General features: G+C 42.3%; 1 protein-coding gene across 1 annotated transcript; it reads left to right on the top strand.

Annotated features, from left to right (window-relative positions):
- Window positions 1-14957: 14957 nt before the first annotated feature.
- LOC122922717 (peroxisome proliferator-activated receptor gamma coactivator 1-alpha-like) lies at window positions 14958-69569 on the top strand (the record flags this gene model as incomplete). Its single annotated transcript, XM_044273417.1, has 5 exons — window positions 14958-15202; window positions 17887-18066; window positions 62634-62828; window positions 68225-68347; window positions 69368-69569. Coding segments are annotated over exons 1-5 (748 nt in total), but the record flags the coding sequence as incomplete, so codon positions are not given.
- Between the last annotated feature and the right edge of the window lie 2520 nt (window positions 69570-72089).

Genomic DNA, 72089 nt, shown 5'->3' with positions numbered 1-72089 from the left:
GCCAGACAAAGACCGCAGCACGCTGTAGTTTTATTCCGGCCGCCTCTCGGCATGTTTGCCGTGCTGCGGCCGGACCTCTGTCCCTTCCCCATTATAGTGAATGGGGCCGGAGTGGACTTCCGCCAGCACGGTGGGCTAGCGTTAGCACGGATCCGGCAGGCTGTTCCCCTGCCGGAACAGCCTTTCTGAAAAGGCTACCGCAAGTGTGAAAGTAGTCTTAATTCTCTACAGTTCAACAGTGGCAGACAAAAACGTCCCCTAAATGCTTGATTATGCATGCAGTAACCGCATGTGGTCGGATGCATGCTTTCCCTAATAGCATCATGACCGCATCACGTGTGGTCCCATCCTAAGAGGGCAGAGGTAGTAGCTGCACTCAGGCCACACAGGCCCCTCTGCCATACTGGTGGTACATGGTAGGTGAGGGCCCTGTTGAAAAAGCAGTACTCTTACTCCGAAATGGGTTGTCACCTAATCATAAATAAATCCGTTTTATAAGACAACATTCACGGTTGTGGTTTTGCGCCAAGAGGTATCACATTGTGTATGACCCCAGTACACAGGTTTTTACTGTACTCCATATCACTCCTTTGGAGAACTGGCAACTCCAAGGACTGAGAAGATACCAGCAACACCAAGTATTGTGCCGACGCATGCACAACACCAGAAGGTGAGCATAACAATTGACAACGCTACTCTCAAGATCTGGTACCCAAAACTTACTACCCTATGAGCACCTTGTTTCCAGCTTCTTTTGCCAAATTTGCTGTCCAAAAAAAAGTCGCCACCTGGATTTAACCAAGCAAATAGTTATGAGCCTCCTATTTGATTATAACTGCATGGGCGATTATCTTTCAGCTGGCAATAAGCTATTTAACCCCAACTGGTGCAATGAGTTGCTTCTCATTTCTTAAACAACCATGTCGAAGAACACATCTCGTGGACGTGGAAAAGTTTTTAGTCTGTTTGAGAAGAGGCAAACCATTGGCATGCATCAAGCAGAGAAAACATCTAAGGAGATTGCAGAAACTACTAAAATTGGGTTAAGAACTGTCCAACGCATTATTAAAAACTGGAAGGATAGTGGGGACCCATCGTATTCGAGGAAGAAATGTGGTGGGAAAAAAATCCTGAATGATCGTGATCGGCGATCACTTAAACGTTTGGTGAAATCAAATCGAAGAAAAACAACAGTAGAACTCAGGGCTATGTTTAATAATAGTGAAAGTAAGAGCATTTCCACACGCACAATGCAAAGGGAACTCAAGGGATTGGGACTGAACAGCTGTGTAGTCGTAAGAAAACCACTAATCAGTGAGGCAAACCAGAAGAAAAGGCTTCAATTTGCTAGGGAGCGTAAAGATTGGACTCTGGAGCAATGGAAGAAGGTCATGTGGTCTGATGAGTCCAGATTTACCCTGTTCCAGAGTGATGGGCACATCAGGGTAAGAAGAGAGGCAAGTGATGCACCCATCATGCCTAGTGCCTACTGTACAAGCCTGTGTGGGCAGTGCTATGATCTGGGGTTGCTGCAGTTGGTCAGGTCTAGGTTCAGCAACAGTATGTGCTCCAAGAATGAGGTCATCTGACTACCTGAACATACTGAATGACCAGGTTATTCCATCAATGGATTTTTTATTCCCTGATGGCACGGGCATATTCCAAGATGACAATGCCAGGATTCATCAGGCTCAAATTGTGAAAGAGTGGTTCAGGGAGCATGAGACATCATTTTCACACATGGATTGGCCACCACAGAGTCCAGACCTTAACCCCATTGAGATCTTTGGGATGTGCTGGAGAAGGCTTTGCGCAGCATTCAGACTCTACCATCATCAATGCAAGATCTTGGTGAAAAAATGAATGCAACACTGGATGGAAATAAATCTTGTGACATTGCAGAAGCTTATCGAAACAATGCCACAGCGAATGCGTGCCGTATTCAAAGCTAAAGGCTTTTTTTTGGTGGCAACTTTTTTTTTATACACATACACAGTAAACTTGCTACTTTCTTGCTACTACTGTTTTTAGTCCCCTGTCCAGAAGAAGTTGGTTAATCATTCGTTTGGAAGGGCTGTCGGAAAAAGGGAAAAAAAAATTAAAGCTGGTCACGGAGCAGGACTATGGCAGTGATAAGACAGTATTCTACAAGGCATGAATGGAAGTTTTACAAAACAATGCTCTCTGCAAAGTCAATAAAGTGAACACAATTAAAAAGAGAACATTGATTGCAGGAGAATATGTTACCTAGCCCAGATCCACTGATAGTATTTAACCTTTCTCATGCACAAGGGAAATGCTCGATTCGGTGGCATGCAAAGCTCTGCAGGCCTTTTGGCATGTTTAGGGTTAATATTAGAAATTTATTGCACTCGATCAGTCAGCCAACTCCATTATTTCACAGTTCAGTGTACTAAGGGTAGAGGGAGTGACCTTTGCCCTATCTCTCAATAATTTACTGCAGTTTTATCATTAAATCGGAATCTCGCTGCAAAGGAAATTAGTTTATTTTCACAAGGCAGGGTAAAGTAACACTCTTAAGGCAATCACTTGGAGAAGAAGAATCTCTTTACTGATATTCTAATCACTGTTTCCTAACTGAAGACTTCTCTCATATTTTTGGTGAGGATAAATGGTATACAGTGTTGGATAGGGAGTAATTGGGGCTATCAAAGAAAGTGTGGGTGTGTTCAGCTTTAAAAATGCGTCCGGCAGAGGGGCAAGGTATCTCCTCAAGGTTGGGCTGGCCCACCAAAGTATCAGAGCATCCTCTGGTGGGCCCAGGCTCGGATATCCTAATGGGCCCCAAAGATCCAGGAGGAAAAAAAAAAAACATTTGAAGCTGCCACTAGGGTCTACTTCTTTGATTCAAAACCTATTAAACTTTAAATTAGGCGTTAGGTGCAAGATTAATTTCCTCTTGTGGGTTCAAGGAACTCTAGTCTGGCACTGTCTCTCCTGATGGTGCCCCCTCCTATGCTGCCTACTAAAATCATAATTATTTGAATGTTCATCTTCTTTTAAATTTTAAAGATAAAATCTCCTGTTCCTCTCTCTAGGAAAGACCATTATGTTCCCAGGAGAATCCCTCTGGTGCATGATGAATGCTTGCCGACGGGTCTTCTCTAGTCTTGTGGGTGACCATACAATCTCCACAGGAGCACCAGTGTAGACACCTTCTGGTTGTTGCACCCATTGCTAGGCAACAGCCTGAACTCCAGATACATTCCTGCTAATAAGTAATTGCAAAAGGTGGGCATTCAGGAGACTGTAAAAGGCAATTCATGTGGGTCAGTGAACTTTGTGATCTTTCACAAAACTTTTGGTATGTCATAGTGACATACGAAGGTTTATTCTACAGTTTTTTACATACAGGTGCTGGTTTGAAAACTGTAGAATATTTTTTTGTAAGACAACACCTTTAAGGAGGAACAGTCAGTACTTTTTGGAAAGTATAACTCTAACGGTACGACCACATGGTGCAGTCGCAGGGGTGGATTAAGTGCATGATAGTCTCTGGGCTGTGTACCCAACTCGGGCCCCTCCCTCCAATTTAGTGCTTCCTGAGTTCCACAGTCTCTTCCTAGGCCATATGACATCACATTCATTGTTCACATGTTCTAGGGGTGCAGCTCAGTCCCATCTGAGTGATTGGGGCTGAGCTACAATACCGTCTCTACAGAGTTTGCATCTCGTCTCTACAGAGTTTGCATCTCGTCTCTACAGAGTTTGTTACACAGACACATTACATTTCTCATAATTGCGGTCATTTATTAAACTGGTATAAAGTAGAACTGGTTTAGGTGCCCATAGCAACAAATCATTCCACCTTTCATCTTCCAAAGGAGCTGTCAATAATGAAAGGTAGAATCTGTTGCTATGGGTAACTAACCCAGTTCATCTTTACACAGGTCCCTATAGTGTCTACAGCAATTATAATGTCCCCTAGAGTGGCCCCAATAATAATAACACCCTATATTGTGCTCCAGGTAATAATTTCTGTATAGTGTCCCCAAAAATAATGCCCCCTAGAAGCAAAGCCCCCACATTACCCCCATATAATAATTATCCCTACACTGCCCCATATAGTAATTTCCCCCACACTTCCCCCATACAGTAATTTCCCCCACACTGCCCCATATAATAATTTCACACACACTGCCCCATATAATAATTTTCACCACACTACCCCCATATAGTGATTTCCCCTACACTGCCCCATATAATAATTTTCCCCACACTGCCCCATACAGTAATTTCCCCCACACTGCCCCCATACAGTAATTTCCCCCACACTGCCCCATACAGTAATTCCCCCCACACTGCCCCATACAGTAATTTCCCCCACACTGCCCCATACAGTAATTTCCCCCACACTGCCCCCATACAGTAATTTCGCCCACACTGCCCCATATAGTATTTTCCCCCACACTGCCCTTCCATGAAATAAATTGCCCCCACACTGCCCCCATGAAATAATTTGCCCCCGCACTGCCCCCCATGAAGTAATTTGCCCCCACACTGCCCCCTATGAAGTAATTTGCATCATGTAATAATATGCCCCCAATTAAGTTATTTGCTCCCATGTAATAATCTGCACCCACACTGCTCGCCCTGAAGATATTTGCCCCCACACTGCCCATGTCCTCCTATACCCCAAAAGTTGCCACACGCAGAAAAAAAATATTAAAAAAATAAAAATAAAAACCTAATACTTACCTGTGTCCGGGATGGTGAGGCAGGTCGCAGGCACGCAATCTTCATTGTCCTGTGTCCTGGCCGGGATTATACTACCATATAGGCCTGCATGTTTGTGATGCTGTCATTATGTGGTTAGGAATCCCAATAGAAGTCATAGGAAAAATGGATTTCTGAGAAAGACCTAGCACTTTCAAAGTTGTAATGACTTCACCTGATTGACCATACATAAGTCTACATGCACACAAACGTATTTTGTTTCCATGTCCGTTCACTTCAATGGGGCCACAAAAAATGCGGACAGCATACTGCATCAGTATGAATGTTCCGTAGCTCCACAAAAAAATAGAACATGTCCTATTCTTGCCCGTTTTGCGGACAAGGATAGGCATTGTTACAAAGGATCCGCAAAAAAAACGGATGACATACGGACGTCATCCGTTTTTTTTTTTTTTGCAGATCGCAATTTGAGGACCGCAAAACACATACGGCCGTGTGCATGTAGCCTAAATCATGTCCTGCTGCTTGCGGCTGCTAACTGCTCGAGATATACAGCAGAGTAGCCACTCGAGGAATAATTTATACTATTTAAAGTTAATCAGAATCCGGGGCGGGGGAACAGCCTGGCGGATCCGTGCTACCACAAGTCCACCGTGCTGCCGGAGGTCCGCTCCGGCTCCATTCAGTATAATGGGGAGGGCCGACATGCCAAGAGGCGGCCAGACAAAGACCGCAGCACGCTGTAGTTTTATTCCGGCCGCCTCTCGGCATGTTTGCCATGCTGCGGCCGGACCTCTGTCCCGTCCCCATTATAGTGAATGGGGCCGGAGTGGACTTCCGCCAGCACGGTGGGCTAGCGTTAGCACGGATCCGGCAGGCTGTTCCCCTGCCGGAACAGCCTTTCTGAAAAGGCTACCGCAAGTGTGAAAGTAGTCTTAATTCTCTACAGTTCAACAGTGGCAGACAAAAACGTCCCCTAAATGCTTGATTATGCATGCAGTAACCGCATGTGGTCGGATGCATGCTTTCCCTAATAGCATCATGACCGCATCACGTGTGGTCCCATCCTAAGAGGGCAGAGGTAGTAGCTGCACTCAGGCCACACAGGCCCCTCTGCCATACTGGTGGTACATGGTAGGTGAGGGCCCTGTTGCAGATTTTGGCCCAGGTTCTTCTTTGAGTGTATGCACAGATCTGCTGTACAGTAGTGATATTTTATGGATACAATGTAACTGTACTCTGTACACTGTAGACATATAAAACCTCAGTGTATAGTTCAGCTTTGCATTAAAAGTGCAGTTTTACAGCTTCGGCCATAGTCCTCTGACAGACGGGGTGTTTGTACTTTACACAGCTCACAGACGCGTCTCTGAACTTTGTATGACCAAAAACAAAACTTTTGTTTTGGCTTTTACATGTTGCTACTGAAAACTGTGGAGGATTAACCCCTTAGTGACCACCCATATGCCTTTTTGCAGCGGTCACTAAGGGGCCTTAGGCTGGGCCACCACTTTTATACGGCGGCCCAGTCTAAGCACTGCGCATGAGAGCTGCGGCCACACTCTAGCAGCCCACCAGAAGTGCCAATTCAGGCTGTTTAACACTTCACAAGCCACGGGCAATGGCACCTGCCGCATGTAAAGTGCTGACAGAGGGAGTGGACTCCCTCTGTCTCCCATGGGCACCCCGCAAATGCGATCGTGGGCTGCCGATGTGTGTGAAGGCTGCCTGGGGTCTGATGTAGGCCCCAAACCACCCTTGAGTAATTTCCAGCAGGCTGCGCCTCTCTGGCACAGCCTGCTGGTCAATGTCAGAATAGCATTGCCATTAAAATGCAATGCACTATGGGGATAGTGCATTGCATTTTAAAAGCAATCAAAAAGCTATTCTTTGTCGCCACCGAAAAAACATAATAACAAGCGATCAAAAAGCAATGCAAAATACAAGTTGTCTCCCAAAAATCAAGCCCTCACACATAAAAAAGTTATGGGTCTTGGGAAGTGGCAATGTAAAAACATTTTTTTCTATAAAAAAAAGGGGCTTTATTGAAAAAAATAGTAAAGCCTAGTAAAACTATATGTATTTGGTATTACCGTAATCGTACTGACCCAGAGAATAAATATATTTTGTTATTTATATCGAAAAATGAACACTGTAAAATGTATAATGTAAAAATGCAGTGGCAGTATTGCTGTTTTTCCCAGAAAGAGTTAGGCCTCATGCACACAACCGTTTTTCGGGTCCGAGCCGCAGTTTTTGCAGCTCAGGTGCGGGCCCATTCCCTTCAATGGACAGCACTCACTGTCCGCAACCGTTTCACTGTTCCGTGGCCCCGCAAAAAAAAAAATAGCATGTCCTATTCTTGTCCATTTTGCGGACAAGAATAGGCATGTCTACAATGGACCGCCCGTTCCGTTCCGCAAATTGCGGAAGGCACACGAGCGGATTCAGTTTTTTGCGGATCCACGGTTTGCAGACCACAAAAAACGGCACGGTCGTGTGCATGTAGCCTTATGCACACGACCGTTGTTCTGGTCCGCATCCAAGCCGCAGTTTTTGCGGCTCGGGTGCGGACCCATTCACTTTAATGGGGCCGCAAAAGATGCGGACAGCACTCCATGTGCTTCAACGAGGGTCAGCCGGCACTCCGTTTGTAGGCGTGGTGCACGTGTCCAGGGCCGAAGTCCGAGTACAAATGAAAGAAAAGACCGGCACTCACTTTGTCTTCAAAGGTTTTTTTCTCTTTATTCGCCACGCATAGAAATGTTCAGTGACGCGCGTTTCGGCTCTGTAGCGAGCCTTTCTCAAACCAATGGCATATAACAAAGTCATACAATACAGGTGATTTAAATAGACCGCCACAGCGGAAATGACATCATGTAGTCATGGTAATTTAGACAAACAAAATTGAATGAAAGGTAAAAAAGGAAAGAGAGAAAGCAAAGGGGGAGGGAACAAAAGAAAAGAGAAAACACAAAGTAACAATTTAAATAATCAGATACACGTGAGAAGCAGCCCAATCGCAACAGCATCAATGAAAATGGTAGCAATCATGAATTCTTATGAAGTTCTCTAGATATTCGTACTAGCTTGCAATTCAGATGATGCGGTTGGGGGGTTCCTCACGTTTTCTGTAAAATACAAAAGAATAGTAAAGTATAAGTTTAACATACATATAAAAGAAACAGACATCTACAGGAAGCTATGGAGATCATACTCCCGGTTTAACCCCATGGGTTCCAGTGTCTGAAGTGTATGAATCCAATAGGATTCACGCTTCTTTAGCATTTTTAAACGATTACCACCTCTGCGAGGTTGTTGTACCTGCTCAATAATTTGAAAGCGCAATTGCGCAATATTGTGCTTACAGCGGTCAAAGTGATGAGGGACGGGTAGGAGTAAATTATTATTTTTTATTTTTTTATTTTTTAATTTTTTTTCTAATAGTGGACTTGTGCTGTCCGCATCTGTTGCTCCGTTATGTAGCCCCGCAAAAAAAATATAACATGTCCTATTCTTGTCCGTTTTGCGGACAAGTATAGGCATTTCTACAATGGGCCGCCTGTTCCGTTCCGCAAATTGCGGAAAGCACACGGGCGGCTTCTGTGTTTTGCAGATCCGCCATTTGCAGACCACAAAAAACGGAACGGTTATGTGCATGAGGCCTTAATCAGAAAGTTATGTGTACCCCAAAATGGCACCAGTAAAAACTACAACTTGTCCCGCAAAAAACAAGCCCTCATAAAGCTATATAGATGGAAAAATAAGTTATAGCTCTTGAAACGCAGCGATGAAAAAAGCGCTTGGTCAATAAGAGAATTAAGAAACTATTGTTCATGAGGAGACATGAAGTACAGAGAGGATGGACAGAACAGGCAGTGTTAATGGAGCGTGCATACAAGTGCTGCTGCTCATTATTCCCACCCTCCTCTGTGTACTTCATGTCTCCTCATGAACTCCATTCCTACAGAGATTCAGCTGAAGATCATATCTGTATTCGGGATGATAATCCCTGACAAGCACAGCAGAGAGGAGGATGAGCCAGCTCTTTAGCTCAGTGATTTGAAGTAACTTGTCCTCCTGTGTGATTAGGACAGGTTTTGTGTGTAATAATAGGACGGCGGCCATTTTATTTCCCCAGATGATTGCTCCATAGACAAAACGAGCCATTATAACTAATAGAAGGTATTTGAGAATATAAAGCAATATTTAGGTATTTTCATTTTCTTAATTCCCAGAGAACCCCTTTAAGCTTCTCAACACTTTTCTGAAGTGATTGGCCTTAGCGGGAGGGGAGGGTCTTAGCAAAATCCGCCAAATTTACTATAACTTATGCCAGAAACTTCAGTTATAGCTGAAGTTCATGCCAGCCCTTGGCAGGTGTACAGCTAAGTTTCTGGCGCACGCACTGCCTCTAAATATATTATCCTGATCAAGCGATCGAAATTGGAATATGGGAAAGCCAGTCTTGATAAATCTATGTGGAAAAAAAGACAGAAAAGCTCCCATAAAAAAAGCAAAAAAAAAAAGTTAAAAAAATGCATGGGGTTATTGTGGTATTTTTGCAGCCCAAAAAATGGTGAGCACAAATTCCTAAGTGTAAGGACCCATATTTTGCATAAATTTGGGCTTTTCCTTAAATTATGTTGTCATCTGTTCCCTACAACTGACGGCTGTTGTGTCTCAGATTGATGTTTTTTGCATACCCCAGGTTTATATCTATACTATGCTGTCGAGATGAAAAGCGGGGACGTAGGCATGTTTCATAAAAGGCTTGTGCAAGCCAGCTTTCTGTTCTATAGCATCAGCTTAGCATGTAGTGCACCCTTTGGGCATTGATAAATGATCTCCTCTGTACATGCATATATCCTCTGCACTCAATTTCATAACAGCTGCACCTGCATCTGAAAAAACCCCATTATCTTCTGAAGGAAGGGGGGTGGAAGCAATCCATATGTTTATTAGGCCTGTGTGGTGTTTTTTATCTGGTAAGCACAAAATATAATTTGCTCCTTGAAGTCTTTTTAGCTTGTATTTGTGTTTGATGGGCTATATACTGGAGAAGGTTGTGGCAGGGGAATCCTTCCTGTACATGACAGATAGAGGAGTTACTATTCAGACTGGCTGGCTTTGAAGCCAATCCTAAGAGGAGATACAGGATCACGACAACATGGCTCAACATCATTTATTTCTGTGCATTGCAGACATAGGCAAATGTAGTTTTCGGTTTTCCTCCTACTTGTGGCGGCTGTGATATAAGGCATTGGTGAACACGTTGACAGACGATGCCAAAGATACTTCATACTATGCAAAATTGATCAAGTGGATTTACTAGTATGGACAATGTAATCCACAATAATAAGTCCACTAGCTGGTGGTAGAGGGTGCTGCTACTGGAAACCACTGCAATTTGATGTGTGCTTCTTCTTTTATGCATTAGAATTAAAATAAGAAGAGATCAAAGATAGACACACTACATGGACAATGCATTGGGACACCTACACATTACATCTATAGGATTAGGATTTTATTATGGAGGTGGTTCCTCCTTTGTAGCTATACCAGTTTCCCCTTTTCTGAGAAGGCTTTCTACAAAATTTGGGAGTGTGTCTGGGAATTTTTGCCCATTCATCCGAAAGAACATTTGTGAGATTCAATGGGGTTGAGGTCAGGGCTCAGACAAGTTCCACCACACTAAACTCATCCAACCATGACTTTAAGGACTTTGCAGTGAGTACAGTCAGTGCCACAAAGTTGGAAGCATACAATTGTCCAAAATATCTTGGTATTCTGAAGCATTGAGATTTGCCGTCACTGGCACTAAAGGTCTTAGGTCAACCATTGAGAAACAACCCCATAGCATTATCCTTCCTCTGCCAAACTTTAAAGTTGGCACAATACAGTCAGGAAGGTAACGTCCTCCTGCTGCTGAATCTCCACTGCTTCAGAGCCCAGTGCTTCCATGCTTTACATCACTCCATCCAACACTTGGCATTGTGCTTGGTGATGTAAGGCTTGCATGCAGCTGCTCGGCCATGGAAAGCCATGTCATGAAGACCCCAGTGAACCGTTTGTGTGTTTATGTTAATGCCAGAGGAGGTTTGAGCTCTACAGTTATGGAGTCAGCAGAGCGTTGATGACTTTTATACATTATGTAACTCTGGGCGACCGCACTCACTTTAGATGGTCTCCACTTGACTGAGTTGCTGTGGTTCCTAAACACTTCCACTTTGTAATAATACCACTCAGTTGATCAAGGATATATAGATATATATGTGTCACTGATGATGTCACCACGTGATCATGCTGGGAGCACACAGTGACATCATGACCCTCAGTGTAGGTCCTTCAGCAGGTGTTTTTCAATCAAGAGAAGATTGTTTAAAAAAAGAAGAAAGAATGAAAGAAAGAAAGAAAAACACAGAAAAAGAGAGAGAAAGAAAGGCATACAGAAATTGATTGAGAGACATAGAGAGCGATAGATAGATAGATAGATAGATAGACTGATGACAGATAGATAGATATGAGATAGATAGATATATAAGAGATAGATAGATAGAGTGATGTAGCTAGAAATGACTGGGCCCCACAGCAAATATTTGAACTTTTTAGCGACCCCTTCCTTTCATGCCGCCCCCATTCCTGTGGCTAGTAAAGACCAATCTCTGAGACCAGGCCCGGCAGCTGTTCCATCCGTTTTCTACACTGTCTATACTGTCACTGTATATAATCTCATTGTGTAATACTGTTGAGGGGGCCCTGACTAAATCCTTTAGACCTCCTCCCCTTGGATGGGCCCCTTTTTGGTAAGGGCCCCAAAGCAGCTGCTTCCCCTATAGTTACGCCCCTGGATAGCTAGATAGATAATAGATAGATAGATAGATAGATAGATGGATAGAATATAGATAGACAATAGATAATAGAATATAGATAGATAGATAATAGATAGATAGATAGATACGATAGATAGATAGATAGAATATAGATAGATAGATAGATAGATAGATAGATAGATAGATAGATAATAGATAGATAGATAGATAGATAGATAGATAGATAGATAATAGATAATAGATAGATAGATAGAATAGATAGATAGATAGATAGATAGATAGATAGATAGATAGATAATAGATAATAGATAGATAGATAGATAGATAGATAGAATATAGATAGATAATAGATAGATAGATAATAGATAATAGATTATAGATAGATAATAGATAGATAATAGATAGATAGATAGATAGATAGATGGATAGAATATAGATAGACAATAGATAATAGAATATAGATAGATAGATAATAGATAGATAGATAGATAGATAGAATATAGATAGATAGATAGATAGATAGATAGATAATAGATAGATAGAGATAGATAGATAGATTAGATAGATAGATAATAGATAGATAGATAGATAGATAGATAGATAATAGATAGATAGATAGATAGATAGATAGATAGATATAGATAGATAATAGATAGATAGATAATAGATAATAGATTATAGATAGATAATAGATAGATAATAGATAGATAGATAGAATATAGATAGACAATAGATAATAGATAGATAGATATGAAATAGATAGATAGATAGATAAATAGATAGATAGATAATAGATAGATAGATAATAGATAGGTAGCTATAGATATCAGTATATCAGGGAGCTTAGACTGTGAGCTCCACTAGGGACAGTGTGACGCTCATGTACAGCGCTGTGGAATATGTCGGCGCTCTATCAGGATGCTATGGGCGATGTGTATATGTTAGTTTAGGCAGTATTGTGTAAATCAGGCTGAACACGCCGGTCTGGTAGCGCTGGGATGTTGACAGTAAACAGCCTCTCATGTTGCTGCTCCACTTTCTCTGATACTGAGTCTGCAGCCTTTGTGTTGTTTTGGAAAAAAAAAAAAAAGAAGAAGAAAGTAAATTAAAATAAGATTTTCAGGCTTTTAGTCATTATATGACAGAATTATGTGATGGAGAGCGGAGGGGGTGGGGAGTGGCATTCAAATCTGATTTTAATCAGTTGTGTGCTTTTGGAGTCAGTCGCCTGGGTAATCACACTGTGGGGAGAGTCAGCGGGAGCTGCTGTAATTTCTCTCATTTGGGGCCATTCAGTCAGTGCACAGAGGCCAATGGCTAGTGACAGAGCCTGTGGCAGCCACGTCAGACCACCGGAGACAGGGCAGAGAGGGAAGCCGGAGGAATCCTTAGGTCATCACCAGACATAGGGGAGAGGAGGAAGCTCTTGATTCCACAGTATGTTCCTTTCTGGTGATCGCAGATATTGATAAGATTGAGGGGGTGCAAGGACCAGAACTGGCACAAGATCTGCAAAGTCTGAATGAAGGAGCAACATAAATGTGATCCTCACAGTCCAGTGGGCTACTGGTGAAGGACAGCCTTCCCTGTGTGGCACCCAGAGAGAGGGGCAGGACCGCCCACAGGACTCCTTAGCCCACAATAAGCAGCAATTAAAATGAAAAAAATCTATATCTCAATCTGCTCAGCTCCTCCTGCTCTATGGCACGTTGCATTCAGATTAGACACCATATTCAACGAGAAAGGTTCCCTTTAATCCTCCAGACTCTGTTTGCCTTTTTAAAGGGAATGGATCCTCTGCAGTATATATTTAAATACCATAAAATGTGTTTTCCACAAAAGCATGACTGTAAAAAGTACAGATCCCCCCCCCCCCCCCCTAAAGCTAGGAATGTCCCTAGGAGCAGTGTGCCAGGGGGTGCCAACTCTGCCTTGGCCAGGGCGTGTAGATTGATACATAGATATTAGATAGATAGACAGACAGATAGATAGGTAGATAGAGAGATACCGATATAGTTAGATAGCTAAATATAGATAGATAGATAGATAGACAGATAGATAGGAGATAGATATATAAATGGATATATAGATAGATAGATAGATATGAGATAGATAGATAGATAGATAGATATGAGATAGATAGATAGATAGATATGAGATAGATAGATAGATAGATAGATAGATATAGATAATTAGATAAATAGATAGATGGATATAAAGATAGATAGATACAGATATATCTATATATTCAGAGCTAGGGCAGAAATTGCTTTGCCTCTTCATAAGGGCTCATGCACATGAACATATTTTCTTTTTGTGTCTGTTCTGTTTTTTTTTTTTGCGGACCGTATGCGGAACCATTCATTTCAATAGGTCCGCAAAGATAAATGGAAGTTACTCCGTGTGCATTCTGTTTCCATATACCTGTTCCGCAAAATCATAGAACATCTCCTATTATTGTCCGCATTACGGACAAGGATAGAACAGTACTATTAGGGGCCAGCTGTTCCGTTCTGCAAAACACAGAGGTTATCCATAATTTTCGCGGATCCATGTTTTGCGGACGCAAAATACATACGGTCGTGTGCATGAGCCCAAAGGCGAGTGGACATTTCACCAACACCAGGGACGAATGAGGCATATGCCAGTCCGCAGACACTCTGCCCCCTCATGTACCTCTGAGGCACCTGCCACGCTCTTCCTGCGCTCCTTATCTGCACAGCTCTTGCCAATTTGTTGGACTTCGCTGAAAAAATCTGGACAGTTTAAAGGTAGGTTCACACAAAGGATATCGTCATGCGTATTCTATGGCGGAATCCCCTATTTTTCTTTTTTTTCTGTGGGTTTTCATTTTGAATGGTGCGTTTTACCTTTGAATGGTGCGTTTTACCTTTTGAATGGTGCGTTTTACCCACCTTTTGAATGGTGCTAAACCATGAGCAAGCTCTTTCCGAGGTGTCCGCGCGGTAACCGCACCAAGAATGAACGTGTTTAGAAAACCGCATTTGGGGGTTTCAAAACAATTGGAGGCGGTTTTGATGCAGATTTGGTGCAAAAATAAACAGTGCATGACCCTACCCTATTGGTAAACCCCTTTCTGCTTTCTCTCCTGTCACTCATCCCCCCCCCCCTTTTTTCATCAGATTCTGCAGCAGCTCCAGTCCCAAAGCCAAGAGCAACCCCCTTCTGCATCCCAGCTGCTGCTGGGGCACACACAGCTAGCTTTTTAACACAGCACCAGGCCAGCCCTGAGAGGGTTAAATGCTAAGCTATGCCCAACAACTGCAGCCTAGCAAGGCGCTGCCAGCCTGTGTGCCTGTCCAATGCCAGGCAGTGGAGTGGAAGGGGTTAACCGTGGATGGGAAGCTTCATTTCACAGGAGCTGGGTCTGCCTTGCTGTGACATCACACAGCTCGGAGGAGCAGCAGCAGCAGCAGCAGCAGGGCAGGCAGAGTGGCAGACCAGCCTACTTTAATAGCTTGGTCATGTGACTGGGGACAGTAGTAAGACAGGTGCCTTCAGCTGAGCCTCAGTAAGGGGCTAGTTGCCTGCATGAGTGTGAGCTCTTGTGTGTGCCTGTGGATTGTACTTCCAAAGCTTTACTGCCGTCATTCAGGGACTGAATGGCGTGGGACATGTGCAACCAGGACTCTGTATGGAGTGACATAGAGGTGAGCATGCACACACATCTCTCTTTATTGCTACATCGCTTTATTTATTTATTTATTTATTTATTTAGGTTTGCAATTCTTGACCATCTTTATCGCTCCTTGGATTGTCTTGTAGTCCCCCCCTTCCCCAGACCTTGCACTGTGTGGAGGAACAAGTCTTAACATTATCTGGAGGCTATTTTAAGGCTTTTTACTTGTATGATGCTAGAGCCAGAGATTAGCTGCTGTCATCAGTGCCTCTTGCAGTTGGAAACTATTTGCATGTGTCTTTGGCTCTCTTCTCTCCTCTCTCCAGTCACATGCAATATGTATGCTGTAAGATATTGATAGGAATCAGTGTCTGAAGTCTTTCCAGTGGCCTGCTTGGAAGCCTGCCATGGCTATTTATATAGCAATTAACTTAAAATAATCTCAGTTATTGCTGCCTGACTGCTTGCATGGTGCCCCTTTCCATTGGGAGATGTATGGATTATCCTACGCTTGGGTATGATTCCATCATTGTGGATGAACCACTTTCCTCTTCTTCTTCTTCTATACTAAAAGAAGGATTGCTGTTGATGGTGATTACTGGTATTTTTAGTATTATTCTATATCTCTCTGGGTTGGCCAGAATATCACTATTTTGCAGGGCTGTTTATTTCCGTTTGTGATCATACCATGAATACTAGAGGATATAGCAAGTGTATGGGATGGTGCTGTGCAAGAAGATGTTGCTGCATGTGTAAAAATAGGTAGCCATACATCAATTGTACAGCTTTTGCTGGCTACAATTCATTTAAAGGGGGGGGGGGGGGTGGATTAAAAAGCAAGCAGTTCTGGACTAGAGCGTGATGTGGGAGATACAGTTCTGCATGTTTTGCATTCTACAATTTGGAACATTGTTATGTAGGATGTATAGGAAACTTTGTAACAAAATTAATCCATAAGATTGGGCAATATTTACCTATTTATAGACGCTATGGATTATGTGCATCTGGACTGGTACTATTCTAGATATAATTTTTAATTTTAATTTTTTGCATTTTGGATGCTTGTATGACACTATTAATATGAATGCAGGCAAATCTCATTTTCCTAATAGACCGGCAGAACTGTAAGTGAACCAATTCCTGACTGCAAAGTCCTAATTGTTTTTGAGTAGCCTGCTAGTCCTGTGGCTTGTCGCTGCGCAGATAGCATGGGTCTCAGCTGCTGTATCCTCCTTTTTCCATCATGCATTATTCCTGATGCTGCCTAGGAGCTGATTGAGGAGCAGCTAGCATGGCAATACCGATGATTTATTTTGGTAAACCAGTGATTGCGAGTAACATATCAACAGTTATTGATCTTATGATCGCCACGGTTTGGACTGGAATATCCTATGATTGTATGCATAAATGGATTGGTCCTGCCTGAGTCATAATTCACTGCTGGGTTTATGCATTCCCTTTGCACAATGTGGGCTTTTTTTTTTTTTTTTTTTTTTTTTTTTACCTAAAGCTAATTTGGTAAACTGGAAAAAAAAAACAAACAAAAAAAAAACACTTGCTGGAAAATACAATCTGTCTGCTGTGCCCAGACCAGGACAGACCGATGCTCATATTAATAAAGGCCCACGTAGCTCAAGTCCCAGATGTTTCACATTTTAATGAGGACGATGTGCGAGGAGATTGTGAAGATTGATAGAGCTGTTCTTACAGGACACATTGCAACAAGTTTACCATTCCTTGCCGCTCTTGGTGTAGCAGACTACAGTTCCCAAATATCACAGTCAAGTCTGATGTTGAGTTGACCCCCTTAGATTGTTGTTTTAAGAGGACAGATGACACCTGTCACTTAACCTTCTGTTCTGCAGCTATATACAATGATGCAGAATTCCACAGTCATTGCAGTGACTACTGGTCCTTTTTAGGCCTTTTTTCCTCTAACGTTACGAACAATCTTTACGATATAGCTTTGACATGTGCGCCTTTTGGAGATAGGAAGTGGATGGCGTAAAGAATTGATAAGCACCTGTTAGGGATGTGTGAGAACGTGGCAGGAATGTGACTGTGACAGGAGAGGACAGTTATTCGTGTGAAGCCTGGAACCCACTGAAAGGTCAGATATGACTTTGTAACGGGCCACACATTACTTGATTTTCCTTGGACAACATGCTGTCCAAAGCTTGCCTAGATGTCCTCAAGAATATGACTACATTTTATTTCATTGGTTATATCAGTGATCTGATTCTGTAACCTTCCTAACAAAGTTTGCAGCTAAAAAGTTTCTACCAATATCATGTTTTGTTTTTGCAGATATATTGAGCTTTGTAAATGTCCTGGATATTTTAAAATAAGTTTAAAAAAGGTCCTCAAGTTACACGATGACTATGTACTTTCGAGAAAATGTCTTTCTATGAAAATGTTCATTGGCCAAGAATTAAAATATAGCACACCGGTGCCCCTGCTGACCCTCCTGCATGAGGCTTTATGGAATTTGGCAATGAGCCATTACCTGGAGAGACATTTTGATGACCACATATAGGGTTGAAAGATTGCTCAATCTGGAAGGCTTCCAAACTTTTTAAGCATAGTGTAACCTTGATGGACGCCCAGCAAAAAATAGCAGATCTCATGATACCAGTGCTGATCGTATGTCATCTGGTAACACAGATGGTGGCAACAGTCAGTTTCATGTGATAATTTTGCATATGTTTCTTACAGTGTGCTGCTTTGGTTGGCGAAGACCAGCCCCTTTGCCCCGATCTTCCGGAGCTGGATCTTTCTGAACTTGATGTCAATGATTTGGATGCAGACAGCTTTTTGGGTGGATTAAAGTGGTACAGTGACCAATCAGAAAACATTTCCAATCAATACAGCAACGAATCATCAAACATATTTGAGGTATGGTACCTGCTGGTGGATCATTCCATGTTTTCCCTTGTTTTTGGATGACTGTTGTGAAATGTATATACATTCAGAATGCAATGCAATCGGACAAACACGTGCAAGATTTTGCAATAGTTGGAAAGTTATCCTGATGCATCCAAAGCGATTGGGGAAAAATACTAAAGGAAGGTGCAGTGTTGACCACACACTTGCAGGTTATAAATAAAGCTATGTTCCCTCTGGCTGCTGGCTTTTTTCTGAGTAGGCCTCATAAGACTAAGGAAATTAAACATAGGATTCTACAAATACGCTGAATATTTTGGCTTGAGCAGAAACCGTGGCCAAAAGTTTTAAATGAAAACGTTAGGGAAATTGGGGAAGTAATAGTTTCATGTCTTGTAACAGGATTCAAGTGGCACTTGTACGCACTTATACAGGTTATATTGGCCCACTGCCACATGGGTAACTGGAGTGCTGCATGATGCATCATTAATATGAGGAACACCGCTATATAGACATATCAAATACAACTTATTTATGCCTAGCCCTCATTATTATGGATTAGCAGGTAACACATTTACTAGCACAATATCATTTACATCAGTTAGAAATTCTGCTACTGGAATTAAACTGATAGACAAGTAGTCAATTCACACAACTTGCTACTGGTGTCCAACATCTTGGTTTCTTTCCTCTCCATGCCTATAAAAATTCTTCTTCTTATTATTATTATTCCTGTTCCTAAAGTCTGTAGTATATTCTGTCCCAAAAATAGACCATATCTTCTAATTTTCTGTAAGAGCCGTCTACACGTTCAGTTTATAGGAGGCAGCCATTTTGTAGGCTGCACCAAGACTCATCCTATCAAAACCCAAGAACGTAATGACTTGGTGATGTCACCAGTTAAGGTTCACTGAAATATTTGATTGCTCATATATGTCACAGGCACCAGGAGGACAATCATTTCTCCAACAAAATGGCTGCCCTTACAGAATTATTCCATATTGTTAGAGTTTGGTTGAGGCAGGTCACCTTATACTAAACCCCCACTCCTGTTATATAGACGACTGACAGAGATTGCCTTCATTGATTTATGCCTCCAGTTCATAAGAGAAGGGAAGAGGATCCTCTTCAGAGACAGTGACAAATAAGGACTACTTTCATGTCTAAAGTGGAATGCCTTAAAGGACAGCTGCATCAATTGTTGTCCTTGAACTTCTCCAGTGCTTCCTTTGTCAGTGTAACTTTACACTGGCATGAAAAAACCCAAGTAGAGGACAAGGAGAGTGGTCCGGCCACGTGTCTTATTAGGTTACAGCAGTTAGTGGATGCAAAAGCCTTAATTGAAATGGGCAACAAGTCCTTATTTAACTGCTTTATCGCTGGTGGATTATTTTAGATCCATCCCAAATTGGATCTTATGTACTGCCTAACAAAGTGGCTTCGGTGGGAGGAAACGCATCAAGTTTGGTGGAGTGGAATGTTTTATAGAAATGTCATATCAGCTTGTTGAGACGGTGCGAGATAGGCGGACCAATATTATCATATTTCCTTCTTTATATTTGGACCCAGGTTAATACGAGTATGTAAAGTCATCACTTAGCATCCAGTGTCGATCCTGGTCTCAAATATTGTATGAAGAATACACACTGAACAGAAAGAAAAAAAAATTGTCCTGAACCAATTACTAATTTCCATTTTTAAGAGTCCAGTTTGGTAAATCTTGATTTGCTGAGTGAAATATATTTCACACTCTCTCTTTATAGGTGGATATTTAACTGCCACCAAAGCCACCAATAGGTGGCACTAGAGAGACGGTTTTCTCCTGTTGGAGAGCTTTTTTGCATACTTTTTCCCTTGAAGAATTAGCCTTATGACTTCTGTACATTTCTGTCATTTTCATAACTTCCCAGATCCCATCAGACTTTTTACCCCTAATCTAGAAAGAGGCAAGGGCGGACTGAAGACTTAGAGTAGCCTTGGAAAAAAACGTAAAAGTGGCCACATGTTGTAGACAGGTCCAAATTGGCAGATGGCAGGCCAACACAAGTAGGCAGGAACAACAGAAGTATGTGTGTGGGTGGGCCGCAATAGCACAGTGCCGCACAGGATACTGCCCCAGTAGAACCAAATACCACAGTGCAGCACACAATGGTGGTGCCCCTGTTGCAGTATTCAACTTTATTACTGTCCTGAGGACAGCAATGTACTTGAAATCAGGAGGGCAGCTTCTGCCATCAGCCAGGTTCATAAGTACCTGATGCTCCAGTCCAACAGATCCTTATTTACTCAACTGGGGGGGCTGAGGAGAGAAATTTCCTGTAAGGTATACGGTCAGTCCTCCCATGGAAAGACGAGTAGATTGGGTATATTGTCAATAATTGGCCCAATGTTTAAGGGTATAACCACACAGGTTTCTGCATGCAGTTTTGGAAGCCAAAATCAGGAGTGAATTTTTTACTTTCTCTCCTTTTATGATCCTCTCCTGATATTTGCTTCTAGAACTGAATGCAGAAACCTGACCAAGTGGTTATACCCTAAGGCCTCATGCACATGGCCGTTGCTTGGCTGTGGCTGTATTGCAGCCCACATACAACGGGTCCGCGATACACGGGCACCGGCCGTGTGCACCACGGATACGGAATGGGTCCGTAATCCGGAGTTACGGTGCGGAATGGAGGCATGGAACCCCATGGAAGCACTACGGCGTGCTTCCACAGTGTTTCTGTCCGTGCCTCCGCATCGCAAAAAAATAGAACTTGTTCTATTTTCTTTTTATGGTGCGGACGGATCACAGACCCATTCAAGTTGAATGGGTCTGGATCTGTCGCGGCTGCCGCACGGATGGGGCCCGAGCATTGGGGAGCGTAAATTGCGGTCTCCAATGCACGGAAAGGCCGCACAACGGCCATGTGCAAGAGGCCTAATAAGTAAATCCTTGGTTTGACACCTATTGAATGTTAATCCAGTCCGATCAACTCAATGCAATTATCCGGAACGGGTGCGCACCCATTCATTCTCCTGGACCCTTAGGGATATAGAAGAGCACATATCAGCCAAGCTAGAGACACCTGTGTGTAGAAAGCATCTGGACCTAAGGCATCTCATACACTAGTATCCATCTATGTACTGATGATGGACAAGAACCCTAAACACTGCTGTCTACACATGAGTATGTCTAGTTTTTTCTAGTATGAGCAAATTTGCATACTTTTCCCAGGAAGCATTGCCTAAAAAATAGGCCTCCATACATGTTCTCCTCAATGAGAGACAGTAGCCCACCCGATCTCCTTTTGAGGGTTTGGGTTGGCTACTGTCTCTCTCGTTTTTCAACCATAGTAGCTATCTCACGGTGACTAATTATGCTGAGGCTTATTACTATATCTGTATTCACTCAACTAAACCATTACTTTATGCTTAACGGTGTAGACTGGAAGGCGGTGAAATAATGCATTGTTACATTTTTTTAGTTCAAAGATTAGACTTCTAAGTAACGCGACTTGTCTTTCTCCCCATTTCTTAGAAGGTCTTGTGACTGAGACTGGAAGGTTTTAGATTACACTGTTTCCTAAACCTGGCATGGCAACTACATGTGAATAGAAATAGACATGTGAAAATTACTTTTAATCTCTCCGTAAGCCAAACCCTGCAAACCCAAATATACTGATTCATTCTATTACACAGTAAAAGTGGGCTTGTATCCCTCTGCCAATTATTTTCCTGCGCGCACGCTGCCCACTCAGGTTTCCCCTGTCATTATGATCAGTCACATGCTCGGAGGAACGCATGTCGGAGAGCGTCCTGCGTCTTCCTGCTCGGTTTATGTGACTCCAGCTGTAGCTAGCAGGAGGCCGGTTGTTTCCAGAGTCTAGGGAATGAAATACCATTCAGTGGGTGTGAGGGAGGCTGTCTTGGCTGACTGCATGACAAGAATCAAGAAAAAAAATAAGTAATCAAGTCACAAGACTCGACCTTACAGGTACGATGACAACAGGTATATTGTCTCGGCAGTAACCTGTGGGCCTGCTTCTGTGAAGGACACCCAATGTAGCAATGCACAAAGGCTAGCTTTGTTGCAGACCTGATTTAGGAAAATAAGGGAGAACTGGCACCCGTTTTGCAAAACTTTGCATCACAGCACCCTTGACTTGGGCTTTTGTGTAACGGTGATGTGTAAAGCCAGATTGCTACAATTAGCTCAGTGTGACTGAAGCAATGACGTGCCACCAGAAACTGTCATACTGCTTTCCCATGGTAAGCTTGGCACCTTCACTGGGTGTTTATATATATATATATATATATATATATATATATATATACTAGAAGACAAGAAAACAGCAACACTTGTCAAGTTCAATATATAGTGGGTGCAACCCCTCCAAGGCTGATAATAGTGGACCACTGAATATAAAGTAGAAGAACGAGGCAGCACTTGAGAAAGACCTCATTGTGTTGGGCTAAAACATTGCGTTTAGAGGTGAATAAAGTAGGTCCACCCTTTCACCTTACTTTGGAGTACTAACTCATTCTTCTAGTATATATATATATATATATATATTGCACTCCAAAGACATACTGATATGGACCTTAGATTGTGAGCCCCATTGGGGACAGTTGGATGCTAATGTCTGTAAAGCGCTGTGGAATATGGTAGCGCTATATAAGTGCGTAAAATAAATAAATAAATAAATATATATACACGGTAATTATAGAATCGTGGCAGCAGTGGACTGTGGGTTACTGATTTTTTAGTTTTTAACTGCATAGAGATCAATCAATCCCGTCAATATGGGCATTGATTAAAAAAGAAGCAGCCCACCTACCCTGCTGCTGCTGTAGTCCTCTAGATCAGCCGGAGCACTACAGGTCTCTGAAAAGTTTAGTAATAATCCCTATAATTTTGGACTAATCCTGATATATAAAAGTGGCAAGCAAAATAAAATCCCTGGTTTTTCGCATGCCGGAACGTGAGCCCATATACGCAGTACGTTCCGATAGGCGAACCTGACTACTTCCCATGGTTTATAATGTAGATACCAGAGAGTAATTTCTTCTGTGTGATTAAATTGGACTATTGTGTTTTTAATGGGGATCAATTGATCACATCCATATATGCATGGGCAAAAAAACAGCCCACCTCCCCTGCAGCCGTGGCAGGTGTCCTATCCGTTAAGTAATAGTCCCTAAAATTTTCGACTCATCCCCATATAGGTTAGTGGCAAGCAAAAAACAACCCTCCGGCTTCTCTCAGGCCGGAATCCGAGCCTATATACACAGTACATTCCGACTGACGAACAAGACCTCTTTCCGTTATGTATAACGTAGACTCCTTAGAACAGGGACGCTCAACCTGCGGCCCTCCAGCTGTTGTAAAACTACAACTCCCACGATGTCCTTCTGTAGGATGAGAGCTGTTGGCTGTCAGGGGATGATGGGAGTTGTAGCTTTGCAACAGCTGGAGGGCCGCAGGTTGAGCATGCCTGCCTTAGAGTCATTTCCCTGAAAGACATTGCATTAGACAGTATTTAAGTTTTGATCAGTCCTAACATTTGACCTGCCTTTTCCGTAGTTATTAATATTCGTGTTTTACCAGACCAAACATGCAGCAAGGGGTAATAAGTGGCCAAATCAAGCCGCCATGGACTTCAATGAGGAGCTATAGGAGATGTAGCGGTAGAAGTTACACCGGGGCCCAAGTGGTGCAGCACCGGTGTTTATATTGAATATGGTAGGTTAAGAATTTAGCATTGGGGCCAGGAGCTTACATTGATTTTACCGTTGGGTGGACGTTTGTATAGAATAGAATAAATCACAATCGGAATCTTTTCTTAGTAACAGATTCCTGTGTCCGCCAAATTAAAAAAAGGATGTAATAGGCTTTTGACGATATGTTCTGAAAAGGTATTTGCATTTTTAATTTCTTTGGGGTTGACTTTACTTGCCGTGAAGACAGGGTTAAAAGTATCCTGCGGCCAATAAAGGATTTGGCCTTCCCCAAAAAACTCTAAAAAATGCCTATAGCATTGTTATTTTGTCAACCAGTAGGTGTCACCCGGTAATCAGTCTCTCGGCAGGGTGCTGAGTCAACATTGCTCACAAGTATTCTCACTTAGGAATGCAATCTAAATCCCCTGCTTTATATCTATAGCTCAGTCTGTGAGCATTTTACAGAAGCCGGGTCTCCGGCAAAGCGCATTTACATAACAGAACAGTAATGCCGAGCTCATGAAATGCATAGTGTATATTAGCGAGAAAAAGGCAAATTGTTTTACCAATGATTGAAATAAGCAGATATGATTGCAGCTGCCTCGTCTCCGAAAGAGGGCAGAGAACGAATCAGCTGGGGAAAAAAGAAATAAAAAAAAGCCAAGAGTTTGTCATTCTTGGCACAGGATAGATTTACAAAGATGAATGACTTTCCACCAGCGTCACCCGCGGGCCGTTCTATGGCATGGATATGAAATTTGTAACTTTATCAGTTTGCGTAGAGTTAGATTACCAGCACTCAGCAGATCTGCCAGCTTCGTCACGATTGCAGGTTATTCATTGTAAGAGCCATTAATGAATGACCAGATCTTGCGTAAAATGACTTTGAAGCAAGTACCACTGTTGGGTTTGCCAGTCTTGTGACCAGTGTTAATGGGTTTTCAGTCAAAGTGAACTTCTATAGAATTTTTTTCAATTTTTTATTTATTTTTTCCATTTTAAATTTGACTGTAAAGGTATTGCCCGGGGCTGGGAGTACAAAGTCCTCGTGATGACTGCCGGGACCTTCTGGGTTCTTTATAGTAAGCAATACCTAACATATAAGGGTACTTTCACACTGGCGGCAGGCAGTTCCATCGCAATCCGGACGCAAACAGATGGCATTTGTCAGATCCATCTGGAAAAACGGATCCGGTATAAATTTTTGGGGGCCTTTTTAAAGGTTTGTTCATGCTCAGCCTGGAAAGCCGGATCCGTTTTGCCGGAACACCTAATGCTGGCACTAATACACTTCAATGTAAATTAATGCCGGCATTTCGGCAAGTGTTCAGGAATTTTGGCCGGAGAGAAAACTCCAGTATGCTGCGGTATTTTCTCCGGCCAAAAAACGTAGGAGGGACTGAACTGATGCATCCTGAACGGAATGCTCTCCATTCAGAATGCATTAGGATAAAACTGATCAGTTTTTTTACGGTATTAAGCCCCTAGCACGGAACTCAATACCGGAAAAGAAAAACGCTAGTGTGAAAGTACCCTAAGTCTTACTTTTCTATTGCTTTTCTTTTTATACATGTGGGCACTGCATAAATTACAGGTCTGGGATAGTACATAGGGGCACATTTATTAAGACCGGTGATTTAGATGCCGTCTTAATAAACCCCTAAGCTGGTGATAGATGGGCCGCAGTTATGTAGAGGTCTCTTCATAACAGTTCTAAACTGGTATATGAATGGGGCTAGCGGCCCGTCCACTTCCCTGCCCACGCCATGCCCACTTTTTTAGACCTGGAGTGAGCGGGGCGAAGTCGCAGATTGCTTAATAACGTAATAAATGACCCCCATAGTTTATACTTATCTGGAACATGTGTGTAGGTGCTTGATCACACGCCTACTTTTACGAGATCAGATCCGCAGTCTGTCCGGTGATGGGCTTGTTAAAAAAAGTCTATTCTGCTGTCCATAGAAGAGGGATGCGTTCACTTTTCCCGATCATAGGTTTGCATCACCTATTCTCCCTGTATTTTGAAGAGTTTCCCATAACTGGAGTTTTAGTGATATAAACCAGCACTTGGGGATAGCTCCCACTTCACTGCTTTCCTCCTAAAATAATACTTAGAGCACCTGTCCCCCCTCCAGAGCTCTATTAGAGAAACTACTTGCATTCCCCATGTAATTGGAATTCTGGAGCATTTTATGACTCTATGTTATACCATTCCTCTATTATTCCTGCTAGACTTTACGAATGAATTGCTAGCAGTTTGCAGTGACGGTACAGATGGGTGTTACTAGTTGGGGGCGTGTCCCTGGATAATCTGACATTGTCCAATCAGTGCTGTCAGTCTCAACCTGTGCTGGGACACACCCTCAATTGGCAACACCCTCTGGACCTTCATTGCAGACTGCTAGTAACTCATTCATAACTTCTAGCAGGAATAATAAAGGAACGGCACAACATAGAGCCATAAGAATAGATGTTATTACACGAGGAGTGCAAGTAGTTACTATAACGAGACATGTCAGTAGTGGTGAAAGGTCCTCTTTAATACCTTATGGATTTAGCTAAGTAAGGGCTCATGCACATAACTGGGATACATATCACTCAGCGAGGGCTATAATTTCATATCCAGTGTATGGAGGTTTTTATCCATGGTGTGCCCTCATTCAAAAAATTGCAAGCCATACTTTAAGACATATTCCGCTCTACAAACACTGCTTTTACCATTTTTGGGTAAGGGTACGAGATACAGTACGTGATACAGAACATTGTTTTCCGTAATATGCTGCACAATTAGATCCCATATTATGGGCAGGTATGCAATTTTAAGACCAAAAATGCGCAAGTAAAAAAAAAACAACCTATATATAATATACATATAAAAGCGAGGTAAGGCTACTTTCACGCTGGTGTTTTGACTTTCCGTTTGTGAGATCCGTCCAGGGCTCTCACAAGCGGTCCAAAACGGATCATTTTTGCCCTAATGCATTCTGAATGAAAAAGGATCCGCTCAGAATGCATCAGTTTGCCTCCGTTCTGTCTCCATTCCGCTTTGGAGGCGGACAACAAAACGCTGCCTGCAGCGTTTGGGTGTCCGTCTGACGAAACTGAGCCAAACGGATCCGTTCTGACACAATGTAAGTCAATGGGGACGGATCAGTTTTCTATGACGGAATCTGGCACAATAGAAAACGGATCCGTCCCCTATTGACTTTCAATGGTGTTCAAGACGGATGCGTCTTGGCTATGTTAAAGATAATACAAACGGATCCGTTCTGAACGGATGCAGACGGTTGTATTATCTGAACGGATCCGTCTGTGCAGATCCATGACCTCACCAAATGCGAAGTAGCCTAACTAAATTCTGGGGCTGACTCCCAGAATCTACCATATGTATTAATCACATAGGTTAATGTACTAAACTTGCGCTTTGACCTGTGCAGCAATGAAATCATTGTTATCCCTAGCTCTAAGAGAACTCCTAAATGAACCTACCAAAATAGAAGGGAGTCCATTTTATCTTCCCCTAGCAGATGGTAATTGATTATCATTGTGATTGGTCTACACTATTCTATTTGGTCTACAAAGACCAAATTGATTGTCCAGATCCCTTTATGTTTGAGCGGTGGAGGCCCATGATGTCCGCATTAGGAAATGAGATGTAGCTGCCTGTAATTGTCGGGAGTGCGGCCCTCCTGCGTGAAGTAGCTCTTCAGAGACGGCGTTGTTTGCTCAGTCATGTGCCTTTAGATTTAGATAAAAGTCTCTTTTCACCTTTTTGGCATCGAGGACCTAGTCAATGGATGTTGACTTATTGAAGGGTCAATAAAAGAGAGCCTTTTAGCAGGGCTACCCCCTAAATCACCTTAATTCTGCTTGGTTAAGATCATAGATTGTCTTGGGCTGTTCTACTTATGCTAGACATATCCTTTCTATTGTTAAGTGGTTACGAGGGGTTATCTGACCGATTTCTTAACAACCGAGTGTTTCATGTAGGAGATAGCATTATAAAAGCCTATTGGAGGCTTGACGAGAGCGGACATTGTATGCACAGTATAATATCATATCTATAACAAGATAATGTATATATGGTATCATATCTACGCGCCAAGTGTACCTTGTGCGATATTTGTCATCTCTCTTACCAAGCACAACTACAATGTAGATATATTTGGGGAGATTTCTGAGTCCCATTCAAGTGAATAGACCTGGACTGCAATACCAAGCACAGCCACTACACATTGTACGGCGCTATGCCTGGAATGCTGTGAGGATCCCGCAGTGATCATCCTCTTCAAATAGCTGATTTGCAATGGTGCTAGGAGTTGGACCCCGTCCCCCACCGATCAGATATTGATGACTTATCAGGAAATTCTACTCCGGGACACCCCTTTAACAGCATTGGAATTTCATTCTATTAACGTCATAATTTCCTTTTCCAAGAGTAGGAAGTGCTTACTGCTCAAGGGGTCTGAGGATTGGCAAATATCTTATCCACCATTATATCGATGAGATATTTCTCACGACTGGTTACCTGAAAGGCCCTTTCACAATGGCCAGTGATTGGAAATGGATGTTCCGCTAATCAGCCGACAAAAAACATTCCCTTTTCGGCTGGTCTGGTCTATAACGCACTCACAAAGATAGTATTGTCGGCAGCACATCAAATTTGATAGGAAGCACTCATGCTGTCCTGTGAAATGTTAATGTCTTCTGAATGCACAGGGACCTTACGTAGCTGTGCCAGCCACCCTCTTCTTGCATCCAATTCCATGCCGGGACTGGAAAGACTATCTTGGTCTCCTTCCAAGCCTTGGCTTCTCTTGTGGAAGAGAAGGGTTGTGTGACCCTCTGGCTGATTTCCCACCTCATTTGCTATCATTACACTGCCCTGCAAAGAAAGGACTGTAAGCATGTTCTCATTGACGAGATGGAGGGGCTTCCTTCTAGGGTCTACACACCTCTGTGGATGCACAGTCTTGGTTCATGTTTTGCATTTGTGCAGCTTGTTCTTATATTCTTGAACTTTATGAAAAAAGAATAGACACAGCCATGTATATTGGAATGATATCATCCAAATAGCTATTTGATTGAAATTCAAATGGTATGAATTGTTTCATGTTCCTCAACTTTACAGAGGACATTGTGCAATGCAGAGCTGTCTCTTGTAATGACGCTTCCTAGTGCCAGAAGCCATTTCAAATCACTGACTCTTCCTGTATTACAAAAGGAACGGGAAGGTACAGAAATCAAAGTGTGATTGCTTATACAATTTCTACAGCAAATTGCTAGTCCTTCTTAGCTCTATAAAAGTAAGCAGGTAAAACCCAGCAAAGTCCCAAAGTCTCTCGTTTATGAGATTATTTGATTTTATAGGGCAGGTGACACTGTAATTTGTACCACAATAAATAACAAACAAGGCTAATGCTGACTCAAGGTGTCAAACTTTACAAGAACAATAAAACATGAATGTAAAATATGGAATGATGGTATAGTTAAGCTCAATGTACTTAGGATGAAATAAAAATGTCAAAAAATAGGCATATGGTATCGGAAAAATGCTATAATGTGACAATTGTTCTATGGTTAAATTCCACTTGTTGACTTTTGGTGGATTCCAAACCATTCCTAGAATTATATATTCTATTCTAGTCTATTTCAGCTTATCCATGGCTAGTAGGATTGTGGGCATTGTAGATAGAGTCCTGAAGTTTGAAATATACAGGTTAATGAAGAACATTGCAGTCAAGGGTAGGTTTTTCCAAACTTAGGACATTATCTGCCAAACTTTGAGGAACTTACACCTCACCAGCAGTAAATAGTTTTGGGATAGTCCAAAAGCCCAGTAGGACAGCTGTGAGTGGAGCTAGAGAGGACACCACTGCCTTCTGGGTGGAGGTATGCCCCTCAATGGGTAGGTGACATCACATATTAGTCTAAGATCACCCAAACCTGCCTATTTCAGTTGGACCAGCCAACCATGAAATGTCTATTAGATGTTTGAGCAACCTGCTTGATCCTTTGTTCTCAAAGTAGATAAATCACCACCAGAGGTGTATGGCAACAGTTTATACTCCTCTAACCAGTGAGAACACATATACACTTGGGGGTCAGAAGGGATACGTTGGTCGAACAAGCGTTTACAGTTGTGGGACCACCTTATCTTACAGAAGTTACTATATAATGGGCCTGTCACTGATGAACCATCTATACCATCTATGACCATGCAGAGTGGGTCTAGTTTTGGTAGGCCCTATTCTCTTTCCCCAATCACCAAATCCACAGGCTCTGCTGTCCAAAAAAAGCATGTGGTATGGAATGGGCCAATTAAGAGTCACTTAGGACATATCGGGATTTGGATGTGTTTTGAGTTACCAGGAGAGAACACTTTAGATTTTTTGCCTCCTCTGTAGATGACCCTGAATACATGCATGAGAGTCTATTATTTGTGTGAGCTGAAGATGGACACGGTAGACTGAGATATGCAGTCCTGCGACAGACAGCGTCAGACAGTTGCCATTATTTATTAACACAGAGGAAATGGCATGCTCGGTCTCAATCATGTCAGCTAAGCAGATATAGGCTTCCATTAGCCTAATGTGCTTCAGATTGATCGCCACAGAAGTCTGATTGGTTGCTATGGGTTCTGTGCCATATATGCTATGTTCTTCATGTTGCTATGGAAGATATGAGATGCATTAGCTGGAGGATTTGATTAGAGGGGGTGATCGGAGACAGTCACAGCTTATTTCATCAATCCATCCACTACTGACAGGTAACTTTGTGTTGGAAATGGAGAAGGCTGAGACATGTGTGGTTGCTCAGTCTGTAATTCCTGCTGTATCTGTTTCTAGGAGTTAGTTAACCAGATATATTGCATTGAGTCCTGTAATTACATTTGAAGTCTGCATTCCTGAGAAATACGCTTTCCAAGGTAAAGGTTTCTAATAGCAAAGGCCGACTGTACTTCTGGTAGAGTCCATGCTTGTGCTGTATTATAGCATGGGTTTGGCAGTAGTCTAAGGAGAGATGGTCAGGGTGTGTATGAACTGCTATAATTCATTTACCTAATTATTTATTTTTTTATTTATTTTTTGTAGACCCTCAATGTCAATGTTGGTTTAGGCTTCTGTGTAACCTACCTGTTTTTTGTGATTTGTATGGACCATTAACATTTGTTCCAGCAACTACTGGTGATTTGCTGGTGGTCACATATAACTATCCTACCATTCACACCTGTATAGCGCCATGCTAAAAATTCTTATATGTCCACCAATATGTGGCCAAATAGGACCATTTGGAAATTACTCTCAGATCTCATCGGCCGTACGTCGTCTGTATACTGCTCTGCCATGGAGAACACATAAGGTTTTGGAAATGGTTGTTCAGTACATTGGGCATTGGCTGCAGGAAAGGTGGTGGTGTACCTATAGAGGATGCCAAGGTAGCAGTACCACCTAGAGATGGCTGCCTGAGAAGACCCAAAGTCGTTGTGCCACGTGAGGAGTGGGAGTTAAGCATCGGTGACCTATCCTTATGGCTGAATTAGACAGCCCGATGTGGTAGACGATTGTCAGGCAGGAAGCGTTCCCTCCCAGCAATAGCCTGCTCGCTAGTGAAGAAGACTGCTGCTATTACATGCAGTGATCTCCTCCACAGCATGGGGAGGAACGATCACTATGCCATCGCTCATCCCAATATTGTATAGTGGTTTGCCGGCAGCAGATCGTGATTAGACAGAACAATCTGCCATCTGCAAACGATAATGTTTTAACATGTCAAAAGATTTGGATTGCCCGATGAATGAGCGGGCAATCTGCAGCAGTATTACGTTGCAAGATGATCGCTAACAAGCTTTCGTACTAACGCTCATTAGTGATCATCTGCTTAAAAATCGGCAGGTGGTCCGAATCCTGTCCTGTCCAATCAGCTGTTTGAAGGGGCTTCATGGATAGCTCTGCACTTCATATAGTGGCCGTGCATGGTATTGCCGCTCAATCCTACTCAATTAACTGATAGACATGACTTCAAAAGCCGACAAAGAGGCCGTAGTGCTGACCTGAGCAGTACCGCACCCTCCTACAGCTGATGGGCAAGTTGTCGTACTCCTACCGATCTAATATCAATTACCTATCCTAAGGATAAGTCCCCAATATTGAAATCCACAGTAGGGGATGGGACCTATTCCAGACTTTGTATTGGTAATATGAAAATTACATCTTGTCTGTAGTCTTACAGAACATGCAAAGAAACAATGGAGTAAAGTGTTGTAACACCCCAGAGTGGTGCTACCACTTCTGCACCTTGCTACTGTCTTTTTTGGGTCTAACCTGAATGTCATCTTATGTATTTATGCTAGGTCCTCCACAATGTGCATTCCTAATCTGTTTGCAACTGTTATGTTCATGAAATATGCCTGGTTCACCAGCAGGTGGCAGAAAACAAGGCAGAGATGTACTTAGATAGAATGGAACCTTCCATTCCATTCTAACCCCCTGCCCCTCTGGGGAGAGGTAGATGAGTCCTACTTCCTGCAGGAAGGGTGGGGCAGAAGTTCTTGTCAGTCTAATTTACCCCCTGCTAGGGGAAGGGTGTACAGAGTCACGTCTCTGCTGGATGTGCCCACGCCAGCCATAGCACCTTAGGCTCTGCTGGCCATGTAGGCCAAAGATTGATGCCCCAGGAGCCGGGAGGTAAATTCCCTGGCATAACCTAGAGTCAGACTACAAAGTGAAGTGCAGCATACAGAAGAAGCTGAGTTATACAGCCAAGCCTGTCAGTACAGCAGAGTCAGAGAGAAACAGATGTAGCAGAGTGGAGTTTGCCTGCCAGTTTCATGCTAAAGCCTGCTGGAACTAATACAAAGTCTGTAAACCGTTTTGGAGAAACGTTTATGCAAAGAAAAGCTTCCATTTAACCTAATCTCAAGGTTTGGATTCCAGTTATTATTTATTGCTTCGGAGTCCAAGCCTGGGGTCCAACGGTATCCAGGTAGGAGCACCGTGACACATAATAAGAAACTATTTAGGCCACACTATACCACTCGGCATTTCCTACACCTGGGACGCGCGATACATAGAGGGCCCTAGGGGGAGGCCGCCCGTTGCAGTGTTGCATTCAGCTCTGCTACATCCCTGAGTATTTCAGGTACTTCAAATACTCCCAGCTTAGTACTACCCAGAGGAAGCTGAATGACGGCCTTGTGTTTCTGTCCTTTCCCCATGTCCGAGCGCTGCAATCTTTAAATGGCTTCTTCTCTTGCTAATTGTCTTATACCAATAACTTTTGACATTGACTGCAACCTTTTCCGTACGTCCTTGATGGAGTGAGCGTTGAAAGATTAGGCGGACAAAAATGTACATATTAGTATGAGAAAGAATAAGACAATTACCCTGACAGCTCATATAGTATGATGGCTTATGTGGCGGTGTGCCATAGTAATCACATGATCCAGGCACGGGAAGCCGCGTTACAGTCATACACACATTCCTCAGCACTTGCCAACAGTTTACCTGCTGGGGACAAGGTTTAAAGTACTCTTTGTATCTCACTGAACGGTCCGCCCGGGATTACAATTGTACTTTTAGCTCTTTTTAGTTTGCAAAAATATTTTTCTTTACCTTTCTCGTGGCCTGACAAACAAAGGGCAAAACAAAATGAATTTCTTAGAATCCAATGCGGAGTCCTGCGGTACGTGATGTACTTTACAGAGTCCTCTAAATACAAGCTAGAGTCAGCTGCCACCCGGACACTTGGAGCTAACCGGCTGGAAAATGTGGCAGGCGGCCCTCGTATAAGTCACTCGAAATCCATTCCAGCTATGGTACCATGAACATCTGCTTTGGAGAGGTGCTTAAAGACTTCTCACACTTTAAGGACTTATTCACTTATGTCCGAGCCCTTCGGTCTCACTTCTGTGAAGCTCCAGAGACAAACAGTTTTGGGGACAGTTTTGTGTCTAGTGACATTCATTTTGCTGCAGGACATCACTCTGCATAAGTGCTCGTTCACACGAACGTGTGAAGCCCTTGCCGCGCTGTGGACCACAAATTGCGGTCCGCAATGCACGGGCGCCTTCCGCGGGGCAGGCGCATGGGGATCGCAGACCCATTCACTTGAATGGGTCCGCGATCCCTCCGTTCTGCAAAAAGATAAAGCATGTTCTATCTTTTTGCGGTGCGGAGGCATGGAACAGAACCGCAGAAAGCACTCCGCAGTGCTTCCGTAGTGTTCCGTTCCGTATCTCCAGATTTGCCGACCCATTGAAATGAATGGGTCCACATCTGTGATGCGGAATGACAATGGAACTATGCCCGTGTATTGCGGCTCCGCAATACGGGAACGGGGCACCAACGGTAGTGTGAAGGAGCCCTTAGACTGAAAAATGTTGCAGTAAACTTCATAACTTCTGACCAGCACATATTTTGTCTTCAAATAGGACAGGCTTGTTCACATTTGCCCCCAAATGGTCTTCTTTGGAAGGGTTTGTGGGACAGAGCTTAGTGACCTTAGGGTACTTTCACACTTGCTTTGTTTGATTCCAGCAGGCAGTTCAGTTGCCTGAACTGCCTGCCCGATCGGGAAAACTGTAGGCAAACGCATGCTATTTGCAGACTGATCAAGATCCTGCTTAGTCTGATAAATGCATTGCAATACCGGATACGCGTGCGCAGACCTGGAAACCCGGATCCGTTTTACCGGAACACTTGATAACGTATCCGGCATTAATACTTTTTAATGGAAATTTATGCTGGATCCGGCATTCAGGCAAGTGTTATGGAATTTTGGCTGATGAAAATACCATGAAAGTGACTGAAGTGAAGACATCCTGATGCATACTGAACAGATTGCTTTCCATTCAGAATGCATTGGGACAAAACTGATGCGTTTTTTTTTCCGGTATTGAGCCCCTAGGACGGAATTCAATACCGGAAAACTTTAACGCAAGTGTCAAAGTACCTTATACTTTGGGAAAACTTTTGATATATCAGCATATCAAAAGTTTTGATTGTGGGGGTTCAAGCACTGAGACTGCAATGATCACTAGAACGAAGACAGAGAAGCGCTCACATACTGTAGCATGCTCTCACTCCTCACTGCAGTCTACAGAAGTGAGGGGGACTCAAGAGAAAGTCTATCAATCAATATTAAAAGTGGAGGTCCAAGCACTGACACTCCCGAAAACCGCTAGAGTGAGGATAGAGAAGTGCGTACATACTGTAGTGTGCTCTCTCCTTTCTGCAGGAGACAGACTCGAGAGTCAATATCAGTCAATATTAAAGGTTTTGATCGCTGTGGGGTCCAAACTGACACTCCCACCGATCGCTACAACGAGGAGAGAGAAGCACTCACATACTGTATTGTCACTGCAGTAGACAGACTCAAGAGAAAGTCTATCAGTCAATATTAAAAGTTTTGATCGGTGTGGGGTACAAGCACTGAGACCCCCGCCGATCACTAGAACGAGGAGAGAGAAGTGCTTACATACTGTAACATGCTCTCTCCTTACTGCAGGAGACGGACTCAAGAGAAAGTCTATCAGTCAATATTAAGAGTATTTATTGGCGGGGGTTCAATCACTGAAACCCCCACCGATCACTAGAACGAGGAGAGAGAAGTGCTTACATACTGTAACATGCTCTTTCCTTACTGCAGGAGACGGACTCAAGAGAAAGTCTATCAGTCAATATTAAGAGTTCTGATTGGTGGGGGGTCCAATCACTGAAACCCCCACCGATCGCTAGAACGAGGAGAGAGAAGTGCTCACATACTGTAACATGCTCTTTCCTTACTGCAGGAGACGGACTCAAGAGAAAGTCTATCAGTCAATATTAAGAGTTCTGATTGGTGGGGGGTCCAATCACTGAAACCCCCACCGATCGCTAGAACGAGGAGAGAGAAGTGCTTACATACTGTAACGTGCTTTCTCCTTACTGCAGGAGACGGACTCAAGAGAAAGTCTATCAGTCAATATTAAAAGTTTTGATCGCTGTGGGGTCCAATCTTTGACACTCCCACCGATCGCTAAAACGAGGAGAGAGAAGCACTCACATACTGTATTGTTCTCTCTTTTCACTGCAGGAGACGGACTCAAGAGAAAGTCTATCAGTCAATATTAAGAGTTTTTATTGGTGGGGGGTCCAATCACTGAAACCCCCACTGATCGCTAGAAAGAGGAGAGAGAAGTGCTTACATACTGTAACATGCTCTCTCCTTACTGCAGGAGACGGACTCAAGAGAAAGTCTATCAGTCAATATTAAGAGTTCTGATTGGTGGGGGGTCCAATCCCTGCAGGAGACAGAAAGAAGATGGATCCAAGAGAATGTCTGTGACGAGAGAGAGCACACTATACAGTATGTAAGTGCTTCTCTCTCTTCGTTCTAGCGAATGGTGGGGACTGGGGGTCTCGGTGATCAGACTTCCAACAATATGCTATATGTGAACTAACACTTATATCGGGGAAAGCTGGGTGGAAACCACTATGACCATGTTTACTTTGCTATGAGGATTGCTACTCTGCTTTAGGAGCTGTAATGTGGGTCTTTACCCAGCTTTTCCAGATATCGATAATTAGATTTTAGATGGATTTTTTAATAAATTAATAGAAGATGACCGGACTTAACTCTACTGCTAATCGTTATCTTAGAGGAAAATGCCCTTTAGGAGTTTTGGCCCTTGCAGGCTACCCGACTATATACTGCAGCTATGTGTTTTGCCCAATATAGGAGGCTTTATGGCAAACCGCCATCATACTGTCTGTGAATACTGAACACTGATCAGTTCCAATGAGCGTGACATTGCTTGTTGTCACTTTGTCCCCTGCACCCTGGCTTATAGTAAATGAGAAGGGGACAGTTTTGTTTTAATGCAGAGGATTTACTAATCACCAGCATCAATCAGTGTATCGCTTTATTTTGTCATCAGAAGATATTTTCATATGAACTGGCAGCGTCACGGCCGGGTGGGAAATGCTTGTTTGCCGGCCAAACCAGCATATACTGTATATAAAGTTTCAGGACGGAGACACACAGACATCTGCCCCTGCAGGAGATGAGCAATTTGAAAATAGCTCGGAGGAGTTCACCAGTTCACGGCCCAGACTTCCCTCTCATTAGGCTAATGCTATCAGTGGGCACAGGGTGACACACCCAGTCTCCGTGCCTGCGCCACAGCGCTTCGCCAATAATTCCAATCCTGGTCAAATAGTAAAAGAACATTTCAAAAATACTTTTGATGAGATACACTTTTTTTGTGGATTTCACTTCCATCAGACTGTCGGATAAGGCTAGGTCAACACGACGACATTTGTCGCACTAATGTCGCGCGACAATTTTTATAATGGCTGTCTATGGTGTCGCACTGCAACATGCAACATGCTGCGACGCAACAGTCGCAGAAAATCCATTCGAGATGTCGCGGCGCAGTCGCAGCATGTCGCATGTTGCAGTGCGACACCATAGACTGCCATTATAAAAATTGTCGCGCGACATTGGTGCAACTAAATGTCACACGACAAATGTTGCAGTGTAGTTGTGCCCTATGTCGTCGTGTAGACCTAGCCTAAGACACGGGCTACAAATTCCTATAAGGGGTTGTCCCACAAAAAAGTTCTACATTTTTCAAACCAGCCCCTGGGTCAGAATACATTTGTAAGGGCCTGACTTTACCAATGTAGTATAGCAACTGAATGATTCAATAAAATGTATCTTCCTAGCGCCACCTCCTGTCTGCTCTTTTCCTTATTTCTCCATCTGTCTCATTGCTGAGGTGGTCGCACATGCTCAGTTCCATCCTTCAACTGACACCAGCTATTTACTGTTAGACACTGTGACCGTTACTGCAGAAACAAAGTACATGCACCCGAGCTGTGATCGTCGGGAGAGAGCTGCAGCAGAAGGTATATATTCCCTAAGCTGTAACAAGGAGAGCTGCAGCAGAAAGGCCCCCCCCCAGCATTGTTAAAGAGAGATGCAGCATAAAGGACACACCCCCTGACCTGTGAGAGATATAGAGCTGCAGCGGAAAGGACGCACACCCTGCGTTGTTGAAGGGACAGCTCCAGCAGAAATGACACACTCCTGAGGTTCAGCAGAGAGAACACGACCCCTGAACTCCATCAGAAAGGACGCGCCTCCTGAGGTGCCAGCTTGATATCAATCTAGCAGAGGTCCGTATTCAGGACTGGTTCTAGCTTTGTTAGATTGATATTGTCATATAGCCTTATGATAGGCTATCAATGTCTGAGATGGGCATACCCCTTTAAACGTGTAAATGTACTCATATCGTCAGGCACAGGGGTAGTCTAGCTGACAAAACGAACTTTAATTCCGTATCATCCCATGTTAGCAAGTGACCATCGGGCATTGCCAAAATGTAGTCAGTAATCCCTCGCAATCTCTCCCCTTTCACCCTGACTGATGGGTCCAGCGTTCAGGGCCACGAAGGATGATGTAAGGGGCCATCAGTCAGGATGAAGGAGGAGGGCTGATTGACTAAGGCCTCATGCACACGACTGTTGTGTGTTTTGCCGTCTGCAAATTGAGGATCCGCAAAACACGGATGGCGTCCGTGTGCGTTTCGCAATTTGCGGAACGGCACAAACAGCCATTGATATAACTGCCTATTGTTGCCCACAAAACGGACAAGAATAGGACAGGTTATAGTTTTTTTGTGGACCACGGAACGGAGCAAGGGATGCGGACAGCACACGGAGTGCTGTCCGCGTCTTTTGCGGCCCCATTGAAGTGAATGGGTCTGCATCCAAGCTTCAAAAACTGTGGTTCGGATGCGGACCCAAACAACGGTCGTGTGCATGAGGCCTAAAGGTCGGGACACTCTCCTAGATTGGTAACCCCAGCAGACCCTTGCCGGCCTGGCTGCGGCTGTGATCAGCACCTTACATGTAGGTATGCTTCCATTTACTACTATGTGACCTGTCTAGGGGGTATGGGAGATCCTACTTAGCAGAGGCCCTCTTTAGGCCAGTGTCTCTTTAAGAAGGCTCTATCTGTAAGTAAATGGACAGTCTTGATGGCCTGCTGGCTATCTGTCATCGCCATTCTGTATTTCCATGGGGCAGGCTTTGCCTCCTGTACTGGGTCAGCTCATTACATTCTCATGAGTCTTGGAGTGGCTGAGGTCTGCCAGCACCTGTCATCAGACACACCGGCCCCTCCGTTCTTAATTAAACTTACAGATGTGTATCTGCTTAGCCGTTGGAGGACCCATGCGAGTCAGACCCTGCCGTGACGCGGGCCCGCTGTCACTGGATAATTAGGCTACGTGCACACAACCGTATGTATTTTGCAACCCACAAACCGCGGATTCGCCTAATGCAGATACCGGCCATTTGCAAGTGGACATACGGATGCGGACAGCACAAAGATGACATCTGTCATTTGTAGCCCCATGTATGAGCCCCTAGGACGTGAAACTGCTAACCCACTGTTATCTAGCATATCTCTGTAGAGCTGCGGAATAAGACAATGTGTGTCAAATCTAAAGTCATTGTTTTTATTTATTTATTTTATATTAAAATCAATGGAATAATTATAGATAAAACAATCAATGCAGTAGAATTCCAAGTGATGGGCACAGCCGTACAAACTAGCAAAAACGCTAAACTTGCGTTTTTCTTTTCCGGCACAGAGTTCCGTCCTAGGGGCTCAATACCGGAAAAGAACTGATCAGGCATATCCCCAATGCATTCTGAATGGAGAGAAACCCGTTCAGGATGCATCAGGATGTCTTCAGTTCAGTCTTTTTGACTGATCAGGACGGAGATAATACCGCAGCATGCTACGGTTTTATCTCCGGCCCAAAAAAACTGAAGACTTTCCTGAATGCCATAGGAATGTATAAGTGCCGGATCCGACATTCAAAATACCGGAATGCCGGATCCCATGCGCAGACCGGAAAAAAGGTGAAAAAAATAAATGATGGATCCGTTTTTCTGGAAAGACAGGTCCGGCATTTCAATGCATTTTTCTGATTGATCAGGCATTTTTAAGACTGATCAGGATCCTGATCAGTCTTACAAATGCCATCAGCTGGCCTACGTTTTGCTGGATCCGGCAGGCAGTTCCGGCGACGGAACTGCTTGCCAGATCACTCTGCCGCAAGTGTGAAAGTAGCCTTATCTGAATGCGAGCTTTCGTTTCCCGATATCAACCTTTGGGGACAGGCTATCTTTCCAAGGGATTACTATCCCAAATAATTTACTTCTATGGCACCAACATGTTCTGCAGCGCTCACATTATCTGACCTATCTTCAGTTCGGAGAACTTGCTGACATATACATAAGGCCCCGTTATCATCTGCTATCACAGTTGACAGCAATAATAAGGCAGAACGTAGCGCTAGTTTTGCCATCAAATTGACGAACCCCATTATTAGGCCTCATTCACACATCTGTGACAAGATGGTCAGTGGTTCATCTTTGAAGATGTCTGTGAAGGATCTGTGTTTGATCCTCTCATCCATATTCCACAGACACTGCTAGACTGAAAATTAATTTTCAAAGCATCTATCAACGGTCCGTGAAAATCACTGACGGAACACGGATGGCGTCTGTGTTGTATCCGTTGTTTTCGCTCGCTCATAGACTTCAATGGACGTGTTAGATCTGCATCACGGACCATGGTGCATGCGTCTCCGTTTAAAAAAACACATTAAAGCCAGTGGACACGTGGGTGTTATATCTGTCCGCTTTTCCTGTAAATTTTCTGTCACGTAGAATCAACAAGATTACATTTCCCCAAAGATTACAACAACATACTTTATTACCATAAAACTTTCAGTTTAAATACCTACAAAAATAAATGGATACGTTGGCATATTTTTGGGGTCATTTATAAGGACTGGCGATGTATATACCGGACCTAATACCCCTGCACTGGCAGCGGTTGCGCCAAAGTTATGTAGAGGTGCAGGCCACTACATAACCTTGGTGCCGGCCTGTACATGACTTAAACTATTCCTTGCTTGCATAGTTTAAGACCATTTTCCATACAATAAACTGACATGGAAAATGCTGAATGAGACGGGTTGGTCAGCCGGCCTGCCCCCTTCCCCGCCCACGTCATGCCCCTTTTCCCGCCACTTCCGAAAAGTAGTGGCGTGAAAAGTCTCACATTCAGATGCAAATCCCCTTTGCGACCAAACCTGCTACAAAAGTGCGTCAAAAAGTGGTGTACGGCACTTAATAAATGACCCCCTTTTTATATATATATTTTCTTTTGATACTTTTGTGTCTCGTAGAGGAGTTGTGTGCAGTTTTGTGCTCCTTGTAGCAGGCGATGAGCTGCTCTGCGCTGCTTTGTGCCTCCGATGCTCCTTAGGACAGGGTGGGTGACCCCTTTAATCAGTTCATGCGCTGGGATTTTTCAGTCACAGACATAGCCATGATGTCTAAAAGCAGTTACAAACACAAAGCTATTTTAGAGCAGCGCTTTGAAATCGATAAGGCTGCTACATGCGGTCTGTCTCAGGAATTTCTGTAAGGCCTGAAGCATGCCACCGTACGTGTATTTATAGCCGTGCTCCACAGCTCCCAGATTTCGTTATCTGACCTGCGTTCATTATTCGTATATTGTACTCTTATATAATAATGATAATATACTACAAAAAGCTTACTTAACCGCGCTTTGAGTGTTACCTTTGGACCTACCAGACCTGTGGATTCCTATGGTGCTATAGGTTCAGTTTTGTAGAGCTGCGGGGTCCCAACCACACAGGATCGGCATGCTGGAGATTTTCGGCAGCAAAATTGCAGTCAGACAAGTCCACAACGTATCACATGTCCGTAGAATAGGTACGGATACGTTCCGCAACGTTGCGGACCCATTCATTCTCTATGGGGCCGGAAGAGATCCGGACAGCACACAGCACACGATCTTCCGGTCCGCGGCTCCCGAAAAAAATAGAACATGTTCTATTCTTGTCCGCAATTGGGGACAAGAATAAGCAGTCCTATAGGGGTGCCAGCCGGGTGTATCGTGGATCCGCAATTTGCGGATCCGCCATACACTACGGATGTGTAAATGGACCCGGTACTAGTGGCAGCCGTGTTACCTAATCTCCTTCACGTGCTGGATACTGGATAAGACATATGGAGTGCATGAAACACATAGCTGCTCCTCGCACATCTCCATGGGGATTTTGGACTGTGGATGAATAAATTGGATGGATTGGACCAAGATAGATAGATAGATAGATAGATGATAGATAATAGATAGATAGATAGATATATAGATAGATAGATAGATAGATAGATGATAGATAATAGATAGATAGATAGATAGATAGATAGATAGATAGATAGATAGATAGATAGATAGATGATAGATAATAGATACATAGATAATAGATGGATAGATAGATAGATAGATAGATAGATGATAGATAATAGATAGATAGATAATAGATAGATAGATAGATAGATAATAGATAGATAGATAATAGATAGATAGAAGATAGATAGATAATAGATAGATAGATAGATAGATAGATAGATGATAGATAATAGATAGATAGATAATAAATAGATAGATAGATAGATAGATAGATAGATAGATAATAGATAAATAGAAGATAGATAGATAATAGATAGATAGATAGATAGATAGATAGATAGATAGATAGATAATAGATAAATAGATAGATAGATAGATAGATAGATAGATAGATAGATAGAAGATAGATAATAGATAGATAGATAATGGATAGATAGATAGATGGAAGATAGATAATAGATAGATAATAGATAGATGGATATATAATAGATAGATAGATAGATAGATAATAGATAGATGGATAGATAGATAGATGATACATAATAGATAAATAGATAATAAATAGATAGATAGATAGATAATAGATAAATAGAAGATAGATAGATAATAGATAGATAGATAGATAATAGATAAATAGATAGATAGATAGATAGATAGATAGATAGATAGATAGATAGATAATAGATAGATAGATAATGGATAGATAGATAGATAGATAGATAGATAATAGATAGATAATAGATAGATGGATATATAATAGATAGATAGATAGATAGATAGATAGATAGATAGATAGATAGATAATAGATAGATGGATAGATAGATAGATGATAGATAATAGATAGATAGATAGATAGATAGATAGATAGATAGATAGATAGATAATAGATAGATGGATATATAATAGATAGATAGATAGATAGATAGATAGATAGATAATAGATAGATGGATAGATAGATAGATGATAGATAATAGATAGATAGATAATAGATAGATAGATAGATAGATAGATAGATGATAGATAATAGATAGATAATAGATAGATAGATAGATAGATAGATAGATAGAAGATAGATAGATAATAGATAGATGGATAGATAGATGGATAGATAGATAATAGATAGATGGATATATAATAGATAGATAGATAGATAGATAGATAATAGATAAATAGATAGATAGAAGATAGATAATAGATAGATAGATAATAGATAGATAGATAGATAGATAGATAGATGATAGATAATAGATAGATAGATAGATAGATAGAAGATAGATAGATAATAGATAGATGGATAGATAGATGGATAGATAGATAATAGATAGATGGATATATAATAGATAGATAGATAGATAGATAGATAATAGATAGATAGATAAATAGATAGATAGAAGATAGATAATAGATAGATATATAATAGATAGATGGATATATAATAGATAGATAATAGATAGATACGGTAATAGATAGACAGACAGAATATATAGATAAGTGACAATTCCGCTTCCTGCGGTATAAATGTTCCATTTCCTACAAGTTTTAGAGAACACCGGCTCCTACTTACTTTGGTTGCCATGGTTACAGTACCTACCAGTAACATTAAAATGTCAGCGTTTTAGAATAATGTGGTACAGCTTTATCACTGATCCTATAATTTGTCGGTACGTGTTGTCATACCGCAGCTGAAAGTAGAAAAAGTAGAAATATCTTAGTTTGTATACTATTAATGTCGCCTGAGCTATTCCGAGATTGGCCCCGGATAATTTATAGGGCGCTGAGAAGTCAGAAACGTCTTCACCATCTTCTCTCCTTCGCTTTTGTAGCATCAGGGGCCGCGTTTTTGTATATAAGAGGAGAAATGAAAGGAGAGGAACAATTATCATTTGTGTCCCTGGTTATATTACTATTAACTCTGTGGTACGTTTTTCAAAACTGGTGTAAAGTAGAACTGGCTTAGTTAGGAACCAATCAGATTCCACGTTTCATTTTCCAGGGCTCTTTTGGAAAATAGAAGATGGAATCTGATTGGTTGCTATGGGCAACTAGGCCAGTTCTACTTTACACCGGTTTTGAAAAATCTACATATTCTTTTCCTTGTGTACAGTTCAGCTGGGTATGCGATGGGGAACTAAGCTGCTGCCAGACACCTAGAAATGCATCGTGCCCCATCTTTTTACTTTTCGACATGTCGACTAAGCGTCCATCACACATAAGATGGTCGGCCCTCCAAAATGACAGGTTTGGCCAACCTGAAGAGTCGAATGTGTATGGCAACCTACAGGCTCTGTGCTGTGGAACTGTAGGCACTCCGTATACCGTCATATTTTCCCAAAGAAGAAATGATTGAGGGGGGTGGGGGAATACCTCTGCAATATATCAGCCATCTTTTTCTTCTGCCAGATTCATACAGAATTTGACAGAAATGACCCCACAGGAAATCAGACTTATTGCAGTGCCGTAAGTCCCCAGTATGTGCCATTTTACGGCCCTATACAACCCTGCGGTAGTACAGACAGGTCATATGGTAGTGTGTGTGAGCCTCAATACAAGAATTATCTACATCTGTTATAAATGAGTAAATATTAAACGCTTTTTCCAAAACTTATATTCTGATGGCCTATCCTCTGGATAGGTCATCAGTATCTGATCGGTGGGGGTCCGACAGCCCGGGACCCCCTCCGCCGGCAGTCTGTGAGCGCCGCGGCCTTCTCCCTTCTCACTAAGCACAGCGCCGTACATTGTATAGTACCTGTGCTTGGTATCACAGCTCAGCCCCATTCACTTCTATGGGGCTGAGCTGCTCCTAGGCCATGTGGCCGATGAACATGACGTCACTGGCCTAAGGAAAGCTGCGAGAAGGCCGCAGCATTACTGCGAGCACCGCTGCCTTTTTACAGCTGATTGGCGTGGGTTCCGGGTGTCGGGCCCCCACCTATCAGATACTGATGACCAATTCCTGAGGATAGGTCATCAGTTTTAAAGTCTCGGAAAACCCCTTTAAAGACACTTACGGTATATAAAAAGAAAAATATATTTTTTTAAATTTTAAATGCCAAAAAGGTTGATAAAATTCCATGATGCCCCCTACAGTGCGGCCACACTGTAGGGGGGCATATCTTTGACCTTTTTTTTTTTTCAAGTTTTCATTTTCAATTTTTTTTTTTAACGTATATATGTATGGGGGAAAAAAAACACACTTTTTACTTGAATTAAAATGGGATGAATCAGCCCCAACAGCAACACAAAGTCTGCCAAAAAGGTGGACGAGATAACGAGACCGTAGCGAGGTGAATCAGAGCTGCTATAAAAAGCTCAGCAATTACCAAAAAAGGAAGCATATGGCGGTTATCTGCTCCGACGGGGGCGAGCAAGTTTTCTAGTATTTAAGATAATTCTCTAGTGCTTGCTATTTAAAGTCTATGGGTAAGCTTCCATAAGAGCCTTTTACCAAGGCCTCTGTTTAACCGTGCCACACGAACTAAGCCAATAATCCGTCTGACTTCCATATTACAAGAAACAGATCCAGTAATAATTGCTCACACAGACATTTCTGTGAAGATGTGCAGCGGCCAGGGAGCGTCGCCTCTGTGCGCCCGCAGTGAAAGATGGGAAAGTGAAATTGGTGTAACCGTAATTAGCATTGTGTAATGAAACGTGCAGAAGATTTTTAATATGTTTTGTGATTCACTTTTTCACGTTTTCAAGATGACTGCTTGCTGCCAGTGAACGTGAACATACTAGTTGACATCTGGAGTCTGTACCCCAGAAACCTAATATTTCTCATATCTGCGTTTGCTACAGTTGTATCCAGTCTCAGACCTCATGCACACAAACTTAATCATTTCTGCGGTCCGCAAAACATGGATCCCGGCCGTGTGCATGCCACCATTTCTTTTTCAAACTCCTGTAGAAATCTCCTATCCTTGTGCGTAAAACGGAAAAGAATAGGACATGTTCTTTTTGGAGGGGCCGCGGAACAGACCTACGGATGCAAATGTACCGTCTGCTTCTTTTCCTGACCCATTGAAATGAATGGGTGCACATCCGATCCGCTTTTTTTGCGAATCAGATGCGGACTGAAAATACGGTCATGTGAAGAGCCTGATTTTTTTGTGCTGAGCTTTGGATTTCTGCCGCGTTTTTGTGAATGTGCACATTTGTTATCCCCATGGGGTAATATGCATGTGGCTATCTGCAGCGGTTTCCACATGGTTACCCCCTTAGTGAACGACATGTTGAATACGCCCCAAAATCCATGCTACAAATCATCCATATCTGATCATGCCCTAAGCCTGTGATGGCTAACCTCCGGCACTCCAGCTGCGGTAAAACTACGACTCCCAAGATGCACACTTGCTTGGCTGTTCTCAGAACTCTATAGAAATGAATGGGGCATGCTGGGAGTTGTAGTTTCACCACAGCTAGAGCGCTGGAGGTTAGCCATCACTGCCGTAAGCTATGCCCAGTAAGCTAAAAGAACAAATGTCTGTCGTATGCTGATAGTTTGTTACAGTGTATCAGTCTCCACTGAAGACAGTGTGTGCACGTCATCTTGGAAAGTGTTTAGAAAGAGCTCAGGGACTACTCCTCCTATTATCATCATTGTTGCCGTTGCTAATATACAGCTATTAGGAAGAGAATGCACTGTGACTTGCCTTGATACCATTGGGTGTACTACAACTCCCATTCTGCACTTTAGTAAAGAGAGACTTGTTCATTTTCTCCATCTGGCCTGGACACTGACTCCAGCACCATTCGCCGGCCACAGCTCCTGCCTTGCACTCATAATACCAAAGGCATCCCAACTACCATCAGGCAGGAGCCACAACATCAGAGTGTGCCCCAAAGGAAGAAAGGGCGTTCCCTCCTATCACTGCCATGGCACTAGGGAGTATCGATTGTCACCAGAGCCACTACCACTCCAATCCTCTGCTCCTCCTGCTCGTTACCTGTAGAAGACATCTACAAAATGGTCTCTTTGTGGTACAATTTCTCCACTGGAGACAATTCTGCAGGTCGTGCTTTCATCTGCACAATGTCACGGATCAGGTTTGAGAGGTTGGACAAACTTTATAACACTACAAAACTGGTTGCATGTGACAGTCTGCCGTAAATTCCACCATGTAAATTCATGCCTGAAGGTCACTCCGAGGCTTAGGAATTGTAATATTCTGCTCTGTAAACTGATTCCGCTAACATTCTGCTAAGAGGAAAGCAGGATTCCATGCTGGCGGTGTGTAAGGAGCCTTTCCTCCAAAATTCTGGAAATCGCTTGTAAATGTAACATGACGGCTTGTTCTCCTCTGGTCAGATATTCTACCTTTCTCCACCCTTCCAATATGGACGCCTTTGTTCTCTTCTATCTACATTTCTCCACCCTTCCAATATGGCCGCCTTTACACCTCCCGGAGGGCTGATCTACCTGGTGGTTCAGTAATACATCATCCCTTTGCTTACTGACACATATAACTTAGAAGATCTGACACTCAGGAGCAGCGGCCATATTTTTGTAATGACTTCCCAGCAGAGGAGGACTCAAGAACTGGCCAATCTCGCTTTCATTCATTTCCTAACTCTCACTTTGCATTTCACTTAAAACGCTTGCATCTTAATAGTTGCCAGAAATAAGGGTGGGTTCACACTAGCGTTAGGGATTCCGTTATGGCTTTCCGTTATAACATGGTTATAAAGGAAAATAACGGAATCCATAAGACGGAAGGACGGATCTGTTCTTCTGCCCATAGACTTGTATTATGACGGAATGCAAAACGGAAGCCTTTAAAAGGCATTCCGTTTGCTCTCCGTCCTAATAGAAGTCTTTAGGAATCAAAACGAATCCATCTGGGTCCCGTTAAGCAAGACAGGGCTTTGTTTTCCGTCTTGCATAACGGGACCCAGACCGATCCGTTATGCTTTCCCATAGACTTCTATTAGGACAGAAAGCAAACGGAATGCCTATTAAAGGCTTCCATTTTGCATTCTGTCTGGGCATTCCGTTATTTTCCGTCATAACGATGTTATAACGGAAAGCCATAACCGAATCCCTAATGCTAGTGGGAACCCACCCTAATACCAGTGTTATCATTATCATACTGCCACTGAATTGAATGCCAACATTTTACAGTGCGGACTGACACATGGGAAGCGTCAAGGATGTTACATTTCATAACAGAATGTTAGATTACGATAAGGCAGCCGATTAGAGAACTTTTATGATCTCAATGTATTGATTTATATTTCCATGTCAGTATGAAGTTTGCGAGGCTAAACTTTTCAAGACACCAGAAGAACTGACCCTAAAGCAGGCATGTCCAAACTGCGGCCCTCCAGCTGTTGCAAAACTACAACTCCCAGCATGCTCGAATAGCTGTAAGCTATCCAGGCATGCTGGGAGTTGTAGTTTTGGAACAGCTGGAGGGCCGCAGTTTGGACATGCCTGCCCTAAAGCATCCACAATATTACAAGAGGTTGTTACTGTATTTCCTGCCTGTACAGTATGTGCCCTATGTGTTAGCTCTAGACGTGATGGGGAAACCCTGATTGTCTCTGGAGATAAGCGGTGCCAAATATGCCTACAGGCAAAGGTAGAAAAATGAGGTGGAAACCTACAGATTTCTGTTTCTGTTACAAATTTATGATTAGAAAAAAAAATCTGCATTTTACAAAAAAACTAAACGGTGCGACTCCTGTCTATGTGTGAAAGCATGATAGTGCAGCTTACATTACTGAAAAAGGCCTTACTTAAGGAGGACCTGTCACCTCTCCTGATGTGTCTGTTTTAGTCACTACTTACATTCTGCAGGTAATAACAGTTTTGGAGGATCGGTTTGCCATGCTGGTCCTCGATTATTCCTACTAGAAGTTTATGAATGAATTACTAGCAGTCTGCATACAGCTATAAAGACCCATCTGGGTGTTACCAGTTGGGGGTATCCCTGCACAGTCTAATGCTGGCAGCACTGATTGGACAGTGTGCAGTGACACACCCATCTAACTGGTAACACCCAGGCGGATCTTTATTGCAGCCTGCAGGCAGTTCATTTATTTATTAACTTCTAATAGGAGTAGTAGAGGAACGGCACAACACAGAGTCATAAGACTAGATGATCCGGAATTGTGATTACATGGGTCATGCATGTAGTTGCTAAAGCAGACATGTCAGGAGAGGTGGCAGGTTCAGACGCCCCCCAGTTCTATATGATGGGGGTGCAAAATACTGAAGAACATCCAGTCACACACACCGATCATACATGTGGGGGGTGGGTGCTTAGCATTCTGAATGTACCACGTTGACCATCAGCCTATACCTGTGATGGTTAACCACTGGCACTCCAGCTGTGGTAAAACTACGACTCCCAAAATGTACACTTGCTTGGTTGTTCTCAGAATTCCATAGAAATCAATGGAGCATGCTGGGAGTCGTAGTTTCACCACAGCTGGAGTGCCGGAGGTTAGCCATAGCAGGCCTACACTATCAGATCAGGGGGACTGTCCAGCACCACGGTAAGTAATACCCCACAAGTACTGACACCCCATTGTAACCTAGTTGAAATTTAGGCCAAAATACACAAGTTCACAACATGTGTCAAGGGGCCTTTTTGTCTTGAATTTTTTGTATTTCTGGCCATCCGGGAAGGCAAGAAACCTCTTCCATCCTACAAGTAATGAGAGCCCATAGATTTTATATATATACAAGAACTAGACTTTTTCGAACCATTAATGAATGTTACATTATATGTACATGCATTATAAACATATATATATATATAAAAGCAATATATACATAAAATATTATAATGCGTGTACAGTATATATAATGTAACTTTCATTAATGGTTCGAAAAAGTTGTTGTGTTAGCAGCCAGTGATCTGGTCTTGGCTACAGGTAATGCAGTTATTTACTAATCAGCAAATTACTCCGTCAGTAAATGTTAAGGTCTGAAGACTGATAAGATCATTTGCTTTCAGGTGTTTTCTCAATATTGTTCTCAGCATCAAGTAGAAATTGAAAAGAGTGACCTTTTGATACTGACTTAAATTGACTGCATTTCTAAAGATTCAGTGGTTTCAATTACCATAAATTTTTCATATTGGGCCTACAACCAAAGCTCTGTCTCTGAAAAACAGTATCTTATCGTCGTCTTGTTAATGCAGTCAGCCCGGTGATAGCTCCTTCCAAGATTTTTTTTTTGTATCAGAATCAAAGTGTGGTGTCAAGGACATAAAAGATATGAAGTTTACACAAATAAAATCTAATCGTTAATTGACTTCAGAAATGTGAATAGCTCTTGTGGTCTAGAGATTTGACTCCTTTGTGACTCATGGAGATGAAAGTCTAGTTTTACGGCCTCTATAGCGCTTGTTGTGTTCTCTTCTACTCTTCCTACAAGGTATCGCCTACAGGAGCATAACCCTATCACTCATGTGTGGACACATACAAGCCTCTCTACCAAATCACATAGACCACACAACAAAATAAAACATCATTTTATTGAAACACAATGTAAAAATGACAATAAACACATATATAAAATCATGCGGATGAGTACTGTGATAAAGACCCCCACCTGGCCAGTAAAGTGCATCCAATATTAGATAAAAATGGCAAGAACCATGAATTACTGTAGAGAAAACTCCTTAGACTACCAACTGAATAAAAGGTTGAACCCACATTAGTTGGCCCATACGGGTATCAGAATTCAAGTAGTGTTCAATACAGTCTACTGGTGCAGCCATAATCAATGTATAAATACAAAAATAGACATAAATTAATGCACCATACTAACCCGGGGGGGGGGAGAAGCGTTTTCCCTGACTCGCGTTTTGCCTCGCCAAGCTATTTCAAAGGGATGAAAATGTTTCATTGTGTTTCAATAAAATGATGTTTTGTTACATGTGTGGTCTATCTTTCTACAAGGTGTTAAATTAATGGGGTTGTTCCAAGAAAAATACTCAAGTGCCTCAATCTGAATGCCTTTGTATACTTTTTAAAAAGAAGTGTCCCTACTGAGATATTCTAAAACATCTATTTGTATAGCACCACCTGCTGTTTGTTATTTTCCTTAATTCTCTGTCTACTTTGCTGAAGTGGACGTGCATGCTCAGTTCTAGACTTAACTTCCACCAGCTGTACCTACAGAACCGTATCTAACAGAAGCTGTTACAAGGAGAGAGATGCAGCAGAAAGAACACACTCCCCTGAGCTGTCATAGGGAGAGAGCTGCAGCAGAATGGACACATCCCTTGAGGTGTGATAGGGAGAGAGATGCAGCAGAAAGGACATATTCCCTGAGCTGTGATAGGGAGAGAGCTGTAGCAGAATGGACACATCCCCTGAGCTGTGATAGGGAGAGAGCTGCAGCAGAATGGACACATCCCTTGAGGTGTGATAGGGATAGAGATGCAGCAGAAAGGACATATTCCCTGAGCTGTGATAGGGAGAGAGCTGTAGCAGAATGGACACATCCCCTGAGCTGTGATAGGGAGAGAGCTGCAGTGGAATGGACACATCCTCTGAGCTGTGATAGGGAGAGAGCTGCCGCAGAATGGGCACATCCCCTGAGGTGTGATAGGGACAGAGATGCAGCAGAAAGGACACATTCCCTGAGCTGTGATAGGGAGAGCGCTGCAGTGGAATGGACACATCCCTTGAGCTGTGATAGGGAGAGAGCTGCCGCAGAATGGGCACATCCCCTGAGGTGTGAAAGGGACAGAGATGCAGCAGAAAGGACACATCCCCTGAGCTGTGATAGGAAAGAGCTGCAGTGGAATGGACACATCCCCTGAGCTGTGATAGGAAGAGAGCTGCAGCAGAATGGACACATCCCCTGAGCTGTGATAGGAAGAGAGCTGCAGCATAATGGAAACATCCCCTGAGCTGTGATAGGAAGAGGGTTGCAGTAGAATGGGCAAATCCTCTGAGCTGTGATAGGTAGAGAGCTGTAGCAGAATGGACACATCCCCTGAACTGTTATAGAGAGAGAGCTGCAGAAGAATGGACACATCCCCTGAGCTGTGATAGTGAGAGAGCTGTAGCAGAATGGACACATCCCCTGAGCTGTGATAGGGAGAGAGCTGCAGCAGAATGGACACATCCCCTGAGCTGTGATAGGGAGAGAGCTGCAGCAGAATGGACACATCCCCTGAGCTGTGATAGGATAGGTCATCAATATCTATTGCCTAGAGAACCCCATACATTTCCAATAACTGTTAACCGTAGGGTTATTCAACTTTTTCTTTTGATCCCCCATATTGTCCAAATAGCCCAATCATTAGGACCAATAAGCTAAATTAGGCCCCACTTGCACATAAAAAAGCCATTTTATCAGTGCCTGCTGTGTTTTAATAATATTACTCAACTAATGCTTTTATATCTTACCCCCTGGACTTCTTTTATGATCTGATCAATATATATATACAAGCTGTCACTTAACCTAGTATCGCCGACATGGCGGTAACATCCGCCGCTGTGATGTGCCATCTGTTTGCCAGGGAGTAGCTGAGGCCTCAGCTCACAGCTCTGGGTATTCATCTCTATGTCAATATCTTCAGCTGACATCTCCAATATTTCATTCCCACTCTTTCTGACTCTATTTTTATGGCATTGTCCCCAAGGAGCAACTTTATAGGCGCCATATTTCATCATTCATTCATCTCCAAGACTTGTATGAAGAAGCGAGGCCTGTAGCAGTATAAGTGGATGCAAATTTTTGACACCATAAAGCTATTGAATGCCCATGAAAAGCTATAGCGATGTTTTTTTTTTTCCTCCTTCAGATGAAAGGATGCGAGAGAAACTGCTTCCTAATCTATTATTTAGAAAGAAAGCAATATATCTCATTCAATTCTATATTCCCTAAAACAAATGTTCACGCGTAACCCTGCACATCACTCATTTTTCTTCATATATTATCCTGCCATGCAGCCAAAAATGTATAGACATATCTGATTCTCTGCCAGGGAAAATACTAAGGAGAAAGGCTATCAGAATAAAAAATGTATATCGAAAATGATATTATGTTTCTTTTTGTTATTGTCTTCTTAACAATATTTACTGTATAAAGTTATTGGACAGGGATTTCTTGTAAGGCTTTATACTTAGAATTTACATTTTTTCCCCCCAAAGCATCAAAGCTGCATTTGGCCGCTGGAAACAGGATTATTACAATGATATAATGATTTATGCATAAATATGACACCGTTTACATAATAACATACGTTATAAAAATTGATAAGAATTGGATTAGGCTGGATTCCGCAGGGCTTTCAGTTGGGGGTATATATCTGAATACCTGAAAAAGGTATTCAGATGTATGCGGTACTACAACAGGTACATTGACTTTAAAGGGTGGTTCAGGCTTTACTAAGCAATAGCCTATCATCAGACCTCGGCCAATCGAAGACAACCTCTTTAATTGTTTAAATAAGGTTCAAGGTATTCACCAAAGGTTTTTGGTAGGACCCCACAGGTGTTGATTAAATGAAATGTATTACCTACACTTTTTTTTGAGAAATCCTCTGCACCTAGCTCAATGTGGGTTACTGAAAGAGGCGTGGCTTCACTGGAAAAGGGCGTGGCCTAATAATGCAACATTTTTATGCTAACCAATAGCTGGTATAGAGCTCAGGTTCATTTACACCGCACCGATGAGCAGACAATTTTTGGGAAGGAACTGTACCTTTCCGATAATTGCCTGCCCGTCAGTGGAGGTAAGAGCTGCATTTACATGCAGCAATTACCTCCACTGTATTGGCTGTATTGTATTGTGATGGCTACTACCATTGATCGTCCATTGATCAAATTCAATCTGCTGCCCAGAAGCGATGACTGAGGTGTCCACACAAAAGAGGAATTCATCCAATGAATGAGCGTTTGGCTTGTTCATCGTGGGATCTGCAGCATCTTGACATGGGCCACGTATCGGGAATGACCGTTCATAGAGCTGTTCGCTCCTGATAATGTGCCCGACAATTGGGCAGTGTGAATGGGCCATTAGGTAAAAGTGTCTCGCCATGAACAATTACATGAATAATTGTGATAAATAAGGTGAAGGTCTGGACAGTCTCCGCCATCTACCGGATTAGCAAATCTGCCCAATTGTTTTATTTATTTTCTGATTGTCGATTTTTTTAAATTCTATTTTCTGTACATGCTAACGGCATTTAAAGTTGAGAGTTATGGCCCATAAGCACAATAGACTGGAGGTGTTATGTGATATCTGTGGGAGAGTGTTGTGGGCATGCTCTGTCATGTGAGATTATTGTGCAGGGAGGGGGAGGAGGTGAGCAGTAATTACCACCTACTGAGAATTGTAATTAGTGTGATCGAATTATGTATTATCTATCTATGTGTTATTTGTCATTGTAATCCTCTGTGAAGATAATGAGATGACTGCTTAGAAGTGATCTCTACAGAACATGATATATTTTGGTATTATTAGGCCTAGAGGCCTGTGCAAAAAATTTCCAAATTATGCAGATAAGTCAGTACCGTAAAGAAAGTAATGCATGGGCGTGCCAATAGGGTGTATCCTTTTAAGGTTTCCCATATCTGTATGGGTAGAACCATTTCACTTGTTGACATGAAAGTCATGGATATTGCTTGTGTAGGGCAATACGTTGCTAAACTCAGCTACAATTGTATTTTTTAAATCGAAAATCACCATAGAACATGGGTGGAATCTATTGTACTATTAACATCTATAGATCCGTGTCATCCTACCGCCAGATAACACAACTCAAATCTGCAGGGCACTTTTACTGCAAAAAGCAATGCAGACAACTTGTAGCAATAGCCGGCAGAAATCTGGAATTTATTGAGCATGTTATTCCATGTTTTGGCTTTGCAAGGGCTAAAATTCATCAATATTTCCAAGGCTGTTGCTGATTGTAGCATATTCACAAAATTGGTACAAAAACTGCTTGAATGTGATAGGTTTGTGCATGGAAAGCATTCGTACGCTCACAGCTGTTTTATCAGCAGCTTAACAACCTTGAAAGGCAATTCCAATTGCCTAATTCTTCACAGCAATGACTTTCAGGCAAGTCCTCGTGGAGCCCAGTACAGGTCAGAACATCTAAGGCACTGCCATCTAGTATGCTGGTATGCCGATGTTCTCACTTTCTGGTACATATAATATATATATATATATATATATATATATATATATATATATCTTACCATGTATCTTTGTTACATGCATTGCTTTCTTTTCAATTACACTAAAGCCGACATCACATTGTATTAGTGCAGAGCATGGGTTCCTCTGGACACCAGGGACAGGACAAAATCAGTAGAAAAGGAGTGGCCTTCAACTGACCAAGCTTCAGTCTATGTGGTTCTAAGAGCAGAATGTGGACGTGGTCTAAAGCTGGCCATAGTCATTAGATCAAGGGTGCTCAAACCTGCCAAATTGGGTTCATCAGCCTAATGTGTGTAGGTGCCATCAAAAGCAAGATAGGACATTGCCAATTGAAGCAAACTTGCAATAGCTATCGGTGAATAGTTCTGTAATGTGCTTGGCTTTGCATGGCATGTTCTGAACACTAGGAGTCGGTCCATATCCTACTAACGTTGTGCCTGTAGGCCAGTGATGGCTAACCTTGGCACTCCAGCTGTGGCGAAACTACGACTCCCAGCATGCTCCATTTATTTCTATACAGTTCTGAGAGCAGCCAAGCAAGGGGGGCATCTTGGGAGTTGTAGTTTTACCACAGCTGGAGTGCCAAGGTTAGCCATCACTGCTGTAGGCTGATAACCTCCCAGTGTCAAGAGTCAAGAACATCATCATTTGGCAGGTTAAGAACATATAAGGTGATTTTGATCATCGTGGATTATGACATTATCAAAAATGGAATGAATTGGGCCAAATGTAGCATTATTGGGCAGCACACAGAGGCATAATGGAGGAATGTATCATTCACTTAAGCTTATTTGGCATTAAAAAAGTAAAAAAAAAAACATTTTTGGGACTTTTTAAATACCACTGCAACTTTTTCAGTTGCAGCTGGTATTTTTACATCTCTCTCGCCAGTCTCCAAAAAGGTGGTATGGTGAGGGTGGAGTGTGAATGAGGCTATTGACCCTGTCGCAGTCATCATTATTTTTGGCCAAAACTTTCAGAAAAAATTATTGACATCTACGGCAGCTCTGAACTGCTGTACATATCAGACTAGCACATGGACTGCCGGAGATGCCTGCACCTCATCATAAATTACATGGCATCTTAGAAAGCGCAGGGGATATCAAGTACCGCATAACACACTGGACTTCATAAATCAGGGTCAATGTCATACTGTGGCATGCACAATATAACCATGAAATACTCACTTCTCACCTTCTCCCCCTTAAAATGCACAGGTAACAGAGCATGCCCCCAGTACTTTCCCATATAATTCAATAAGTTGTCTTCAAACTACAGGTTTCTATGGACCATGTGGCTGCCTATCTCTGAAGTTCCCTACTAATCATGTAGAAAAAATAGAATAAAAGAAATCTTTGATCATAAAAAAAAAGAAAAAGAAAAAGATTAGGCTACCTTCACACACATGTCAAAGAAATCCAGCAGGCTGGTCCAGCAGAAGACAGCCTGCTGGAGTTCTCTGGATCCAGCATAGCCGGATATTGCCTCCTGCCTGCCCGACCCCATTGACTATAATCAACCGGGGTTCGGCTGGACAAAAATTGCTCAATGCAACATTTCTTGTTCGGCCAAATCCCAGCATATATGGGAGTGTCTGGTTCAGTGGTTCATCTCATTATAGTTAGTGAGGTCCAGCGGGCACGCGGAACTATCCGGCTCTACCAGATCCAGAGAACTTCGGAAAGCTGTTCTCTGCCAGGATTTTCTTTGACGCACATGTGAATCTATATAAAATAATATATATCTGCTTCGATTTTGGTAAAATAGGTGATGCAAGGTCTTTATTCAACTCCGCTAAAAAATAGAATATCCTGTCTTGTTGTCTCGCAGAACGATCGGTTCCGAGCTCGTGTACTTCCCACCTTTTGATTGATCTACTGTTCTAGAACTCCATCCTTCCCGCCGCAGTTAATAAATTTGTTTCTATATAAATAGCAATTTGCGATAATTAGAAATAATGGCTTCGTCAAAAATCTAAAGGTTACCTTGCAGAGTCATTTTAGTAAGTAATGGGCTGCTCTGCCATGTCACTTTCTAAACAGACATGTGTTAGTCGGCAAGTGCGCTTTATTTATTGTGACGTTGATTTATTTGCTGTGTAAATTGGGACACAGGCGATAATATAATGTGACATTAATTGTTTAGCAGAGTCGTCTTTGTTACATACGTCGCTTTCTCCTAGGCGTTTGATTGCTGAAAGTTGTATAAAACTAATTGAGACTGCTCCGAAGAAGACCTGTGCCCACGGAATGCGTCAGCCGGAGCCGGGTGCCAGTCTATCTACCGCGGCAGTAACTAATCACCCACTTTGTACATTCATTGTCTCTGGGCACGAGTGTGAAGGCTTCAGTTGTGATATTATAATAGATATTGTCTTTGATAACGTGCCAGTCTTGGTAGATTTGCATGTAAATATTTGTCTGGCACTGCCAGGCTTTCATGGGCTTAGAATACAGTAAATGGGCCACGGTTTCCTGGTAGACCTATTGTATGTGTCTAAAGAACAGGCACTGCTTTGTCTCTAGTGACATATGCAGAGAGAGAGATCACTGTTAGGTGACAGCTTAGACTTTTAGTGTCTCACATTCACTCCGTAAACAGCCACTCATTGCAAGATTGTGCCACAGCTGGAGAGATGGCACCATGCCATCGTAATATAGGGCATCTGTTTGACTGCACTGCAAAGCCCCTCTCACAGCTTAATAAATTGCTTACTGATTTGTTTGCTTCTTGAAAGTTGGATCCATTTATTTATGCTTCTATACAATCTTTTATTTTTTACTGCTTTTGAAGTTCTACATCCCAGTGACGAGGTTTAACAATGGCCGTCATCTTCTGTATCTATTTCATTAGAGTGGCGTTCTGTTGAGCGGCGCCATTGTGTTAAAATGTGTGCTGACTGCAAAAAAAAAAAAAAAGGCATCATTATTTGCCTACATCTATAGGGGGTTATCTTGTAAAGCAGATAATTAATATAATAGGTGGGGTCCGGCTGTATGGCCACAGTATCTTGGCAAGGGCATTTGAAAGCCAGCCATCTTTGCATCCTTGCTTCTCTCACACTTGGCCCTCCTTTTATAGTGAAGACCCCAGGATATAGGTATACTTCCAGCTATACATGAAAAGGACAATGCATAGCACATTGAAGATAAAAGGCCTAAGCATAACCATTTTCTCACTGTAGTTGTGGTATAATGAATTCCGATTTCATTCAATTTTGCAATGATTTTTTTCCTGATCAACCACAGAGTAGAGTTGTTCATTTTTGACGATGGGTTGCCTTTTGTGAGTAGGGTCACTGTTAAGGTGGCCATGCATGGTCTGATTTTTAAGAGCAAATGTTGGTTCAATGGCGGACAGTATTCAACCCCTGTGGACTGGCTGTCAGTCATCTCCCCACGTGTATGATCAGCTATTCACCTCTAAATCGTACTATTGTACATATAGGTTTAGGTGGGCAAGTACTATAACAGTAAAAAAGCACATAAAATCCTGTATTTGTACACTGGCCACTAAGCCTAATAATAGGCACCACTTCTTGGTCTGTGCAGATCACTTTACTGCAGTTATCTGCTTATCATTACAGGTAGGATTTACAATGACATACATCACATATATATATATATATATATATATATAGATAGATAACACAGGATCCACCATTCACAATAGGTGATATCACACTTTGTCTACTCCCTCCTGACCTCCGCACAGGTCACTGAACATGCCTAGAAACCTCTCCCATAGAAATCAATTAGTTCCCCTCCTGACCATTGTGCCTATGGCCTATGTGTCTGCTATAAAGCATATCTCTAAATGCTGTTAACAACCACTCAGGCAAGATGGCCGTCTCCATAATCATGCTCAGGAAACATTAAAAAAAAAATCTGCAATCAGAAAATTTTAACTAATTAGAAAAAATGGATATCTGGTTTTAACTGGTAGGAAAAATTTGGTTCACCAGAGGAAACCAGACACAAAGGATGTAGGTTATTTGTGAACCTACCCTGAGAAATAGGCCTGAGGGACTGGCTTCAATTTGGGGTTGTTGGATGCCAAACCTTGGGGTCTATTGTTTTGTCAGAGCATAAGTCCAAAGGAGAGTACTCTGGTGAGTCAGCCTGATCTCACTATTATTTTAGAAGTTCAAGTTGATGGTCTTGATACCCAGTAACAGTTGCAAGCTTTCATCAGTAATGGATAAGGTACTATAGACTTTTAGTTACGGTAGATAACAGTAGAAGACAACTCAAAAATGTCCAGGACCATCACTATCCTGGACATTTGTTCATAGAAACATAGAAACATAGAATGTGTCGGCAGATAAGAACCATTTGGCCCATCTAGTCTGCCCAATATACTGAATACTATGGATAGCCCCTGGCCCTATCTTATATGAAGGATGGCCTTATGCCTATCACATGCATGCTTAAACTCCTCCACTGTATTTGCAGCTACCACTTCTGCAGGAAGTTCAACAACTTCAACAACTGATGTCCATTTATGTCCGTTCCTGTTTTTTTCTGATTGTCTGTGGTCTTCCTTTCAAGGGCAAACACCTTTCTCATATACAATTAGTGACTGGTAATGTTAGAATTTAAAAGGTTATTGCATTTTACAACACCTTAGTGGAAACATCAGATGACATTCTGTTGACCAGTCCACCATTAGTGTATCCTACATTACAATTTGGCTACCAAATTGTTACCGGACAGAAAAAATTGCAAAGAATTGCGGGCCCACAAGATGCCTTAACTATCACCAAAGAAATTGCACAAAAATCTTTGCATAGTAAATATTACAATTTGGATTATATGAAACTTCAGATATGGAAATTTTTGTGCACACGATAATACCTAAAAAAAGCTGACCTTATGGTTGGCTGAAAGATGTTATTATAAATTTGCTTTTGTGGGGCAAAGGGAGATACAGTCATGTGAAAAAATTAGGACACCCTTTGAAAGCATGTGGTTTTTTGTAACATTTTTAATAAAAGGTTATTTCATCTCCGTTTCAACAATACAGAGAGATTAAAGTAATCCAACTAAACAAAGAAAACTGAAGAAAAGTCTTTTCAAGATCTTCTGTAAATGTCATTCTACAAAAATGCCTATTCTAACTGAGGAAAAAGATAGGACACCCTTGCCCCTAATAGCGAGTGTTACCTCCTTTGGCTGAAATAACTGCAGTGAGACGGTTCTTGTAGCCATCTACCAGTCTTCGACATCGGTCTGAGGAAATTTTACCCCACTCCTCAATGCAGAACTTTTTCAGCTGTGAGATGTTTGAGGGGTTTCTTGCACGTACAGCCCTTTTCAAGTCACCCCACAGCATCTCAATGGGATTCAAATCTGGACTTTGACTTGGCCATTCCAGGACTCTCCATTTCTTCTTTTTCAGCCAATCTTTGGTTGATTTACTAGTATGTTTTGGGTCATTGTCATGTTGCATGGTCCAGTTCCGCTTCAGCTTTAATTTTCTAACTGATGGTCTCACATGTTCTTCAAGCACCTTCTGATACACAGTAGAATTCATCGTGGATTCTATGATGGTGAGCTGACCAGGTCCTGCTGCAGCAAAGCAGCCCCAAACCATGACACTTCCACCTCCATGCTTCACAGTTGGTATGAGGTTCTTTTCTTGGAATGCTGTGTTTGGTTTACGCCAAACATGTCCTCTGCTGTTGTGTCCAAATAATTCAATTTTGGACTCATCTGTCCAAAGAACATTATTCCAGAAGTCCTGGTCTTTGTCAACTTTATCTCTGGCAAATGTCAGTCTGGCCTCGATGTTTCTCTTGGAAAGCAAAGGTTTCCTCCTTGCACACCTCCCATGCAAGTTAAACTTGTACAGTCTCTTTCTGATTGTAGAGGCATGTACTTCTACATCAACAGTAGCCAGAGCCTGCTGTAGTTCTCGAGATGACACTTTAGGGTTTTTGGAGACCTCTTTTAGCATCTTGCGGTCTGCTCTTGGGGTGAACTTGCTGGGGCGACCAGTCCTGGGCATGTTGGCAGTTGTTTTGAAAGCCCTCCACTTGTAGACTATCTTCCGGACAGTGGAATGGCTGATTTCAAAATCTTTTGAGATCTTTTTAAATCCCTTCCCAGACTCATAGGCTGCTACAATCTTTTTTCTGAAGTCCTCTGACAGCTCTTTTGCTCTCACCATGGTGCTCACTCTCACTTCAACAGTCAGGAGCACACCAAACTAAATGTCTGAGGTTTAAATAGGGCAAGCCTCATTCAACATGCAGAGTAACGATCTACTAATTATGTGCACCTGGTGTGATATACCTGTGTGAGATCTGAGCCAATTTAAGAGGGAATACATGTGAGGGTGTCCTATCTTTTTCCTCAGTTAGAATAGGCATTTTTGTAGAATGACATTTACAGAAGATCTTGAAAAGACTTTTCTTCAGTTTTCTTTGTTTAGTTGGATTACTTTAATCTCTCTGTATTGTTGAAACGGAGATGAAATAACCTTTTATTAAAAATGTTACAAAAAACCACATGCTTTCAAAGGGTGTCCTAATTTTTTCACATGACTGTAAGTGTCTTCTAGACACTTATCCAAGGGGAGAAACAAGTTTATTAAATTTCAAAACACCCTAGTGGAAGGATGTTGAAGACAGATCAGTGCTCAAATGACATCTTATTGACCAGTCCACCATTAGTGTATCGTACAGTACTATATGGATTATTCGGTTGAAACTGTAGACATGGAAATTATTGTGCACACGATAATACCCAAAGCTGACCTAATGGTTGACCAAAGGATGTTTTTTTAAATTGCTTTTATGGGGCAAAGGGAGATAAGCATCTTCTAGACACTTATTTCAGGAGAAACAAGGTTATTAAATTTCAAGACACCTTAGTGGAAGGATGTTGAAGACAGATCAGTGCTCAGATGACATGTTATTGACTAGTCCACCATTAGTGTATCTTACAGTGCAATATGGATTATATGGTTGAAACTGTAGACATGGAAATTATTGTGCACACGATAATACCTAAAGCTGACCTAATGGTTGACCGAAGGATATTTTTTTAATTTGTTTTTATGGGGCAAAGGGAGATAAGTGTCTTCTAGACACTTATCTCAGGAGAAACAATAGAACTGGACAGGAAATCCAACCTGTCCAATCTATTTCTCCATTGACCTCCAACACGGGAGGAAGATCATTGCTGTAGACAGAAGCTTGGTCGTCATATTGGCTAATGATTATGCCTGTGGTCACCGTGCTTTGCTATGACACCATACCTCAGGAGCACCATAGTAAATCCTGCATCAAGGCCATAAAGACACCAGTTAACAACAGCTAATGATAAGCCAGTGACATCTAATTATAAACCAGTGACATTGAATGTATGTACTTGGTGGAGGTTGACTACTGGTGAAATGATTTATTATATTATTGACACTTTCAATTATTGCTCTTGCAGAAGATAGAAGAGGAGAATGAAGAAAACCTGCTAGCAGTTCTTACTGAGACACTGGACAGTCTCCCTGTGGATGAGGATGGATTGCCTTCATTTGATGCACTGACAGATGGAGATGTGACCAGTGAACATGATCCCAGCCTTTCATCTATGCCTGACGGCACCCCTCCAACACAGGAGGCAGAAGAGCCGTCACTAGTAAGAACCCTTCCTACTGTTTAACAGGAATTGGATGTGCTTCTGGCTACCCGCTGCATGGGTATGATGTAGTCAAAATAAGGTTTGGAATTTAATTTTAGGTCTGAAAAAAAAAAGAGAGAATGACATAGCTGTGATGAAATTGCACGTGAAATGCTGAAATAGTGGAGTGGCCATTGAGTTGGGGGCGTGCACGGATGCGTTTTATATGGGGAGGTTTATTTTTAACTTCTGACATTGAATTGTAATGGTATCTGGGGCCCATGATCAATATCATCCATTTCACCTCTTTCAAGACAAGAGTGCTCTTTCTCCTGGAGTTTATTGACCAATGTAAGCCAGATTACACATACTTGCGTGTAGCCTCAAATTATTTCAGGCACTTTAATGGAAGCCACTGGAAGGTAATTCATAGCAGTGTGAGAGGAAAGTGTTAGGAAATGAGATCAGTGGCAGGTGATAGGAATAGTTTCCTTGGCTATGTGAAGAAGATCCCGGGGTTAAAGCTGGCTCTGCACATTAGGCCTCGTGCATACGACTGCATGTGGATCGGCAAAGTACACAGAGGACTCCGTGTTGCATCGCATTTTTTTGCAGACCCATTGACTTCAATGGGTCCATTTTGCAGCCAAGCATAGCTAGCACATGTTCTATCTTTTTGTGGATGCGGAAAGCACATGGATGATCTGCGTACTTTCTACGTCCATAGGTCTGTTCTGCAAAAAGATAGAACGAGTTCTATTCTTGGCCGCAAAATGTGGACCATGGACTCACTGAAGTCAATGGGTCCACAAAAAAACGCATGCAACATGGACGCCACAGGCAAGTCATCCATATTTTGCAGATCCGCATTTTGTGGGCCACAAAATACACACGGTCATATGCAGAGGCCTTAAAAGTTGTTGGGAAAATTCATGTTTGGCTAGCACAAACAAAACAATAGCTGACCTTAGGGAGACCAGCTACAAAAAACACTGTGGAGCTCCACAGTGTTTTTTGTAGCTAGTCTCCCTAAGATCAGCTATTGTTTTGTTTGAGTAGTCTCCAAGGCATTGCTCCCGGTTAGCCAGAATCCTACTCCACACTGATGAGGGGCAACACCCCGAAACAGCTGTCTGTGGATGGATAACCGGCTTAGGTCTTCCCCGTCACATCCTTAAAGCTTGTAAAAGAGCGGGATCTTGACGTAGGGGCCACTTAATATGGTGGATTTGGTGATCTCTGTAATAGGGACACCCCTTTGCTCGGTTTCCTTTCTTTGAGGGATATCTGGCTCCACGGTTATTTTGCATATTAATGTTTGGCTAGCAGCTATTCATCCCAAATCCCCTATGCACATGCACACACAGAGCCAACGAGCATGCAACTTTTTTCAGTGAGGAGGGACAAATAAACCATTAGAACAAAGGATTAGGCATGTTGAAATTCATCATGCTAAATCTTTCTTTCTCCAGCATCTGCCCCCATACCTACTTAACGCCCAAATCATCAGGTTTGCCTGACTTTAACCTCTTAACCCATAATCACGTACATGTATGTGATTAGTGATAAGGGGCTGCATGGAGCAGGCCCACACGCTGATCTCGCTCCATACACATTGAGTGTCATCTGTATAATACAGCATACAACTGAAGGCAGTGACCAGGAACTAAGATGAGTCTAATCCCAGTCGTTTAACCCCTTGGATACCACTGTTTACAGAGCCCCCTCCCTCTGTCCTCACGATCAGAGCCCCCGTGGCTAAAATAGAAATTTCTAGTTTTTTCCTCTATAGCTTTCATTTTCAGTGCTTTTGCAGCGTATTCCTTCGTCCTCTTCATTGAATCCGTCAGAGAGTTGCTCTGATGGCTGGGACGGTAGCCCTTGTCTCTGAACTCCTTACAGCTCTTAAACACTCAATAAAGCTCAAATCTTATCAGTTTGATAAGAATGTATCTATATTGAGTGTTTATGAGCTGTTGGGAAAGATACAGATAATGGCTAGATGGATCAGAGCAGCTTTGTGACGGATCCTGGAGGAAGCAAATGTTTGCAAATGCTCTGAAAGTGAAAACTGTAGAGAAAAAACTGTTGAAAATTATTAATAAAGACCAAGTGAAAATTAATTTTTTTTTGCTCAAAATGAGTACAATACAGTAATACAAAACATCGCCTTTAAGCATGCAGTACAGTTTGCCGTTTCTGCTCCTGTTTTTGGATCGGGGCAGGCATACCTTGATAGAAAATGTTTTTGTCCAATAAGTCATTGACATTTTCTTGTGTCCAGTTGGTGCACAGTGAAAGCAGTTACTGTTGCAGTGAATGTTACTTGATAAAGCATAAGGACGTAAGAAGATAATATACAGTACTAAGACACTCATTACAATATAAAGCATGGTGCAGAAATCTTAGAAATCTCATATAAGCAAGTCAACTTATGTCAAGCTACAGTACAAGATTCATAACTAGTATTACTATAAAAGAGGCTTCCGCCTACAGAAACATCCTTTCTAGGACAACAGCGCAGTTCCCTCCCCTGGGACCTTCACCATTTACTATAACAAAGTAGAGTGCACGGTGGGGTCCCGGGGGAGGCAAATCCACTGATGTCCTAGAAACAGCTTCCTTCACACATAGATTTTTTTGCCCTTTTTTTTTTAATCATCAAGCGTGTTTGTAGTGGGGGTTTTTTAGGCTTTTTTGCTTTAATGACATTTTGTAATACGTAAAGGGTGCTGCCGCACATAGCTTTGTGCTGTGCTTTTTTTCCCCAGCCAAATACACTTGTGTGTGACTTAGGACTTGTGCACACATAGTTAGGCCTCATGCACATGGCCGTTGTTCGTCCGTGCCCGTATTGTGCTCCGCAAACAGCGGGTCTGCAATATGTGGGCACTGGTTGTGTACACTTGTGTGTGACTTAGGGCTCATGCACACATAGTTAGGCCTCATGCACATGGCCGTTGTTCGTCCGTGCCCGTATTGTGCTCCGCAAACAGCGGGTCTGCAATATGTGGGCACTGGTTGTGTACACTTGTATGTGACTTAGGGCTCATGCACACATAATTAGGCTACTTTCAAATTTGTGTTTATTGCGGATCCGTCATGGATCTGCAAAAACGGATCCGTTACAATAATACAACTGCATGCATCCGTCATAAATGAATCCGTTTGTATTATCTGTAACATAGCAAAGACGGTTCCGTCATGAACTCCATTGAAAGTCAATGGGAGATGGATTAGTTTTCTATTGTGCCAGATTGTGTCAGAGAAAACGGATCCGTCTGAATTGACTTACATTGTGTGTCAGGATGGATCCGTTTGGCTCAGTTTTGCCAAGCGGACAGCAGAACGCTGCAGGCAGCGTTCTGGTGTCCGACTCCGGAGCGGAATGGAGACTGATCAGAGGCAAACTGATGCATTCTGAGCGGATCCTTTTTCATTCAGAATGCATTTGGGAAAAACTGATCCGGTTTGGACCGCTTGTGAGAGCCCTGAACGGATCTCACAAACGAAAACGCCATTGTGGGGTTTCTCTCCGTGCCTCTGCATCACAATTTTTTTTTACATGTTCTATTTTTTTGCGTTGTGGATGGATCACGGACCTATTCAAGGTGAATGGGTCTGGAATGGATCTGTCAGGGCAGCGACATGGATGGTGCCCTTGCATTAGGGACCGCAAATTGCGTTCCCCAATGCATGGAGCGGTCGAACAATGGCCATGTGAATGAGCCACAGGCTTTCCAGGTGTCACTGTATGGTGAAATTATGTGACGCGTTGCATCTAGGGGACAGTACTTCTGTAATGTGACAATACAGGCTATGCGTCCCATATTACTGATCTGTGCATCTTGAAATGAAAGGGCCTAAATCTGCATGTTTGTCTTGCTAGGTTTAATAATATCGGGCAGTTGTCTGCATTGCATTTATTGCATACAGTGTACAATGCAGCAAGACACTTGGGGGGGGATTTATCATGGGGGTAACATTTGAAAAATAACGTTGTGGCACTCTGCTTGATTTGTTGCTACTGGATGTTGGGTTCCCACCCCGTGAAATCAATGGAAGAAAATCTCCAGTAATACGCAATGCAATAAGGATGATATTTAATTGTGGAAATGCGGCAAATTACACGTGACGTTTCGTCCATAGAAATAGGCCTTCATCAGACTTCATCCGCTTTTTGTCCCTGCCTGAGCGGTGGTGGTTTTAGGAAGTTGCGCAAAATATAATTATATTTTGCGCAACTTCCTAAAACCACCACCGCTCAGGCAGGGACAAAAGCGGCTGAAGTCTGATGAAGGCCTATTTCTATGGCCGATACATCACGTGTAATTTGCCGCATTTCCACAATTAAATATCTTCCTTATTGCATATTACTGGAGATTTTCTACCATTGGCAATATTTGAAGTCACGCTTCATGCTTCAGTAGTTTCCACCAGATTTATCAAGCAGAGCATGCTGTTTGTTAAATTTAGACTATCTTTAAACCTAAAATTTTTGTCTAGAAATGCTACTCCAGTTTTCAACACCTCCACCCCCGCTGGAGTGGCTTTGGGACTTGTTTGTGACTATTTTAAAAAGTCCCAGTGATAAATCTGGAGGGAAACTCATTACCAGAGCTAACCTCCTCCACCTTCCATCCTACGTTTCAAAACTGGAGTGAGTGGTGTAAAAATGCAGAAGGGTTCAAAATAGTTTCTCGATTGTCCTCAAAAAGTTGCAACAGTCCAATTTTGCTACTTTTTAAAGACAGAATCCTGGAGTGCAGGGCGTGATAAGTTCCCCCTTTGGTGTCCCTTAGATAGTGCTGTTAATTAATACATAATTCCCCGCATGCCGTGTATGGACAGAAATGGGCCGGTGTCAGAAGTCACAATTGTAGAAACGTTGTTCCAAAGAATTCTATTGTATTTCTGTGTGTTTTTGTTTAACTCATTATTTTCTAATTGTGTTGATTGCATTATTTTATACATCTTTAAGGTGGATGTAGATTTAGGATGACTGATAGGCCGATTGTCGGAAAGGAGGCGCTCGTTCAGTTAAAGAGGCCGCGCATTTACATGCAGCGATCTCCTGCACAGTATGAGGACGAGGGATTGCTATAGCGATCCCTTGTGCTAATACAGAATCATGGCACTGTTTAGATCACACGATCTGCTGCTCAGAAGTCATGATCGGTGGTGCCTGCATGAACAATAGGATCACCCGACGAACGAGCATTTCGCTCGTTCATCGGGTGATCGGTGGCACATTTAGGAACGGTAGGAATGGTCGTTCCCGATAATCTAGACGATTATTGGTGAGTCTAAATGCACGTTTACTCTTTTTGACCAATTTGTACTAATATTTTAACACCTAATTGTTATTCTCCGTTGTCTTGTAACTGTGCCCCCTTTTCATCTTATTTTTCCAGCTTAAAAAGCTCTTACTGGCTCCAGCTAACACTCAGCTGATTTACAATGAATGCATTGGACTCAGTGTGCACAACCATGCAAGCCCCAATCAGAGGATCAGGACAAGCCCTGCTCCCGTCAAGGTACAAATGTCTTCCTGTTCATCCATCATTTATTGTTTGCAATTTTAGAAGGGCAGATAGTCTTGCTTAAAGGGGTTATTCAATTTCTGAAACAGCCACCCCCATGTACCGGGCCCCTCACAGGTAATATACTCACCCCGCTCCCTGTGCTACTCCTGGTCCCCGCCCCGACGCTGCTGCTTCTCCCTGTACACAGATGAAAACATCCGGTGTCGGGGAGGAGCAGTCAATGGCAGGCAGTGATGGGTACGATACTTCCTAGTATCGCGGCTGACGCTAGGGAGGCTCGTCCCCGTCCCCGCCCCTGCCTTCCATTGGCTTCTCCCCCCCAACACCGGATGTTTTCATCTGTTTACAGGGAGAAGCAGCAGCGGCGGTGCGGGGACCAGGAGCAGCACAGGGAGCGGGGTGAGTATATTACCTGTGAGGGGCCCGACACATGGGGTGGCTGTTTCAGAAATTGGCTAGCCCCGTTAACTCTCTCAGTCAGACCATCACTGAGACCAGAGACAGCCCCCTATAGTGACACAATTACAGCATCACACATTTACATTCTGTGGCCATCTGTATGTAGGCCTGGTCAAGAAAGCGGTAGAGCTGTCAAACTGGTATCCCACTTCCATAGACTATCATTATGAAAATTGTTGCGCGACATTGGTGCGACACAATGTTGCAGTGTAGTTGTGCCCTATCTGTCGCGCGACACATGTCGTCGCGTGGACCTAGCCTAAGTGGTTTCAATCCCATCCTTTATAACAAGGAGCCTGTACGTTTCCGGGGATAACTCTCAGGCAGTGGAGAAAAGGAATAAAACTCTGCATAAGTGGCGTTGGGGAATTTTATATGCAATTTTCATTCCTTGTTCTGCAAACAATTATTCACAGATCATAGAGCGGCTACACTCATTGTGAACACTTCACAGAATTAATAAAAGACCAGAGATAAGGACTTGTAATTTTTTCACTGACGACTCAGCTCACTAATTTTATTTTTCCTATATTTTTATTTCTGTCTGTGAAGAGCGAGAACTATTGGAGTAATAAACCCAGAAACATTTGTCAACCGCAGAAGCCACAAAGGCGTCCCTGCTCCGAGCTCCTTAAGTACCTGACTGCAAATGATGACTCTCCTCAGACCAAATCAACAGAGAGCAGGACGAACAACAGACTTGACAAATGCACCAAAAAGAAGCCCTGCTTGCACCCTCAGCCACATTTTCAAGGTAGATTGGGGACTCATAGAGGCGGCATAAATTTGATGTCGTCTTTACTCATTGAAATGGGTCTGCATGCTGCCAGCGTCTGTGGATCATATGACTGTGCGGAGCTTGCCTCAGTCTCGTATATGCGGATTTCACTGTTTTAATCCTTTTTTATTCTATAGGATTGTGTCTATTTTTATGCAGTTATGTTTTTTGGTTTACCATGGGGTGGGTGCACCTGACTTCTCCTGTGTCATTGCTACTGGCTCTAAATTCTCAGAGCCTGTGACTATGGGTGGTGTTACTAGGGGAGCGAAAGTGCACCAAATGGAGCGGTACTGCCGTGGGTGTGCACTAAAAACATTATAGCAAAGGCTTTAGTTGGGATTAGAGGGCCCTGAGAGATAACAGACTTTCTTTAAGATACTGTACCCAGTAAGGTTCCTTGCAGTCTTACATAAAATCGCACACAGGGATACAGTAAGTCGTGCCAAGTGACATATCCAACTCCACTACATCAGAAAAATGTGGAAATCTTTGCTTTCCATAGAATTGCTGGCTACACTACTAAGTTATCACAGTGCAGAAAAGATAGAGTTTGGTAGAACTTTATAGATAGATAAATAGGTAGATACATAGAAAGATTAAGATAGATAGATATCAATAGATATGAAATGATAGATAAATAGATAGATACAGTAGATATGAGATAGATAGATAGATAGATAGATAGATAGATATGACATATATAGATAGATAGATATGAGAGATAGATATGACATATATAGATAGATAGATATGAGAGATAGATATGACATATATAGATAGATAGATAGATATGACATATATAGATAGATAGATAGATAGATTGATAGATAGATATGAGATAGATAGATATGAGATAGATAGATATGAGATAGATAGATATGACATATATAGATAGATAGATATGAGAGATAGATATGACATATATAGATAGATAGATATGAGAGATAGATATGACATATATAGATAGATAGATAGATAGATAGATATGACATATATAGATAGATAGATATGAGAGATAGATATGACATATATAGATAGATAGATATGAGAGATAGATATGACATATATAGATAGATAGATATGAGAGATAGATATGACATATATAGATAGATAGATAGATAGATAGATAGATAGATAGATATGACATATATAGATAGATAGATAGATATGAGAGATAGATATGACATATATAGATAGATAGATATGAGAGATAGATATGACATATATAGATAGATAGATAGATAGATAGATAGATAGATATGACATATATAGATAGATAGATAGATAGATTGATAGATAGATATGAGATAGATATGAGATAGATAGATAGATAGATAGATAGATAGATATGAGATAGATAGAAAGATAGATAGATAGATATGAGATAGATAGATATGAGATAGATAGATAGATAGATAGATAGATAGATGATAGAAATATATGAGATATACAGAAGATAGATAGATATCAATAGATATGAAATGATAGATAGATATACACAGTAGATATGATATAGATAATAAATTGATAGATAGTAGATAGATAGATATGAGATAGATATATAGATAGATAGATAGATAGATAGATATGAGATAGACAGAAGATAGATAGATATCAATAGATATGAAATGATAGATGGATAGACACAGTAAATATGACATATATAGATAGATAATAAATAGATAGATAATAGATAGATAGATAGATAGATAGATATGAGATAGGTAGATGGATTTTTCATAGACCTTATAGGGAAATACCCTCAGGGCTGATGCCCCCTCAGGGCCGGGCAGTGGAATTATTTGGGGATGTATTTTGTGCTGCTGGCAGTATTTTGTGATGGATGTGGGATTTGGCTCTGTTGGGGTGGTATAATGTGCCACAATATGGTATAGCTGGCCCTGCCTTCCATCAGTTTGGACCCAACTACAAAATGGGGCCACTTTTAGTATTTTTTTCAAGGTCCACTTTAAGTTCCCATCCGCCCCTGGATAGATAGATAATAGATAGATAGATAGATGCCCACTTGGGGGCTCTGGTCATTGTCATATACCCCCAGTGATCGGCTCCTTTCCTGTCGGTGTCCACATTTATATATCCTGTATCCCTCCTGCCATCCGTCCCCTATGCTCTACCTGTCATGTAGCGCTCCCTCGTCAGAGCTGCAGGGTGAGCCCTAGGGACAGGTTTCTATGAAATGTCTGCAGTTTTGTCTATTTCATGCCTGATGGCTTACTTTTTCGACATTACTATTCCTTATGTAACTCAGGAAATATCCATTGTGGCTCCCTTTCATTTTTATTGCTAAATAGCATGCTTAATGGGTCATTTTCCACATGGTAATTCCAGAAGGGCTTTAGATTTTTTCCCCTAGTGTACACTTGCTTGTCTATAAATCAAATCACTTTACTCCTACATGCAAAACAAAGCAATAAGCGATTTCCTTAAAGAGAAACTATCAGCAGAATACACTTTCCTACGAGCCGTAACTGG

The sequence above is a fragment of the Bufo gargarizans genome, unplaced genomic scaffold, assembly GCF_014858855.1.
Source record: "Bufo gargarizans isolate SCDJY-AF-19 unplaced genomic scaffold, ASM1485885v1 fragScaff_scaffold_664_pilon, whole genome shotgun sequence".
Taxonomy (NCBI): Eukaryota; Metazoa; Chordata; class Amphibia; order Anura; family Bufonidae; genus Bufo; species Bufo gargarizans.
Note: the sequence above shows the minus strand (reverse complement) of the source record. Positions and strands in the feature narration are given on the sequence as shown.